This window comes from Heterodontus francisci, chromosome 11 (genome assembly GCF_036365525.1).
Source record: "Heterodontus francisci isolate sHetFra1 chromosome 11, sHetFra1.hap1, whole genome shotgun sequence".
NCBI classification, from domain to species: Eukaryota; Metazoa; Chordata; class Chondrichthyes; order Heterodontiformes; family Heterodontidae; genus Heterodontus; species Heterodontus francisci.
The window spans coordinates 17822825-17894913 of NC_090381.1; positions in this window are offsets into that span (position 1 = coordinate 17822825).

Below are 72089 nucleotides of genomic sequence, written 5' to 3' on the forward strand. Positions count from 1 at the left end.
ACATATGGTAGATATGGAAATAGATGTTGATGTTATTGAATAGAAAGATCAAGAGTTGTACTCAATCAGAGAGCAAGAAAAACAGCACATAGATGTTGAGAGAAAAAGGGCTGATGATGTAATTCCAGCACCTACAGTAAAAATTAAATTCGAGTGTCACAACTTATGTTTATCGTCGATACAGCCACAGCAGTGTCTGTTACCTCAGGAGGAGATGACAAGAAGTCCCTAAGTCACATTCCTTTACGAAAAACTCGTGTGAAATTAACTTGTTATTCCAATAACAGTATTCCAGTATTAGGTGAAGTGAGTGTTAAGGTGGAGGACAATGATGCATCCTATTATTTGCCATTGGTTGTTGTAGGGGGGAACAAAGCATCCCTGATGGGAAGAAATTGGCTTAAGAAAATTCATTTAAACTGGGCCGAGTTATTTACAGTTGGGATCAGTAAGACTACATCTGATATTGAGGAAATGTTAAAAAGGCACAACTTTGTCTTTGAGCAAGGAGGACGAAATGATAAAATGATGCATCACGAGGCCGAAGTCAAGATAACGGACAATGTACAGTTGCCATTTTGCAAAGCTAGGCCAGTGCCTTATGCACAGTTAGAAGCAGTAAGTAAAGAGCTGGATAGATTAGAAATATCAGGGCAATTAAAAAGGTGAAGAGCAGTGAATGGGCCGCACCCATTGTGATAGTTCAAAAAGCAGACGGGCCCATTCGAATTTGTTGGGATTATAAATAAATGGTAAATGAGGTGATTGAAAATGATATTTACCCACTGCCTACTAGTGATGATTTGTTTTCTAATTTAGCAATTGGGAATGTCTTCAGTAAAATAAATCTGTCAAATGTATATTTGTAATTAGAATTAACTGACAAGAGCAAGGAATTGCTTATTGTTCATACACACAAATGGTTATACCAGTACGAAAGGTTACCATGTGGGGTGTCTACTGCTCCCACAGTGTTCCAGAGCGTCATGGATCAGGTACAAAGTGAAATGAAAGGAGTATGCTGTTTCTTGGATGACATTTTAATTAGCGCTAAGATAGAGAACGAGCACATTGTAAGGTTGAATGAAGATCAACTTCGACAGTATGGCAAGTGTTGCTTCATGGTGTCAAGTGTAACATAACTAGTTCATCAAATAGATGGTGAAGGTATGCACCCAATGCAGGAGAAGGTTGAGGGGATTTTAAAAACAAAGAGACCAGAGATCAAAGAAGAACTTAGAATATTCATAGGAATTGTTGTATATTATCCCCGACTTAGCTAATACATTCACTCCATTGCACCAACTGCTCAAAGATGGAATAGTTTGGGAGTGGTCTCACATGATGGAAGATGGTGTGGTGAAGTCTGTCGCCTATGTTTCACGTACTTTTAAGTCAGAGCAAAATTCCTCACAAGTTGAGAAAAAGGCATTAGCGATCATATATGGCGTTACAGAGTTCCATCAATACTTATTTACTTTGTTAAATGACCACCAAGCCCTTATGATCATATTTGGTTTGAAGAAGGGAGCACCAGCTCTTGCGGCAGCTCGTATTCAGAGATGGGCATTGATTTTGATGTTCCATCAGTATGATATTAATTATCGTTCAGTCAGCAGAAACCTGCAAATGTGGATGTTCTTTCGAGATTTCCTGTGAAGACTGATTAATTTTTAGCCCACGAGCTACCTATAAATTACTTTACATGCACAAATGACATGCCAGCATCTGCCAGAGAAATTTCTGAAGAAACTTGGAAGGATGAGGTGCTCAGTAAAGTATTCAATATGTCATGAATGGCTGGTCTAAAGAGTGTGATGATGAGAAATTGCAGGAGTATTTAACATGTAAAAATGAACTAAGTGTAGATCAAGGCTATCTCCTATAAGGAATAAGAGTCAATATTCCGTCAAGGTTTAGAGACAGATTGTTAGGGGAACTCAATCCAGAGTACACAAGGATAGTCTGTATGAAAGCAGTTGCAAGGAGCTATTTTTGTATCCAAAGTTCGATAGAGATATTGAAGTGTTGGTGAAAAGTTGTGAAGTGTGTCTCAGAATGAGAAATGATCCAACCAAAGTTCCTTTTATTCCATAGTCAAATACAAAAAATGGTAGGAACAATTACATGTCACTTTCTTTGAAGTGGTTGATCGATATCGCAAGTGGATAATTGTTGAGTTTGTGCCCAATACCACACGTGCCAAAACTATTGAGGTTTTGAGAAGCTGGTTTGCAATTTATGGGTTGCCTGAAGTACTGGTGTCAGATAATGATCACAGTTTGCATCAGAATGAGTATTTCTGAGTAAGAATGGAATCAAACACACTCTAATACCATCATATCACCCAGCATTGAATACGTTTTTTAAATTCTTTCATGGGATGTGGGCATCGCTGGCTAGACCAGCATTTATTGCCCATCCCTAATTGCCCTTGGGAAGGTGGTGGAGAGCCACCTTCTTGAACTGCTGCAGTCCATATGGTGTAGGTATACCCACGGTGCGGTTAGGAAGGGAGTTCCAGGATTTTGACCCAGCGACAGTGAAGGAATGGCGATATAGTTCCAAGTCAGGATGGTGTGTGACTTGGAGGGGAACTTGGAGGTAGTGGTGTTCCCATGCATTTGCTGCCCATATCCTTCTAAGTAGTAGAGATTGTAGGTTTGGAAGGTGCTATCGAAGGAGCCTTGGTGAGTTGCTGCAGTGCATCTTGTCGATGATACACACTGCTGCCACTGTGCGTCAGTGGTGAAGGGAGTGAATGTTTGTCGATGGAGTGCCAATCAAGCGGGCTGCTTTTCCCTGGATGGTGTTGATCCTCTTGAGTGTTGTTGGAGCTGCACCCATCCAGGCAAGTGGATAGTATTCCATCACACTCCTGACTTGTGCCTTGTAGATGGTGGACAGGCTTTGGGAAGGCAGAAGGTGAGTTACTCACTGCAGAATTCCCAGCCTTTGACCTGCTCTTGTAGCCACAGTACTTATGTGGCTGCTCCAGTTCAGTTTCTGGTCAATGGTAACCCCCAGGATGTTGATCGTGAGGGATTCAGCGATGGTAATGCCACTGAATGTCAAGAGGAGGAGATGATTGGAATCTCGCTTGTTAGAGATAGTCATTGCCTGGCTCTTGTGTGACTCAAATGTAACTTGCCACTTATCAACCCAAATCTGAATATTGTCCAAGTCTTGCTGCCTATGGACATGGATTGCTTCAGTATCTGAGGAGTCGCGAATGGTGCTGAACATTATGCAATCAACAGCAACACCCCCCACTTCTGCCCTTATGATGGAGGGAGGGTCATTAATGAAGCAGCTGAAGATGGTTGGGCCTAGGACACTAGGAACTCCTGCACTAATGCCCTGGGTCTGAGATATTGACCTCCAACAACCACAACCATCTTCCTTTGTGCTAAGTATGACTCCAACCAGTGGAGAGTTTTCCTCCTGTTTCCCATTGACTCCAGTTTTGCTAGGCTTTTTGATGCCATACTCAGTCAAATGCTCCATATATGTCAAGGACAGTCACTGTCACCTCACCTCATGAAGTCAGCCTTTTTGTCCGTGTTGAGACCAAGGCTGTAATGAGGTCAGGAGCTGAGTGGCCCTGGCAGAATCCAAACTGAGTGTCAGTGAGCAGATTATTACTGAGTAAGTGCTGCTTGATAGCACTGTTGATGACACCTTCCAACACTTTGCTGATGATTGAGAGTATACTGATAGGGCGGGAATTGGCCAGGTTGGATTTGCCCTTTTCTTGTGTACAGAACATACCTGGGCAATTTTCCACATTGTCAGGTAGATGCCAGTATTGTAGCTATAATGGAACAGCTTGGCTAGGGCCGTGGCCAGTTCTGGGGACAGGTCTTCAGTACTATTGTCGGAATATTGTCAGGGCCCATAGCATTTGCAGTATCCAGTGCCTTCAGTCGTTTCTTGATATCACACGGAGTGAATCGAATTGGCTGAAGTCTGGCATCTGTGATGCTGGGGACTTCAGGAGGAAGCCGAGATGGATCATCAACGCGACACTTCTGGCTGAAGATTATTGCAAATGCTCAGCCTTATCTTTCGCACTGATGTGCTGGGCACCCCCATCATTGAGGATGGGGATGTTTGTGGAGCCACCTCCTCCAGTTAGTTGTTTAATTGTCCTCCACCATTCACAGCTGGATGTGGCAGGACTGCAGAGCTTAGATCTGATCCGTTGGTTATGGGACCGCTTAGCTGTCTATCACATGCTGCTTACGCTGTTTGGCATGCATGTAGTCTTGTGTTGTAGCCTCACCAGGTTGACACCTCATTTTAAGGTATGCCTGGTGCTCCTCCTGACATGCCCTCCTCCACTCTTCATTGAACCAGGGTTGGTCTCCTGGCTTGATGGTAATGGTAGAGTGGGGGATATGCCGGGTCTTGAGGTCACAGATTGTGGTTGAATACAGTTGTGCTGCTGCTGGTGGCCCACAGCACCTCATGGATGCCCAGTTTTGAGTTGCCCAAATCTGTTGGAAATCTATCCCATTTAGCACGGTGGTAGTGCCACACAACACGATGGAGGGTATCCTCAATGTGAAGATGGTACTTCATCTTCACAAGGACTGTCTGGTGGTCACTTATCTGTCATGGACAGATGCATCTGTAGATTGGTGAGGACTACGTCAAGTAGGTTTTTCCCTCTTGTTGGTTCCGTTACCACCTGCCGCAGACCCAGTCTAGCAGTCATGTCCTTTAGGCCTAGGCCAGCTCGGTCAGTAGCGGTGTTACCGAGCCACTCTTGGTGATGGACATTGAAGTCCCCCACCCAGAGTACATTCTGTGCCCTTGCCACAGTGCTTCTTCCAGGTGATGTTCAACATGGAGAAGCACTGATTCATCAGCCGAGAGGGGGGCGATGTTGGGGTGGGGGTGGGCAGGAGGTGGTAATCAGCAGGAGGTTACCTTGCCCATGTTTGATCTGATGCCAGGAGACCTCATGGGGCCCGGAATCAATGTTGAGGACTCCTTGGGCAACTCCCTCCCGACTGTATACCACTGTGCCGCCACCTCTGCTGGATCTGTCCTGCCGGTGGGACAGAACATACCCAGGAATAGTGAGGGCAGTGTCTGGGACATTATCTGTCAGGTATGATTCCGTGAGTATGACAATGTCAGGCTGTTGCTTGACTAGTCTGTAAGACAGCTCTCCCAACTTTGGCACAAGCCCCCAGATGTTATTAAGGAGGACTTTGTAGGGTTGACAGTGTTCGGTTTGCCATTGTTGCTTCCGGTGCCTAAGTTGATGCCAGGTGGTCTGTCTGGTTTAATTCCTTTTTATTGACTTTTAGCAGTTAGATACAACTGAATGGCTTGCTAGGGCATTTCAGAGGGCATGTAAGAGTCAACCCCCACATTGCTGTGGGGCGGCACAGTGGCGCAGTGGTTAGCACCGCAGCCTCACAGCTCCAGCGACCCGGGTTCAATTCTGGGTACTGCCTGTGTGGAGTTTGCAAGTTCTCCCTGTGTCTGCGTGGGTTTCCTCCGGGTGCTCCGGTTTTCTCCCACAGCCAAAAGACTTGCAGGTTGATAGGTAAATTGGCCATTATAAATTGCCCCTAGTATAGGTAGGTGGTAGGGGAATATAGGGACAGGTGAGGATGTGGTAGGAATATGGGATTAGTGTAGGATTAGTATAAATGGGTGGTTATTGGTTGGCACAGACTCGGTGGGCCGAAGGACCTGTTTCAGTGCTGTATCTCTAAATCAATAAATCAAAAATCAAACATGTAGGCCAGACCAGGTAGGCCACCTCCTCCTGTTGTTGTAGTCGGGCCCAGATATTCATATGGATAATCATCCAGGATGTAGAAGCTAGGCACAAGGATCGTGATGCTGTCATCATTGTTAAAAGAAGCAATAACTGATAGACATCATTCTGCTGGTTCAGGCATCTGTAGGTAGAAAATTGTTTGATATTGCACACAATTTCAACACCAGGCTGGAAGCAAATGGAGATCGAACATTTGAGGTAGGAGGTGATCTTGACTAGCACTAACTGTGGTTCTGCTTGTCCGAGGTATTTGTACAACAGATATCTCGGTAAATACCAGCACTGCTTGCCTGGAGCCTATAGGGGCAGTTGGCCTTGGTCATCATAAAGTAGGTGTTCCTGGACCCATTAGACAGAAGGAAGGATTTACATTTATATAGCACCTTTCACAACCTCAGGACATCCCAAAGTGCTTTGCAACAATGAAGTACTTTTTAATATATCATCCCTGTTTTAACATAGGCAATGTGGCAGTCGATTTTACATAGCAAGCTCCCACAAACAGCAATGTGGTAATGATCAAGTAATCTGTGTTTTAGGTGTTGGGATGTGGGATCACTATTGGCCAGGACACAGGAAGGAATTCTCCTGCTCTTCAATGAAATAATGCCTTGGGATCTTGCCAAAGACTTGCAGGTTGATAGGTAAATTGGCCCTTATAAATTGCCCCTAGTATAGGTAGGTGGTAGGGGAATATAGGGACAGGTGGGGATGTGGTAGGAATATGGGATTAGGGTAGGATTAGTATAAATAGGTGGTTGATGGTTGGCACAGACTCGGTGGGCCGAAGGGCCTGTTTCAGTGCTGTATCTCTAAAAAAAAATCTTCTATATCCACCTGAGAGACCAGATGGGCCTCAGTTTAATGTCTCATCTGAAAGACAGCATCAGTGACAGCGCAGCACTCCCTGGTCCAACTCTAATCCTTGGTTATGACTTCTCCCATATTCCAGCATTTCAAATGTTAGAAGCTAGAGTTGGGATCTTTTAAAAGCAAATCCTGTCAAGAGTGAAAAATTGTCTTGAATACAAATCACTCTGTTCCATTTCAAGAAATCCCTTCCCCATGTACAAGAATTGAACTTGCCTCCAGCACCCACTTTGGACAGGATTAAGCCTGGGCTGATTTCAGCCAAAAGCTTAAAATGTGCAGAGACACATGTGAATGCTTCAAACATGCATAATCAATCTTGCACATTCTGTGAAAGAGTATCATATATCAGTGAGAAAGAACAGCTGGAAAATTGCATGGTGCTTTGAGTGCAGATGTCAGAAACATGATCCTTTGGTCCCTGGTTGTGGTGTTGCTTACAGGAACATTTCCTACATAGCCAAATCCAGCTCATATCACTCACTATTAAACAGTGTTTGCTATCTTTAGTGCTGGTGTGCATCACCTTACATATAATGTGTAGCATGGATCCAGGGATTGACATCTGGGGAACTCCACAATGCCAAATTTGAACTGCTGCCTTATTTTCTAGATTTTAACAAGCTCATTATGTAATTTGCAATTCCTCTATGGTTCTCACAAGCTTTCACATAGCTGCTGATCGCTTGTGAGAGACCTTATCAAATGTTTTCTGAAAGTCATGATATTCCAAATAGTATTGGCCAGCAAAGTTTTCTGCCATAACTGTGTACTCAGAGGATGGGCTCTGTCATACCTACTACATGGCCATCATTCATGGGATTGTTCACTTTAGAGCAGAGAGGATTCAAGGGAGATTTAATAGAGCTGTTCAAGATTATGAAGAGCTTTGATAGAGTAGATAGTGAAAAATTATTGCCACTGGAAGATTGTCAGTAGCTAGAGAACACAGTCTTCCAAAAATTGGCAAAATAACCAAATAGGAGATGAGAAGAATTATTTTTCTGCAGTGAGTTGCTGTGATCTGGAATATGCTACCTGAAAGGGCGGTGGAAGCAGATTCAGTAGTAACTTTCAGAAGAGAATTGGATACATACTTAAAAAGGAACAATATTCAGGGCTATTGGGGAAGAGCAGGCAAGTGGGACCAGTTGGATTGTTATTTCAAAGAACTGGCAAAGACACGATGGACTGAATGGTCTCCTTTTGTACAGTATGATGGACGGCACAGTGGTGCGATGGTTAGCACCGCAGCCTCACAGCTCCAGTGACCCGGGCTCAATTCTGGGTACTGCCTGTGCAGAGTTTGCAAGTTCTCCCTGTGACCGTGTGGGTTTCCGTCGGGTGCTCCGGTTTCCTCCCACCGCCAAAGACTTGCAGGTTGATAGGTAAATTGGCCATTGTAAATTGCCCCTAGTGTAGGTAGGTGGTAGGGAATATGGGATTACTGTAGGGTTAGTATAAATGGGTGGCTGTTGGTCGGCACAGACTCGGTGGGCCGAAGGGCCTGTTTCAGTGCTGTATCTCTAAATAAAATAAATAAAAAATATGATTCTATAACTATGTTATCATTTTAACACCTGTATAATTGCATTGGACCTCATCTGACTTTTATACACCCAAATTGACTTGAACTATTTTAGTTAACTCTTGCTACATAATTGCAAAGGAAGCGTTTAAAATATATAATTACTTAATGTTAGCAATAAAAACAATTGCATATAAATTAACGATTAGCTTAGTGGAGGTGTTAAACATATTATCCTGTTTTTCACAAACTGGTGGTTTTGGTGTACACCATATGAAATGGTTTGAATGATTATACATCCTCTCTCTTCTTCAGAAAACAAAACCTGAGCTTTGACTGCACACTCAATTTTAATTGCGATTCGTTAAAGCTGTAAATAATCAGTATTGAAAGCAGCCTCGAATCCCCCTGGAATGGAATTGTTCAATGAATATTACCAGGCATTGAGACATGAATGAGTGCACAAGGCTAATCACAGCACTGGTAGGAAGATTTATAACGATTGCTCTTGCGGATTTATTCACTACATTGAAAACTGCTTGGTATTTTGTTCATGTCTTTACTGATGGGTTTGGTGTTAAATTAACTACATACAGAGAGAATGTATGTAACTGAGCTGAAATAGACAACTCATTTATTAAGAAGGTGATGGTTTGGAGTTTAAAGCAGGGGTGCACCTTAATTTGCATGGTTGGCATTAGAACTGCTAATATTATTCTAATTTGGATAATTCAAAAATAAAAAATGTGACATTTTAAAACAGATATAACTTCAAACAGATGACACCCAGTCAGGAAGTGTCACTCTATCTCAGACTGGGGCAGCTGAGATTAGACATATGAGCCTTTAAAGAATGCAAGTACAGGCCTATTAAAAAATAAAATACGTACATATATTTTTCTTCAAAATCTCCAACAAAAAACGCTCAGTAAAGAAATTTTAAAAACATTTGTAAAACTAATATTAAAGCTGATTTTTTTATGCTGTTTACTGATCAAAGAAAGTCTAGAATCATGGGGTTAGATTTTCCCTCAGGCTTTGGGACCCCGATGTTGGGACCAAATGGGTGTCCTGAGCCCGGAATTGCCAGGAGTGAGAGCAGTGGACCAATCTTCCCTGAGGGAGCATTCTAATTGGCCGCCTCCACTCTTGCTGTCCTATTAAGGACAGCAGGCGGACTCCCGATGGGCCTGCAGCAGTAGCACCTCAGGCTGTCCCATTGGGAGAGGTGGGCGCTACTGAGGCAGGCCGGTGACAGTGAGGGAGCCTCAACATGGATGTGCCCTCGGAGGTGTAAATTTAAATGAGAAATTTCAGAGCCCTTGGTTCAGAAGGGAAACCCCTCAGTGGAAGCGTTTAGGCTGCTAGTGTGGCATTCCCTGTTGGTGGTTCTCTCTTTGGGGCATGAAGCCTCTGGTTCCAATAGCTCCTCAGCCTACTGCAGGGAGGCCACTTTGAAGGAGCTTCCCCTGCAATGTGAGGACACTTGCCACGAAATTGCCTCTAATTGGGGCCATCAGGATGTAATTGCCTGCCCACCTCCATAGAGTTTTTCTCAGGCCGCCCCGGGAAAGTTCCACAGTGGCGGGAATAGATCAGGGACCTTTTCTGACATAGCTCCCCCACTATTTTCCTGGTCCTAACCGCCCCCCTCCTCCAACACCCGCCTCCAAGCCACCACCATGGGACTGGGAAAAGTCAGTGCATGCAGTCTTTCAGTTGTGGGGTTCGGTGGTAGTGGTTAATCGCACAAGGGTAAAGAAATACAACTCAGTCCCCCATTTTAAATTCCTGAATTCTGTTCTCATTTTTATATCCTACTATGGTTTTATATCATTAATTACAGTGAAACAGCTCAATCTACGGCAATTTGGGAAGAGAAGAAGTGGAGTTGGTTGCAGTTTCAGAGTTTCTCTGTAGAACAGGCTAAGGACCAGTCTGAAACATTCACATCGGCAGTTTCAACGATAACTTCAATAGAATTTCTATCAATGTTCTCTCCAACTCCCGGTGTAACTTTGGCAGAATGATTGGCAGAAACTCCCAGGAAACTGGCTGAAATTATGGCAAAAGATAAGGAGGAAACCCATGGAAATCCTACCCACTAACATTTCCGTCTTTTAAGACAGGAAAACGTCCCAAGGGATTGCACTCAGGCATAATCAACAGAACTGGATCAACCAAAGAAGAAGACATTAGGAGGAGAGACCAAAAGCTTAGTTAAGATGTTGGGTTGTAAGGAAGAGAAAGGTAGAAAGACAGAAGCATTTAGGGAGGGGGTTTCCACAACATGGAACCCAGACATGGACACCAATGATGGGGCAAAGGGTAGGAGGGATGCACAAGAGACCAGAGTCAGAGGAATGAAAAGTTCAGGGGGGTGGGGGAGGGGGAAGAAGTCGGGTTGGAGGAGGTCTCAGAGATGAGAAAGGGCAAAGCCATTAAAGGATTTAAACAGAAAGATGAGAATTTTAAATTTGGGTGGTGATGAATGAGCAGGACTTGATGCAGGATAAGAAATTACCCGCAGATTGTGGAAATGCTGAAGTTTATAGAAAATTGCAGATGAGAGATCATTCGGATAGCCCAGTTTAGAGGTAACAAAATCAAGGATGAAGGTTTCAGCAGCAGATGAGCTGAGGCAGGGTTGGAGACAGGAGAAATTAAGAAGGTAGAAGTAGTCAGTCTTCTGTCAGGCTGGAGAGGATGTGGGGTTGGAAGCTCATTTCAGGGCCAAATAGGATGGTGAAGTTGTGAACTGTCTGGTTCAACTCGAAACAAGAACAAGGGATAGAATTGATGACAATAATAGAGTTTGTGACGGGGACCAGAAATGGTTGCTTCACTCTCCCCAATGTCTAACTGGAGGAAATTCGGGTTCATGCGATAATGGATGTCGCACAAACAGAGGCAGTGCGGGGGTGGGGGTGGTGATTAGGGGGGGTTGCGGTTGAGAGAGGTGGTAGCAAGGTAGAGCTGGATGTCTCTAGAGTATGCGTGGAAGCTGACCCCATGTTTGCGGATGATTTCGTCGAACGACACTGTGTGGTTGTGGACAAGCAAGAGGCCAATTGTCTTTGGTAAACTCTGGAGGTAACCGTGTGGGGGTGGGAAGAGAAGCCATTATTAAAGTTTTATTATAAATGTTGAGATCAGAATTCATTACTGGAAACCCTGACACAAATGCGTGACAAAAAATATCAACAGAAAATGAGGTTTTGTATACAGAAGGTGTGTGAATGCATGCATACATAAGATTTTTAGTGCATTGTACATTTTCAATACCTCTATTAATACATTTATAACGAAAACACCAAACACATCAAGAAACAAACTTACTAGAAATGTATTTTCTTGTTTGACTGTAATTCATATACATTTTTTTTCACTGGGTTGCCATGCAGTTTTAGAGTCTCCCTCTGGCTTCAGCTATCTACTTGAATGGTGAAACGTTATTCCCAGTAGGTATCTTGACCGCAATAGCCCAGCTGAGATAAGGAAATGGCTCATGTCGAGCATGCGGATTACTGATCTGTTAAGCACACCTGAAATTTAACCCTTCAACTGCTGGTAGAAAAAAGTAAAGTTTCTTTCAGCTGTTAGTTTTTTTGGCATGATTTCAGCTCCTGCATGGCCGAGTCAATAGGCTGAATTTTAACCCATCTTGATCATTGGGAAGTTGCAGGGGAACAGTTAAATTGGAAAAGTTCTGTTTCGCTCTCCGTTCCAGACAATTCTATATTCACCATCAGCGCTTCTGATTGACTCTGGTGGGTGCCTCATTGATAAATGCAAATTGGGGTCTGATGCCATACATGGGACCTAAATAGTTTTTTACCCACTCATGAGCAGGTCTCTACCTGAGGCTGGCTGCCAGGTAAAGAGGTTGAGAAGCCAACAAGGCCACTGATAGTAATTGAAATAAAAGCACCTCTGGGCCTTAGAAGGAAATTCAGATCCTCTGCTACACTCCAGCCCGCTCTCCCTCCCCAGCTGCGAGACCCAGGAAACAACCCCTCCCCCGATTCATATTGCTGCCAGAGCCTACTCTTGGTGTCAGTGGGCCAGCTTCAGCTTGCCCAGTCTTTTGTTATCCATTATCTGGCTGCTACTTTCCACCCAAAATGGGAAAGTATGCTGACCAGCTGCCTTCAAATGGCTCAAACTCCCAGGCAGCATTGCTTTCGGCTTCTATTGTCTTCTGGGCTAGGAGTTAAAATTGGAATTGGCCCCAACATTCCAGGAATAAATTTAAGGCTGTGAACAGAAGCTTTGTAAAGCGATATTCGCCTCTTACAACTTAAAGTACAATTAGTACTTCTACAGTGCAATCACATGGATCAATACTACTTCAGCTACATGACCAGCAACCCATTGTTGACTGTCAGCTCACCTTCCATTGACTGAAACAGCTTTCTCCATGAATGCTGCCAGTATCTAACATGTTAGAAGTCTTGCATATAGCATACATCCCACTCACTGGCCAGAATGTTACGCCACCCCAGCAAGCCGGATGGTGGCGGGAGGGGGTGGCGTAAAATTGAGCGGGAGGCTTTGGGAGTCCTTCCCAACCTGCTCTCGCCTCCGCCCCGGGGGGACGGTGGGGGTGGTGAGAAACGGGCCGCTCGCCCCAGGCCAATCAAAGCCCTTAAGTGGCCACTTAACGGCCACTTAAGGGCCTTCGCCTGCCTCCACCGGGATTTTACCCGTGCCAAGCGGGCATCCGGGAGACATGAAAGACCGCCCAGTGAAAGCTGGCGGCCTCTCAGCGCCCCAGGAGTGGGCCCTGACAAACGGGCACTGGGTGCCCGATTGACGGCCGCCCGCGCTTCCCCAAGCACCCCCAGGACCCGAGTCAACCACCCTTGCCTCACCAGGGCGTGATCGATTTCTCCGGCGAGGCAAACTAAACTTACCTGGGCTCCTGGCTCCATGTCCTTGGCTGGCCTGCAGTCCCAGCAACGGCCACCGCTCCCTATGGCTCTGCTGGGACTAAGAGTTGCCAGCCCGATGATTGGCCGGCAGTTCAATGAGGCGGGTGTTCCTCCCTCAAGCGGGTGGAATTCTCGCCTTGGACCCAGTAAAGCCCGGGGACCGTAAAATGCGGGACAGATCCCCGGGCTGGGCGGAGGCGGGGTCGCCACCGACTTTTATGTCGGTGGCCAGTTCCCGTCCGCCCGGTGTAAAATCCAGCCCAGTGTCTTTCTTACAACCTGTAACATTTTATTGTCACACCTAATTCCTTTGTGCTCGTTCCATCATGTCATGCTTTGCTGGCATGACTGAACTAGCCTATTGATTTTACTTAGCACATATTAGGGCCATAAATCCCTTAGTGCCCCAAACTAGGCAGGATTCTGGCAGTGTGCTGGAATGGAGAGGCTCATGGACCAAACTAAATTCATCTACAGGTCTCATCGGTCAGCTGCGGATACCAATTGCTGATTCTGACCCATGCCAAGTACAGTTGCCAACACTCCTGGATTACCCAGGAGATTCTTGAGTTGGGGCATGAATCTTCCAGGCAATGATGTAAGCAGCCCAGGAGAAATTTGCACTTTGACTTTCCTGCTGCAGTAGCACCGCCCACCCCATTCCACGGTCCATGGTGAAGCCTTTGGCTTGATGACATCATCCTCCACTTACATCACTCTGACAAGTGCCCCATCCCTTCCCACATAAAAGAAAAGATTTGCCAAACATTTTTTTGGGAAGTCGGAGCTTAAACACTCTGTTGCGCCTTGTACTTTGTAATAGCTTCCATCCTCCGTAAGATATTAAACCGTCTGCCCTCTCAGGTAAGCATAAGAAAGTCTTACAACACTATTTCAAAGAAAATGTGTTCTCCCCTGTGGCCTGGACAATATTTATCCCTCAAACAACATCACTAAAACAGATTATCTGGTCATTATCACATTGCTGTTTGTGGGATCTTGCTGCCTGCAAAGTGGCTGCTGCTTTTCCTACATTGCAATAGTGGCCATGCTTCAGAAGTACCTCAATGACTATAAAATGCTTTGTGATTGTGAGGTTGTGAAAGGGGCTATATAAATGCAAGCATTTATTGAAGCCTGAAACTCTCTGGGATATTTACTGCAGCAAATCAGCCCTTGCTTACATGCTGGAAAATTCAAGTAAAATAATTCTCTGCCAAAAGGTTAATTCATATTTACGTGATAATTACAACTGTTTGTGGGCTCCAGGAAATGAGGCAAACAGCGGAGAATAAAAATGAGGAAATTTATAACAAGTATTGTTGCAGATCAATTATCTCCCTGAAATAGCTGAATACCTAAATAATTGCCTTGGCCTGTCATCAGCATTTATGCAAACTGATGCCAGATTCCAGAAACTGTAGTAACAAAACTCTGTTGGCTGAACAGAGAGCTTTCCACATCTATCTCAATTACTGCACTAAATTCCAGAATTACCATCTAATTGATCAATTTCGAGTAAATGAATGCAGTAACGTCACCATCACAGAATTGCAGCAAACATCTCAATTCTTCTTAGCATCTCATTAGTTTTATTCACCGTGGAGATACGCTTGCTTCCTGTGTAGGCCGCAGCGCACTCTACTCCTTGACATTAGCAAGCTGCACTGTGTTGATTGATAAGAGAAAGGAAAACACTGGGGACAGTTCCTTCAGTCAGAGATGATATCATATTTCCCTCAACATTGCCTGGTTTCTGATGTTAAATGCAGGACCAATTTTGCACCGTTTCCACAAACAACATCCAATATCAAATAGGGCGCAGTTAAACATAGCGACATAGGAAAATTTATGGCAGAGAAGGAGACCATTTGACCCATCATGGACAGTCATCTGTTCTAATCCTCTATTTAACTCCTGGTAATTCAAGAAATCATACCTTCCAGTTGGTATCAATCCAGCTTGTGAGTCAGAAATTTCTGGGTTCTGGATTTGAACACCAGATTTTCTTTGATTCTTGCATGGGATGTGGGCATAATTGGCAAAGCCAGCATTTGTTGCCCATCCTACTTGCCCTTGACAACTGAATGGCTTTTTAGACCATTTCAGAGGGCAGTTAAGAGTCAACCACATTGCTGTGGGTCTGGAGTCACATGTAGGCCAGATCAGGTAAGGACGGAAGATTTCCTTCCCTAAAAGACATTGGTGAACCAGATGGGTTTTTAATGACAATCAATGATAATTTCATGGTATCATTGCTGAGACTAGCTTTCAATTCCAGATTTGTATTAATTAGTTTAGTTTAGTTTAGAGATACAGCACTGAAACAGGCCCTTCGGCCCACCGAGTCTGTGCCGACCAACAACCACCCATTTATACGATTCCTACACTAATTCCATATTCCTACCACATCCCCACCTGTCCCTATATTTCCCTACCACCTACCTATACTAGGGGCGATTTATAATGGCCAATTTACCTATCAACCTGCAAGTCTTTTGGCATGTGGGAGGAAACCGGAGCACCTGGAGAAAACCCACGCAGACACAGGGAGAAGTTGCAAATTCCACACAGGCAGTACCCAGAATTGAACCCGGGTCGCTGGAGCTGTGAGGCTGCGGTGCTAACCACTGTGCCACTGTGCCTGCAATTCAATTTAAATTCCACCAGCTCTCATGGAGGGATTTGAACTTGTGCCCGGGCCTCTGGATTACTAATTCAGTGACATTACCACTATGCCACCGTCTCTCCATACATCCCAAGCAGGATTGTTGCCAACCCTGGTTGGGTGAATTCCTGGTGATTTCATCACATAACCACCCACCCAGCCTAGTATAGATAAATCAGGCTGAATTGCCTGTTTCAATGCTGTAAATTCTATGTAACATCAGGAAATTTCACACTCCCAGTTCAAAATGTTGCAACCAAACAAATGCCAAAGTGCACAATTTCTCTATGTGCATCGTCAGGCTGACAAGTTGAAGATGGCAGGGTAGTTTGAGACATTGGTTAAAAAGGGATCCTGGGCTTTATAGATACAAGCATAAAGTACAAAAGTAAGGAAGGTGAGGTGAACCTTTATAAAACTGGTTTGGCCTCAACTGGACTATTGTGTCCAATTCTGGGCACTACATTTTAGGAAGGAAATGAAAGCCTTAGAGAGGGTGTAGAAAAGACTTACAAGCTACGTGGATAGATTAGAGAAGCTGGCATTGTTCTCCTTTGAGAAGAGAAGGTTAAAAAGATATTTGATAGAGTTTTTTCAAAATCATCAGGGGTCTGGCCTGAGTTGATAGAGAGAAACTGTTCCCTTTGGTAGAAGGGTAGACAACCAGAGGACACCAATATAAGGTGAATGGTAAAAGAACCAATGGCGACATGAGGAAAAACTTTTTTATGCAGCTGGTGGTTAGGATCTGGAATGTACTGCCTGAGGGTGTGATGGATGCAAATTCAATTGTCGCTTTCACAAGGGAATTGGTTAATTATCTGGAGAGAAACAATTTGCAGGGATTCGGGGAAACGGCAGGAGAGTGGGAATAGCTGAGCTGCTCCTGCAGAGAGCCAGCATAGACATGACAGGCTGAATGGCTTCCTTCTGTGCTGTAACCATTCTATGATTCTAACCCTTGCAGACAAATAACAAGAGGTTAAACTATTTTTTGTTTACGATGTTTTTCTGGGGCACCTGAGATGCGATGTGTGACAGCCCTTTCTCATTACAGCATTCCTTTGATGAACAAACAGGCTGGGAGTACGGCAGCTCTGACACATTGAAGGGAGAACTGTTACTGTCTTGTTCAACATTTCTCTTGATGGTTCAGCAATCAGAGAAATTAAATTTGTCTGTTTCACAGTCAAATCAATATACTTAGCTTAACATTTCAGATAGCAGATAGTAATTGAAACTGTAATCCTGTCTTGAGTGGTTGAAATGCAATTTAATTTTCAATTGAAATTTTCAAGACAGATCGATAGATTTTTGTTGGGTAAGGGTATCAAGGGATATAAAGCACAAGCGAGTAAATAGAGTTGAGGTACAGATCAGCCGTGATCTAATTTATGGACAGAAGGTTGAGTGGCCTCCTCCTGTTCCTATGTACCTATTCCCAGCCTTTCAAAGAACAGACAATTTGATACATTAGGTTATTAAAAACCTTGCGTAGCATGTATACTTCCTGTCCACAAATCTTACCTCCTGTTGAATTGATTTTTAATCACCATTTCCATATGTAAGTGCCTATGTCAACATTGCCCATTCAATTTTGCCATGTCAACTGTCACAATGTTGTTGCAGGCTGTGACCACTGAGTGGTGGAGTGGAGCAAGTTTCTAAAGTCTCTCTGGAACCACCAGAGTTAACGGGCTGGATTTTGTTCCCCCTCAGGCGTCAGGGTCCGTGGCAATGGGGGCCTGAAGATGTCTCTGGGAGAAAGCTGCCACGCACCCCGACACCGGGAGAGCCCAGCCCGATATTTCCGGTGGCGGCTAGGCCTTGTGGTGACCCGCCCCCGCTGCTCGGCGACAGGACCCCCCCATTTCAACATGTAAATACATTTAAATGTGAATTAATGATACTCACGTCGCCGCCTGATGTCCTGCTGCGATCTCCAGCCCGGTGGCCCGCACTCCCGCACCTTCGGATCCTCGTCCAGGGAAACGAGGCACCACACTGGTGGGGAGGGGGGAGGTGGTAAGTTTATCAATGCAGTGGGCGGGGGAGGGGGGGTGCGAGTGAGGTCAAAGTAATGGCATGGGTGTAGGGGATGGTGGGAAGGGATGGAGGTTAAAGTTTGTGCAATTTGGGGGCAGGGGGATGGTCAGATGGAAAGGGTGAGTGTTTTGGGAGGAGGAAAGGGAAAATAATTAATTTTATTGCTATTGGGGGCGTTGGAGTGGGGCAGAAAAAAAATCTTCATTTTAAAAAATTTGCTGTACCGATAAATATTTAAACTTCCCGGTAGGACTGACTGCCCTTTAAAAATGCCGTCAGTGCCTGGACACAGGCAGCTGACGCCATTGCCGGGGTCGGAAAACCAGCCTTCTCCATGTGATCGGGGGCGGCCCGCCCCGGCTATTTAAATGAGCTGCCGCACGGAAGATTGTGCTGGCTGCGCGACATCTGGCTCACATGGGAGGGCCACCATTTTTTTGCCCGGCGCCGATGATTCAGACCAACATTCCAGGTCTGTGACCTTTCATCATAATGTTCTGATGAAACATTAAGTCTGTTCCTCTCTCCACAGATGCCGCCAGACCTGCTGAATATTTCCAGCGTTTTCTGTTGTTATTTCAGATTTCCAGTATCTGCAGTATTTTGCTTTTATCGAAAGTCCCTCTCCCAACTCCGTCATTGTCTTATCAATAAAATAAAACTGAGATTTAACGGAGTTGTTACCATGCCATTTAAAAATGTGGCCTTTGCTGGTAAGGTTGCCTTTTATTGCAGGCGCCGTGAGAAGATGTTGGTGGGCCTGCCCAAACGCTACAGTCCATGTGTAGTAACTGAGTAGCTTGCTAGACCACTTCAGGGGGATGATCAGAGTTAGTGTGAGGCTGGAGTCACACGTAGACCAGGCCAATGTTAGGACAACAGGTTTCCTTCCCTAGTATGACATTCGTGAAACTGATGGGTTTATCCAACAATCTAAAAGGTTCTTGGTCACTTTTACTGATACCAGCTATTCTTTTCCCGTGAACCTATTTAAAAGGCAATAATACTAATGGACCACTGTTGCATACTGAAGTGTAATTTACAGGAGAGCTGACAGCGTGTTTGCTCAGGTATGGATACTTTGCAAATTGTATTTGCAGTTGACTGAAACTGTGCCCACTCAAAGTAAGACTGTGGAATGTCCTTGGAGCTACTCTTGCTCCATTGACGCAACCTTCCCAGAAACTGAAAGCTTGGGCAAGAAAAGCTAGCGGGCAGGGTTTTTCTGGCCCCAGGGTGTCGGGCTGGGGGCGAGAGAGGGCAGGAAAATAAAGGGGAGCCGCGTCAGACAGAGAACAGAAGCGGGCAGCCAATTTAAATAATTAAAGGCCCTATTCAGGGTGATTTTCCTGGCTTGCTGGAATTTTGCAGGCAGCAGAGTGGGCCCCCATCATGTGGGGAGGCTGCCAGCTTCATGGAGGTGGCCTCCCTGCAGCCATCCGGGGGCCATCAGTGCTGGTGGCTCTGAGCCCCAAAGGGGAGGCCGCAGGCTGGGAAAGCTGCCCCCATGACCAATCGGACAGGTCTATCTCCTGGGTCCTTCTGATTTTTAATTTCATACTAACCTGTCAGAGGTCGCCTTCGTGTTGAGGCACCCTCTCGATCCTAGAGCTGCCTCAGCAGTCCCCAACTCTCCAAGTGGGGCTGCCGAGGCTCTAGAACTGCTGGCCTTCTTATTTAGCTGGCAGCATCGGGAGCCCATCCCCTGACCTTAATTGAACAACGAACCCAGAGGCGGCCAATTAGGAGGCTGCCTCTGGTAAAATTGCTGTGCAAGTCACGTTGCTGGCAAGCGTGGGCTCGGGTACCCCATTATGCTCCGATATCGGGGTCCCAAGCTTGCGGTAAAATCCCGCCGTCTCTTTTTTACTGGAATTTCCAGGAACTAAATGTACTTTTATCTGTATCATAGGAGCATTCAGGCTAACCAAGGCTAAGATGCCTGCCCACAAGGTCAGACATACTGTCGTTCACTGAGAAGCAATGACGGATGCCGTTTGGACTGGTCAAAGACGTAGTCACCAAATCATGCTCCTTCATGCAGGAAGACCTGCAGTGATAGTCAACAAGAGCAGCAGCGGGTTCCTATTACTAAGATTATTCTGCAGTCTCCAGGTATTAAAGATTAATCTTCAGGGCCCTGCTAGGGGCAACCCAGGAGAAAAATCATTGGTGCTGTCGCGCACATTGAAAGTGCAATGAAACAACATTTACAGACTAACTCTGAAGAGTAATGATGAAACAAATTGTGTCTTGAACAAATATGAACCTTTATTTTTTTTTAAGTGAATAATGGTCCAAAATCGGCATGAAGCAAAAAGTTGATTAGCCTTTTGTGTATTCAAATAGTCTGACAAAGAAAAAGGACAAATCTTCAAAGTCAAAAGGCATTAATGAAACCCATCTCACACCTAAAAACATTCCAGAATTGAATGTCTTCTTCTAAAACAAAGGAGGTGTGAAGTAGCCATGTCCTGGATCATTGTGCGATCACCATGGGCAAGAAAGCAGAGTGTCTCCTAACAGAAGGTGAGAGATGACAGTGTTACCTTAAAACAAAGACAGAGAGCGAGAAAGAGAGAGAGTAAGATTGACCCAGAAGGTGAAGCTATTTGTAACAGCTGGTATTCCAGAAAGCATTTGCCCTGCTGAAAAATCCGACATCTACATAGTACAGCAGAGACAGAGCTGGAAATGACCCACCATCTTCAACAGAACCTTCAATCAAGGGAGAAATCTACAATATCTCAGACCTGCAACTATCTGGAACTTGAGTCTCAAGAGGATTCAACAGGTTTATCGTAACCTTTCTTTGTCTCAAAAACCCTCCTACCTCTTTCCCTTCTCTATCTGCTTCTTCGTCTATGCGTGTGCACGTGCGCATGTGGGTGTGTGTGTGTGTGTGCGTGAGTGAATGAGGTTGCAACAATTTTGAGATATAGCGTATTGATCAAAAATCAATTGACTTTCTGTTTTTTAAAATCTACAAGAAAACCAGCTGTTCTCTGTTTATTTGAAAAATAAAACAACGAGGGACTAAACTCTTAACACAAATGCACTTGCTGCAGTCAGATGGAGAGTTGAACAGTGACAACCACCAATGTTAAACCACGTGGCCATAACAGATCATTAAAAACATTTTCTTTGAGCACTTTTGTTTCTTAGTTGTAAAAATGTTGGAGTTGGAGAAGAAAAAAAAACTTTTTGACTGACGGTCAAGAATCGTCCAATTAGGTCTTCAGGCTTCTTTCTCTTTTCTTCTTGTCTCTTGTCTTCTGGTCTCTGCCGCTTCTCTGCCGCATTGGTTCAATCGAAAGGGTCTCTTTTATCCTGGCTGTTATCAAACACTGTTCACTTTCCAAATTGGCTGGGAAGGGAGAGTGCCATGAGAGTGGATATGTTGGGTGAGCAGGGAGGGGGGAATTTGGAGGGAGAATTGGAGGGTGGACGTTGTATGATGATACTGCCAGGAATACATCCAACCACAGTTGGAAACTACCTGCTACATTTCCTTTTGATACTTTGCTTAGCAAGGCTGTATGCACTTCACCGTTCCCCACCTACCCCTGTTCCAATGCCTATATCTGGTTCACACACCATTTCCTTTAGTGTGAATAGGTACTTTCTTGTTTTGAGAACAGTTCTCAAGTTCCACAACTGTTTATAAGATTATTAACACTGAGCTTTATTAAAACTCCTTTTATAGTATAGTGAGGTAGGAAAATATAGAAATAAAGCATGATAGAAATAGATGCCAAGGTATAAGGATCATGGGAAATGTTGTCAGGCTTGCAGCAACTTAAAAACCTAAGTCCTTGTAGAAACTTCAAATTGTGTAAGCTAAAAGAGCAGATGTGCTGGAGATTCTCTGTGATAAGAGACCATGGTGATATAGCAGCTCAAGATAAAAGGACGTAGAACAATGGTAAATATGGAGAACCTTACGTGATCATGGTCAGGCTAACATGGAATATACACGATTGGTCGAGAGAAACATACATAGGACATGACCACCACTGGGATGAGCATGATTGGGCACTGGAAGGGGTTAATTGGATAACAGCCAGGATAAAAGAGACCCTCCCGATTGAACCATTGCGGCAGAGAAGAACCAGACACCAGAAGACAAGAGACAAGAAGAAAAGAGAAAGAAACCTGAAGACCAAAGGCCAAAGCGGCCAAAGGAGACGTGCTGGAAATACTCAGCAGGTCTGGCAGCAACTGTGGAGAGAGAAGCAGAGTTAACGTTTCAGGTCTGTGTCACAGGCCTGATGGATCAAATGGCCTCTTTCTGTGCCATAAACTTTTTATGATTCTATGAAGAGCAGCAACTTGCAAGGGAACCGTGGGCAGGATTGATCATCACAGAGATGGGAACGTTCTCTCTAAGTGATAGACAAGGTGTGTGCAGTTCAGAAATAAAGGGACAGCGTTTGTGAATATTGATTTAACCTGAAGAGAGCAGGGTACTAATGTTGATGAGTTATTGGTGGTACAATAAACTGTTAAAAGAATAATGAGCCTTAACCGTTTTCCCCACCTGGACAGGTTCAGCTTGGACTTTAGAGTTAAGAGTATATATAAGAGGGGAGGTGTGGATTCACCTACCTTCAGGGTCCAATTCTAAAGCGGGTGCAGGAGCAGGAGCAGAGGGGCCTGGGGATATATATGCACAGCCAGTTAAGAAAGCAGTTAATAAGGCATAGGGGATCCTGGGTTTTATAAATAGGGGCAGAGAGTACAAAAGCAAGGAAGGTATGGTGCACCTTTATAAAACACTGGTTCGGCTTTGACGGAATTATTGGACTGAATTGTGCAACACAAAAAACAAAATCTTGGCTGGCACAGCAATGAATACACAGCTACAACCCATAATGAACTGGGAAGCTGTCACAAAGGCATTTGAGAATTTTAAACAAAAGTGCAGATTGATATTCAGTAAGTCCCTAAGAGGCACTAATGAAGAGGAGAGGGTCAGCTCTCTCCTTCTGTGGGCAGGAGATAAAGGATTACATTTATTTAACAGCTGGGAGCTGAGTGAAGGGGACAGCAGAAACCCAGACAACATTTTTGAAAGATTCTGCATCCATTTCCAGCCAAAGTCAAATCATCGGATATACTGAAATGAATTTCAAGGCCACAGACAGATACCTGGTGAGTCTATTGGACACAGATAAAAGACTGATAGATCAGTACAACCTGATGTACAGACAGCTCTAATTGAAAAGGACAATCTCACAATATCGCAGGCTATAGGCACTGCAAGAGCACATGAAGCCACGAGCAGACAGATGACCCAAGCAGCTAAACTTCAGTTAAGCCAAGAGAAAGGCAGCAGTGTTGATGCAGTGAAACAAAAACAAAATAAAGTACACCAGACAGAGAGAAAGACGTGCAAGAGTTGTGGATGACCACATAAATTCACAGACAGAAGGAAATGTCCCGCGTGTGAATCAATCTGCAGAGCTTGCGGAAAGGGCAATCACTGGGAAAAGATGTGCAGAACAAGGGGAAGAAGGTGGTAAATGAGACACCAAAGCCAGAGTAACAGGGCGAATGAGTAGGGAAAGAAAGCAAAATATCCATAACCTGGAAGATGATAATGGGTTTGAGAACATGATAGACATAGGAGCAATAAAATTGCACAAAATGTCTGGATGTGGCAATTCCCAAAGAAAAGAAATTCACACAACCAAAGAGATCAGGAAGAAGGTGAGAAACAAGCCCACAACGATAAAACTGAAGGTGAAGATTGATACTGGCATGCAGAGTAACATTATCCCGCTCAGACTGTACCAGATGTTTCCTGAAAATTTGGAAGAAAATGGTGATCCAAGGAAAGGTGCTCTGAAACCGAACAACGTCATGGTAAATGGCATGCAGGGGAATTGAGATTCGACAGCTAGAAACAACTGAAATCAGAGGGACACACAAAGGAAAAGATGTCAACTGTATGTTCTACGTCACAGAAATAGATGGTCCAGCTATCCTGGGGTTCAGCAGTTGTGAAGAGCTGCAGGTTATCTCAGTAAACCATGAGGTGAAGGAGGCAACACTGAGGGTTGAAGACAGTACACCCACTGAAAAGCACCCTCTGCTCAGAAGCAAAGAACATCTGGTAAAATGTACCCAGAGCATTTAGATGAGACAGTCGGATGCTTTGAAGATTTTGAGTAACACATCACTATTGACCCAGCGATGAAACCAGTGATTCATCCCTGGCGTTAAAGTACCAATAGAACTAAAAGCAAAGTTTGAAAGAGAGCTCCAAGAGACGGAAAAAAAAGAAGGTGATCGCCAGAGGCACAGAGCCTACAGACTGGGTAAATTCCATTGTGGTGAGAGAGAAGCCAATGGACGGCTAAGAATTTGTCTAGATCCCAAAGATCTTAACCAAGCAACAAAGAGGTGTCACGACCCTATTCTAACATTGGAAGAAATCACACCGGCACTGGCAGGGGCCAAAGTTTTCAGCAAGCTTGATGCCAGAAATGGCTACAGGAATGTAAAGCTAGACAACATTCAACACACCCATTGGATCGAACAAATTCCTGCATCATCCTTTTGGCATTAAGTGCGCCAGGATGTATTCCAGCAGAAAGTAGACGAGACTGAATGAGGATGTAAAGGAGCAGACGACATAGTTCATGATATCCAGATCTATAGTGTAGGTGGAAAAGATCATGACAACCATCTACATGAAGCCATGGAGAGAACCAGGAAATCTGGGATTAAGCTAAACACAGACTTGCATATTGTGAAAGTGACAGAATGTCAGTTCTTCGGAATGGTGTACACACCTGATGGAATCAAGCTGAGTCCTGAAAGAATTACAGATATCTCTGGAACAGAACAAAGAACAAAGAACAGTACAGCACAGGAACAGGCCATTCGGCCCTCCAAGCCTGCGCTGATCTTGATGCCTGCCTAAACTAAAACCTTCTGCACTTCCGGGGACCGTATCCCTCTATTCCCATCCTATTCATGTATTTGTCAAGATGCCTCTTAAACATCGCTATCGTACCTGCTTCCACCACCTCCCCCAGCAGCAAGTTCCAGGCACTCACCACCCACTGTGTAAAGAACTTGCCTCACACATCCCCTCTAAACTTTGCCCCTCTCACTTTAAACCTCTGTCCCCTAGTAACTGACTCTTCCACCCTAGGAAAAAGCTTCTGACTATCCACTCTGTCCATGCCGCTCATAACTTTGTAAACCTCTATCATGTCGCCCCTCCACCTCCGTCGTTCCAGTGAAAACAATCTGAGTTTTTCCAACCTCTCCTCATAGCTAATGCCCTCCAGACCAGGCAACATCCTGGTAAACCTCTTCTGTACCCTCTCCAAAGCCTCCACTTCCTTCTGGGAGTGTGGCGACCAGAATTGCACGCAATATTCTAAGTGTGGCCTAACTAAAGTTCTGTACAGCTGCAGCATGACTTGCCAATTTTTATACTCTATGCTCCGACTGATGAAGGCAAGCATGCCGTATGCTTTCTTGACTACCTTATCCACCTGCATTGCCACTTTCAGTGACCTGTGGACCTGTACGCCCAGATCTCTCTGCTTGTCAATACTCCTAAGGGTTCTGCCATTTACTGTATACTTCCCACCTGCATTAGATCTTCCAAAATGCATTACCTCACATTTGTCCGGATTAAACTCCATCTGCCATTTCTCCGCCCAAGTCTCCAACCGATCTATATCCTGCTGTATCCTCTGACAATCCTCATCACTATCCGCACCTCCACCAACCTTTGTGTCGTCCGCCAACTTACTAATCAGACCAGCTACATTTTCCTCCAAATCATTTATATATACTACAAACAGCAAAGGTCCCAGCACTGATCCCTGCGGAACACCACTAGTCACATCCCTCCATTCAGAAAAGCACCTTTCCACTGCTACCCTCTGTCTTTTATGACTGAGCCAGTTCTGTATCCATCTTGCCAGCTCACCTCTGATCCTGTGTGACTTCACCTTTTGTACCAGTCTGCCATGAGGGACCTTGTCAAAGGCTTTACTGAAGTCCATATAGATAACATCCACTGCCCTTCCTTCATCAATCATCTTCGTCACTTCCTCAAGAAACTCAATCAAATTAGTGAGACATGACCTCCCCTTCACAAAACCATGCTGCCTCTCACTAATAAGTCCATTTGTTTCCAAATGGGAGTAAATCCTGTCCCGAAGAATCCTCTCTAATAATTTCCCTACCACTGATGTAAGGCTCACCGGCCTATAATTTCCTGGATTATCCTTGCTACCATTCTTAAACAAAGGAACAACATTGGCTATTCTCCAGTCCTCAGGGACCTCACCAGTAGCCAATGAGGATGCAAAGATTTCTGTCAAGGCCTCAGCAATTTCTTCCCTTGCCTCCCTCAGTATTCTGGGGTAGATCCCATCAGGCCCTGGGGACTTATCTACCTTAATGCTTTGCAAGACACCCAACACCTTCTCCTTTTTGATAATGAGATGACTGAGACTATCTACACTCCCTTCCCTTGGCTCATCATCCACCAAATCCTTCTTTTTGGTGAATACTGATGCAAAGTACTAATTTAGTACGTCGCCCATTTCCTCTGGCTCCACACATAGATTCCCTTCTCTGTCCTTGAGTGGGTCAACCCCTTCCCTAGTTACCCTCTTTTTCTTTCTATACATATCGAAAGCCTTGGGATTTTCCTTAATCCTGTTTGCTAATGATTTTTCATGACCCCTTTTAGCCCTCCTGACTCCTTGCTTAAGTTCCTTCCTACTGTCTTTATAGTCCTCAAGGGATTTGTCCAAGAGATTAGAGAGAGTTGTGACGTTTCCTTGGTTTGATCCAATAAATGAGCCCCTTTATACCGGACATGTCGGAACACACAGCGAACCTGTGGGAGCTGATAAACAAAGATGTAGAGTACTAGTGGTTAGAGTCACATGACAGGAGTTCCAAAAAACTCAAAAAGGTGGCATGCAAGGAGACAAGTCTGTTGTACTGCAACCGAAAGAAACCTGTCACTCTGCAAATAGATGCTTCCAGAAAAGGACTGGGAGCAGCCCTGGTACAAGAGGGAAAGCCAAAAGCATTTGCATCCAAAGCTCTGACATCTGCTGAGACAAGATATGCCAACATAGAAAGAGAACATTTGGCAGTCATGTATGGATGTGAGAAGTTCCACACATATCTCTATGGGAGGAAGTTCACAGTGGAGAGTGATCATCGTCCACTGGAGCAAATCTACAAGAAAAATCAATGTAAAGCACCAGCAAGACTGCAGAGGTTACTCTTTAGGCTTCAGAGTTACAATTTCCCTTTGAAATTCAAGCCAGGAAGGAAAATGGTGCTGGCAGACACCCTATCTCTGTTGTTACCTCAGGAGAAACATGAGATAGAAGATCTAGGTATAAAGATTCATCACCTAGTGAATGTAACACCACTGAATCTTAGTTAAATTAGAGATGAGACCAGCAAAAATGAAGAGTTACAGATACACTCTCAGCAAGTGATCCAGGGATGGCCTGATAAGATACAGCACACACAGCCAGCAATACGGCAGTACTGGTCTATCAGAGATGACATCTCACTAGAAGATGGTGTTCTGCTGGCTGGATCCAGAATAATCATACCCAAAACAATGCAGGAAGAACTTCTCCAAAAGATAAATGAAGGCCATATGGGAATGGAGAAGTGTAAGCTAAGAACCAGATCAGCTGTGTACTGGATAGGCATATACAAAGATATTGAAAATATGGTGTCTACATTCAATGTATGCCAGAAATACAGAAACACACAAGAGAAAGAGGAGATGATTGCTACTGAAGTACCAGCCAGACCATGACATACTGTAGGAGTCGATTTATTCACATATAATCAAGAATGGTATTGCATAGTCACAGACTACTACTCAAAGTTCCCTTTTATCCAGAAGGTGAAATACTTGAGAGCCTCAACAATAATCTCAGCAGTATGAGTTCTGTTCACTGAGCAACGGATTCCTGAAAGGTTAATATGTGACAATGGCACCCAATTCACATTCAGAGAATTTAAGAAATTCACTGACCAGTATGGGTTCAACAGCATCATCTCATCACCACACTACCCACAGGGACACGGATTTATAGAAAGACACATCCAGATGGTCAAAACAACCCTTGCAAAATGCCAAGAGACAAAGGAAGACCCAAACCTGGTCTTATTGTCACTCCGATCCACACCTCTGATGGCTGACATGAAGTCACCTGCAGAATTGTTGTTTGGAAGAAAATGTCTAAGACTACCTTGCTATGCAAAATACATCCTTCAAGTGACCAGGAGGAAGTGAGATAACTCATTGAAGCACAGGTAAGAGGAGCTTTTATGTTCTGCAATAACCTTTGATGTGACACCTTATCAAATGCCTTCTGGAAATCTAAGTACAATACATCCACTGGTTCCCCTTTATCCACAGCTCATGTAACTCCCTCAAAGAACTCCAATAAATTGGTTAAACATAATTTCCCTCTAACAAAACCATGTTGACTCTGCCTGATTACCTTGAATTTTTGTAAATGCCCTACTATAATGTCTTTAATAATAGCATCAAGCATTTTCCCTCAGACAGATGTTAAGCTAACTGGCCTGTAGTTTCCTGCTTTCTGTTTCCCTCCCTTTTTGAATAAAGGAATAAATTTGTTATTTTCCAATCTAACGGAACCTTCCCTGAATCTAGGGAATTTTGGAAAATTAAAACAAACGCATCAACTATCTCACTAGCCACTTCTTTTAAGACCCTAGGATGAAGTCTATCAGGACACGGGGACTTGTCAGCCCGCAGCTCCACCAATTTGTTCAGTACCACTTCCCTGGTGATTGTAATTTTCTTGAGTTCCTCCCTCCCTTCCATTTCCTGACATACAGCTAATACTGGGATGTTACTTGTATCCTCAATAGTGAAGACCAATGCAAAATATCTGCTCAATTCATCTGCCATCTCCTTATTATCCATTATTAATTCCCCAGACTCACTTTCAATAGGACCAACCCTCACTTTGTTAACTCTTTCCTATTTTAAATATCGATAGAAACTCTCATTATCTGTCTTTATATTTCGAGCTAGCTTTCTCTCGTACTCTAATTTTACCTTCCTTCTCAATATTTTAGTCATTCTTTGCTGTTTTTTATATTCTGTCCAATCCTCTGACCTGCCTCCCATCTTTAAATTTGATACTATCTTTAACTGTTTTAGTTAACCATGGATGGTGGGTCCCACCTTTGGAATTTGTCTTTCTGGTTGAAATGTATCTATTCTGTGTATTCTGAAATATCCTCTTAAATGTCTGCCACTGCATCTGTATTGACCTATCCCTTAACCTGATTTGCCAATTCTCTTTAGCCAGCTCTGCTTTCATGCCCTTATGATTGCCCTTATTTAAGTTTAAAATACTAGTCTTGGACCCACTCTTCTCTCCCTCAAACTGAATGTAAAATTCAACCATATTATGATCGCTGCTACCTAGGGGCGCCTTAACTATGAGGTCATTAATTAATCCTATCTCGTGGCATAATACCAGGTCTAGTATAGCCTGCTCTCTGGTTGGTTTCAGAACATATTGTTCCAAGAAATTATCCCAAAAACATTCTATGTACTTCTCATCTAGGCTACCTGTGCCCATCTGATTTTTCCAGTCTATATGTAGGTTAAAATCCCCCATAATTATTGCTGTACCTTTCTGATAAGCTGCCATTATTTCTTCCTTTATACCCTGTCCTACAGTGTAGTTAATGTTAGGTGGCCTGTACACCACTCCCACAAGTAATTTCTTGCCTTTATGATTTCTCATCTCTACTGCTTCTACATCCTGGTTTCCTGAACTTAGGTCATCCCTCTCTATTGCGCTAATACCATCATTCATTAACAGAGCTACACCTTCACCTTTTCCTAGCTTCCTGTCCTTTCAATATGCCATGTACCCTTAAATATTCAGGTCCCAATCTATGTCGTCCTGCAGCCATGTCTCTGTAATGGCTATTAGATCGTACTTATTTATTTCTATTTGCACTCTCAGTTCATCTGTTTTGTTTCGAATGCGAAATGCATTCAGATACAAAGCCTTTAGTGTTGTTCTTTTATTATTTGCCTTATCTAGCCTTATCTGTTGATTTACTCTTAGATTTGTACAGTCTGTCCCTTCCTGTCACAACCTGTTTATCATTTCCCATTTTCATACCTTTCTCTCTTGCCTTGTCTCTATTCCTTGATTCACCATATCTTTCCAAATTACATCCCTTGCCCCCACTATTCAGTTTAAAGCCTTCTCTACTTCCCTAGTTATTTGGCTCGCTAGAACACCGGCCCCAGCATGGTTCAGGTGTAGACCGACCCACCACTTTCCCCAGTACTGGTGCCAGTGCCCCATGAACTGAAACCCACTTCCACCACATCAGACTTTGAGCCACGCATTAATTTCTCTAATCTTATTTGCCCTATGCCAATTTGCATGTGGCTCAGATAATAATCCAGAGATTATAAGTCTGCTTTCCCTCTCTCACCTTTCTTCAATAGCAGAGTGACATGCACAATTTTTCAATCTAAAAGGTTCCTGAATTGAGACAACTTTGGAAGATCATAGTTAGGACATCTACAATGTTCTTACATACTTACTTTAAAACCCTGGGATGGAAACATCTGGTCCTGGGGATCAATCACTCTTTAGTGCCATTATTTTTTCATTTGTTTCATACAGGTCCCTATGTCTGATTCAATCTCAGTTTCCTTAGGATGCCTGGTATGCTATCCCCTTCCTCTATTGAAAATACTGAGCAAAGTAATTATTCAGCATATCTGCCATTTCCTTATTTTCTTTGACAATATCACCACTGTCAGCTTTCAAGAGGCCCACATTGCTCCTGATGTTACTATCCCTTGAAAATTTCCACTCATACTCCCTTTTTGTAGCCCTCACTTTGTTCTTTGTACTTGTCCTAATCACCAGCATCTGTACTATTTTTTACATTTTTGTTTGCTTTTTCTGATTTTTTAATGATGTCTCTCATCTCTTCAGTTGCCATGGCTGTCTGTTATGGCAAGTAGAGCTCTGTCCCTGAGGGGTATGATCTGATTCTCTATCATATTAAATTCTTTTTTGAACACCTCCCATAAAATTTATGTCATTTTACCCATTAACAGATTTGCCCAGTCAACTGTTTCTCCCTTTCAAACACTACATTGAACACAACCATATTATGATCAATATTAGATAAATTCATGCACCATTAGGCTGTTAGCTAAATCCTGTTCATCACTCATGACTAAATTTAATATGAGATGGAATTTAATAAGGCCAGCAGAAGCGGGAATGGAGGCGTGAGGGGCCGGAGAACAGTGACGGACGCACTCGCCCAGAAATCCAAGTCGTGATGTCAGTTCTGAATATTGTCAGCGTATGGAAAGCTCCAAGGTTACATCGCCACTCCGACGCGACAGGATTGCAATTTAAATTGATGAACAGCTCATTGTAATACACTTGCAAGGAACTGATCACAATTCAATGAGGAGTTTGGAATTAAAATGACGGCAGGCGGAGATCGCATGCCTTCAGATTGCCGGTCGTTGAAAGGTGGAGGCACTGAGGCCAGGCCTCAGGGCAGCTGCAGGAAGGCAGCCATGGGGAGCATTGGATAAGGGAAGAGGGGGGAATCGATGGCCATTGTTGGTCTGTAGTGCTGGGCATTCTGCACGGGTGGGCTTGGACTCGGATGACAGGGCTGGGTGGGCTTGGTCTCAAGTGACAGGGTCTGGTCGCCAAAGTATCTGGTGACATGGCGTCTCTGGAGGCTATAGTATTGGATAACAGGGTCTGGTGGCCATTGCATTGGGTGACAGGGTCCAGCAGCCATAGTATCGGGTGATGGGCTCTCTGCAAAGGTGGGCAATGAGAGCCATTAGTCTTATTCTGAGGGGAGTAGCAAAGGGAAAGGCGCCAAGGCAAGTCTATCTCGACAAGGACAGTGCTCTGGAGGCCTACTGATCAGTTAGTATGGATCTCATACACCCTGCCATTGTGCCCCCCCTACCCCGTGGCGCAATGCAGCAGCTCAGATGGAGGGAGGGCCAGGAGGTAGCTGCGTCTGCCTGTGAAGCTCCACGATGAGAGCAACAGGAGCCGGTCTTGCTAAGAAGGGCACACCTGCACTAGGGACTGTACCAGACTCTTCTCAGCTACCTCCAATTGTCTAAGCGGCAGTGTCAGCAAAGACTTCGGCTCTCCAGGGAGGCCGTCATTGACTTATCCACTACGTGCAGGATGATTTACAACCTATGGGCTTTGGTGGTCACCCTATGCCAGTGGCCCTGATGATCACCATGGCACTAAACATCTACACATTTGAATCTTTCCAGGGATCCCCAGGGACAAGTATGGGATGTTCCAGGCAGCAGCCCACTGCTGCAGCAAGGAGGTAACCAATACCTGTTGCGTTATTGCTTTTAAGGCACCAAACAATCTTGAGTGGTTATAAAGCTGTGGGTTCTTTATTGTTGACAAACACATTTACAAGCCAGCTGTATCACACAAGTGTGACTAGGTGTCTTGCATAACTCCAACTGACTGATCACATGCTGAATGATAGCACTTCCTGTGACGCTGTGCAGAGTACTTACATTGCTAAAGTGATATCACAACATTCCACTTTCCTACAATGGAAATACACAAAAGATAAACCATGTACATCATGGAATGAAACAACTTTGAAAAATATTGTCATACAGACCCCCACCTGCCAAGAATGAGGCATATTAATTTTGTCATATGAACATTGATTTTAAACTGTTGCTGGAGCGCGGAAATGACTTGTTAAACAGATCACCTGTGGCGTGAAAAAACTTTTACATACTAACAGACAGTGCTTGTGGAGACAAAGGACCATTCCCTGACACATTCAACCCACAATGGACTTTGATCACCAGACATTGAAGGTGAGGAAGCTCAAGTTCCAGGATGACTGCTAAGATAGCCGAATCCACAAACAGATGTGGTCAAACCAGCTAGTCACATGACTAACCTGGTGAGCAACCTGAGTTTTTTTTTAATTGGACAGACAGTTTGAGAGAAAGAGACTATTTGCTCCTGGACTGAAAAGACCTCTCCTGGCTGGCTCACCACAGCCTCTCCTGTCTGCTCCATCTCTTTCCCACAGAACTCCAAATCCACTAAAGAAGTGAACAACAAGTGAGAAAAGGAGACATGGACGGCCGGTGGGTCGGATACCAGTGGCGAGCTCGCTGTACAATGTGTCTTTGGGGATCCTGCCATCTTCCATGCGGCTCACATGGCCAAGCCATCTCAAGCGCCACTGACTCAGTAGTGTGTATAAGCTGGGGATGTTGGCCGCCTCGAGGACTTCTGTGTTGGAGATACGGTCCTGCCACCTGATGCCAAGTATTCTCCGGAGGCAGCGAAGATGGAATGAATTGAGACGTCGCTCTTGGCTGACATACGTTGTCCAGGCCTCGCTGCCATAGAGCAAGGCATTGAGGACACAGGCTTGATACACTCGGACTTTTGTGTTCCGTGTCAGTGCGCCATTTTCCCACACTCTCTTGGCCAGTCTGGACATAGCAGTGGAAGCCTTTCCCATGCGCTTGTTGATTTCTGCATCTAGAGACAGGTTACTGGTGATAGTTGAGCCGAGGTAGGTGAACTCTTGAACCACTTCCAGAGCGTGGTTGCCAATATTGATGGATGGAGCATTTCTGACGTCCTGCCCCATGATGTTCGTTTTCTTGAGGCTGATGGTTAGGCCAAATTCATTGCAGGCAGCCACAAACCTGTCGATGAGACTCTGCAGGCACTCTTCAGTGTGAGATGTTAGAGCAGCATCGTCAGCAAAGAGGAGTTCCCTGATGAGGACTTTCCGTACTTTGGACTTCGCTCTTAGACGGGCAAGGTTGAACAACCTGCCCCCTGATCTTGTGTGGAGGAAAATTCCTTCTTCAGAGGACTTGAACGCATGTGAAAGCAGCAGAGAGAAGAAAATCCCAAAAAGTGTGGGTGCAAGAACACAGCCCTGTTTCATGCCACTCAGGATAGGAAAGGGGTCTGATGAGGAGCCACCATGTTGAATTGTGCCTTTCATATTGTCATGGAATGAGGTGATGATACTTAGTAGCTTTGGTGGACATCCAATCTTTTCTAGTAGTCTGAAGAGACCACGTCTGCTGACGGGTCAAAGGCTTTGGTGAGATCAATGAAAGCAATGTAGAGGGGCATCTGTTGTTCACGGCATTTCTCCTGTATCTGACGAAGGTAGAATAGCATGTCAACAGTCGATCTCTCTGCACGAAAGCCACACTGTGCCTCAGGGTAGATGCGCTCGGCCAGCTTCTGGAGCCTGTTTAGAGTAACTCGAGCAAAGACTTTCCCCACTATGCTGAGCAGGGAGATTCCACGGTAGTTGTTGCAGTCATTGCGGTCACCTTTGTTTTTATAGAGGGTGATGATATTGGCATCGTGCATGTCCTGTGGTACTGCTCCCTCGTCCCAGCACAGGCATAGCAGTTCATGTAGTGCTGAGAGTATAGCAGGCTTGGCACTTTTGATTATTTCAGGGGTAATGCTGTCCTTCCCAGGGGCTTTTCTGCTGGCTAGAGAATCAATGGCATCACTGAGTTCCGATTCTGTTGGCTGTATGTCCAGCTCATCCATGACTGGTAGAGGCTGGGCTGCATTGAGGGCAGTCTCAGTGACAACATTCTCCCTGGAGTACAGTTCCAGGTAGTGTTCAGCCCAGCGGTCCATTTGTTTGCATTGGTCAGTGATTATGTCCCCTGATTTAGATTTGAGGGGGGCGATCTTCTTGATGGTTGGCCCAAGAGCTCTCTTAATGCCATCATACATTCCTCTGATGTTTCCGGTGTCTGAGGCCAGCTGAATATGACTGCATAGGTGTTGCCAGTAGTCGTTTGCGCAGCGCCTGGCTGTTCTTTGTGAAGTGCTTCTGGCTGCTTTAAGTGCTGCCGATGTTAACTCGCTGGGGGCTTTCTTGTAGTTCAACAGTGCAATGCGCTTAGCAGCTCTGACAGGTTCCAGCTCTTCATTATGAGATTGAAATCAGTCTGCATTTCTCTTTGCACTTTTGCCATAGGTGGTCAAAGCTGACTCATAGATGGCATCTCTGATGTGGGCCCACTTGGTCTCAGCATCCCCTGTGGGAGTGTTCTGAAGGGCTGTTACAAGTGAATTTAGAAATTTTTGTAACAGCTGTGGGTGAGAAATTGATGCGCGGGTGGCCCTTCTGCTTGGAATGATGCAACTTCTTTGGTCTGAGTCTAACCTTGCTGCACACCAGGGAGTGGTCGGTGTCGCAGTCCACACTGTGGAAGCTGCGTGTGATTTGAACACTGTTTAAGGCGGCTTGCCTTGTGACAATGAGGTCTAGCTGGTACCAACGACGCGATCTTGGGTGCCTCCATGAAACCTGGTGACAGGGTTTAGTGTGAAAGAACGAGTTGGTGATGCAGAGGTTATGATAGGTACACAACTCAAAAAAAAACCGACAAAGGCTTATTAAACAATATAAATGGCAAATGGAAAACAACTGTGAATCCCTAACTGTGTCTACGGTGCTTTTCCTAATAAGTTTACCAGTGCTTCAATGAGGTGAGAATCCTGCGCCAGCCACTTGGCTGGTGGCAGGTTGCTGATCAGGCTGCCTCTTAGCCTGGAATGACTTCGGCAGCCATCCTCTGACTGCCTGAGGCCTAGAGTGCTCCGGCTGGCTGAGGGTTTCCTCCACCAGTGCAGGACTCTCCTAAGGCATTGTGGCTACTGGATCTGGGCTCACTGGCAGAGAGGCTGAGGAGCCACTGCCCACATTCAGAGTGCCCTGAGGGGAGCCCTCAGATGTGGCGATCAGCCTCTCCTCCTCCCTTTCAAGGTTCACTTGAACCTCCCTGCTCACCAGAGAAGGACGAGGAGTTGGAGAAGACTCCACATGTCTCATCCTTCTCTCATCTTGCCACTGCTGCATTGAGCTCATGGTCAAGGCGATGGTGTCCAGGTCTGTGCACATCTGTGGAATCTGACTCTCCATGCGGGTCACCGACATCTTGATGGAAGAAACTATGCGCTCACATGCCTGAGACATGGCAGCACTCATGGCATGGATGGACTCCTCCATCATCTGCGCATGGCCATGCATGGCCTCTGGCAGCTCTGCCAGATGTTGCCTTACCTCTCTGTAACTCCACCATGCCCTGTGCTGTTGACACCAGATGCTTGTCATCAGCCTGGGGCTCAGCAATCCTCTGACTGTCAGTGGCCTCAGCTGCCAAGACCTCCACCAGCTGCTCGGATGCGTGTGCGGTGATCTCACCAGCTTGTGACCCTGAATCTAAGGCCGAATGCAAAGCCACCAACGTGAACATCTTTGCGCTGGTGGAAGATGCAGGAGAATCATGTGACAGTGCATCCTCTGACTGCTCCTCCTCCTCAGAGGTTGACCCTGGCCCCCTTCAGCTCAAGCTTCCTGCGGATGACGGCCTCCATGAGAGAACACAAACATCTGTGCATTAGGTTGTGGAGTTATCATCATGCCAACCATGCATGATGTGGATCTCCAGAAGTGTGGTGGAGGTCAAATGTACACAATCCTCACTCTCTTGTGCAGAGACTCCTGTCTAACCATCTGCTATTGAGCAGCTGCCCTGCGCCCCCGTTAGATCCAGTGCCTCCTCCTCAGCCGACGACTGTGGCCGGCGATCTGGGATGCCCCCACCAGTTCTCGAGGTTGCCCTCATGTTATGGTCCCATTTGTCCTGCGAGTGGAAATAGAGACAGAGTAAGACTTTGCAGGAACAGCAACAGAGCAGTTACGCAAGTGCCAGCCCCTCATCCATGATGGGGTTGCCTACTTGGCTTCTCCCCACGTCTGCTCTCAGGGGTTGTTACGGGGATGAGCTGTGAAAGGAGGCAGACTGTTGCCAAAAAGCAGCCAAGCACCTGCCAGGATGTGATGATGTCTAACCCCTTTTCCAGTACCTTTATGGTCACTCCCTCCCCACGTTGTGTTCCTTCCCACGTTGACACATGCAAACCCCAAAGAGCAGAGAGGTATGGAGGATTTACCTTGGCAGAATGAAGGAGGTCATTGACACTCTTCTGACACTTGACTCATTTGCGTGAGTGACCCCATGGTTGCTGACCTCCTTCGCGATCTGCATCCAGGCCTGCTTGGTCAGCCGGGAGAACCTCTCCTTACCATCCTTTGGAAAGAGGACCTCCCACCTTTCCCTTACAGCCTAAAGGAGACTCTCCAGGGAGGCATCACTAAACCATGGGCCACTTGGTATCTTGCTTCAGCCATGGTGCCATGTTGCTCCCGCTCTGTTTCAACGGTGATACGTCCTTTCCAGGAGGGGTTCGGGGTGGGGTGGGGGCCCATCCAGGAGTTCCAACAGCTGTTCACTGGGTGCAGCTGCAATATGAAATCAGTAATTCCGTGAAACACAGCAATACAAGCAGGGCTCGCAGTGCTTTAAATATGGTGCCAGCACCTGCGCTGGAGTCATTTAGTGTTGCAATCACTGCCTCAGAGCCCACCCCATCATATGATAGGGTGGGCCCCCTGCCTCCAATATGTTAAGTGGCTGCCTGCCATATGATCGCAGTCAGCTGGCCACATGCGTCACAAGTGGAGACGGCAACCATTGGTGTGCGCTGCTGGAGCCTGCAAAGGAGGTCACTAAATTCAGCCCATGGTCTGCCCCCTTGTTGGCAGAAAACTAATCTTAACACCCTCATGAAATTCATGACCTTTCTGACATGTGCAGTCTGTTTAACCCAATCTATATGAAAATTAAAATCCCCCATTAAAACCACTCTGCCTTTGCTACATACTTGTATAATCTCTGTATTTATGCAATCAATCATTTCACAGCTGTTACCAGAGGGCCGAAACACAACTCCCATTACAGTCGAAAATCCTTTTCTATTTCTTAATTCTACCCATAAAGTTTCCACTGCCTGCTTAACTTCATTATAACCTCTATTATTGAAGTGATTTCATCTTGAATCACTAAACTACTCCTCCCCCTCTAACTGTTTTCCCTATTTCCTGTAGACCTTCTCAGCTGGTGTGTTTAGTTCCCAGTCTGACTGTCTTGCAGATATGTCTCAGTAATGGATATCATCCCGTAACCTCCAAGATGAATTTGCCCTGCAATTCATTCAATTTGTTCTATTTATGAGTTTGTCTAACGAAACTTATTTTGGTCACATGCCGTAACCTGTCCCTCTGCTCTAATGTTTTATTTACATATTTCTGATTTCTCTCTCCTGGTTTAATTACTTTACATCTTTTAGTTTTCCCTTTACATCTGGTGCCTAATATACAATTTCTTACTGTTACTCCACACTCTTCATTTTCATTTGTTCTTAAAGAATTATCCAAACTACCTTTCTACCTGAGCCCTCTCCCACATTTACTACTTTAAAGTCTTGTGACGGTCCTAACGTTCCTTTCTCTAGGACCCTGGTCCCAGCCCAATTCAGATAGAGAGTATCCCAATGCTACAGTTCCTTCCTGTCCCAATACTGGTGCCAGTGTCCCATGAAATGGAATCCCTCTTTCAAATGGAATTCCATCCGGAGAAGTGTGAGGTAATGCATTTGGGGAGGGCAAACAAAGCAAGGGACCACACAGTAAACAGGAGGATGATGAGAGGGGTAGAGGAAGTGAGAGACCTTGGAGTGTATGTCCACAAAGTCCCTGAAGGTGGCAGGACAGGTAGATAGAGTGGTGAAGAAGGCATATGGAATGCTTTCCTTCATTGACCAAGGTATAGAATTCAAAAGCAGGATGTAATGCTGGAACTGTATAAAATGCTGGTTAGGCCACAGCTGGAGTATTGCATACAGTTCTGGTCACCACATTTCAGGAAGGACATAATTGCACTGGAGAGAGTACAGTGAACATTACAACCTATGGTTCTCCGGCAATGGTGCCAGAGCCAATGGCCCTCTGGGCCTGGCTGTGAGAGTCCATCCTGACGCAGACATCCTCACTGGCCCTCTGGTTCAGGGCATAGGTGACCCTCCTGATGCAGCGGTGCACTGCTGACTGTGTGACCCCACAAAGGTCTCTGGTGGGCCCCTGAAAAGCTGCATAGGTGTCAAGCTTGAGAACTGCTGCCACAATGAGGAACAAAGGCATGGGATGTCCACTGGAGCCCATGGGCTGCAGGTCATCTCTACATGCGCAATCTCCTCTGATACTGGTGCTGACATCCGATGGCATGTCATGTGGGGCCTGTAGATGCCTAGCAATTGTAATGTCAAACTCCCCTTGGGGGCTGCTGCTCACGATTGGGGGCCTCTACATGGATCGCACCTGCCTGTTGATTTTTCCTCTGGCACATACCGATCCTCAGGAGCAGTGGATCACACAATGTAGAATGAGCCGTACCTATTTCCATGTGATAAATAAAGTTGAAACCTTCATTTATTCGAAGGTTCCTAACAGGGCAGGAATTGGTGTTAACGGGTATACCAGCTGCTTCATGGATCAACTATGTGGCGTGCCATGGCTTTGCCCATCTTGGCCAACACTCAGAGTGGCACAGTATGACCACATCAAGATCCTACCAGCTGAATCGATTGCCCCCACCATCCATATAACCTTCATGCTCCTACCTTTTCTGGTACCCTCCCCACACAGGGTGACTAGAGTGCCATTGCCCCCTCACAAACACAAACAGAGCATACACAGTTTATGGAGGGAGGGTACACAGTACTATCTACCCTATCTATGCCCCTCATAATTTTGTATACCTCAGTCAGGTCCCCCCTCAGCCCTCTCTGCGCTAAGGAAAACAACCCTAGCCTATCCAGTTTCTCTTCATAGTTGAATTGCTCCAGCCCAGGCAACATAAAGTCATAGAGTTATACAGCACAGAAATAGGCCCTTCGGCCCATCGTGTCTGTGCCGGCCATCAAGCACCTAACTATTCTAATCCCATTTTCCAGCACTTGGCCCGTATACTTGTTTGCTATGGTGTTTCAAGTACTCATCTAAATACTTCTTAAATGTTATGAGGGTTCCTGCCTCTACCATCCCTTCAGGCAGTGCATTCCAGATTCCAACCACCCTTTGGGTGAAATTTTTTTTCCTAGAATCCCCTCTAAACCTCCTGCCCTTTACTTTAAATCAATCCCCCCTGGTTATTAACACCTCCGCTAAGGGAAAAAGTATCTTCCAATCGAACTAATCAAAGACCCTCATAATTTTGTATACTTCAATCAGGTCCCCCCTCAGCCTTCTCCGCGCTAAGGAAAACAACCCTAACCTTTCCAGTCTCTCTTCATAGCTGAATTGCTCCAGCCCAGGCAACATCCTGGTGAATCTCCTCTGCACCCTCTCCAGTGCAATCACATCCTTCCTATAGTGCGGTGCCCAGAACTGTACACAGTACTCCAGCTGTGGCCTAACTAGCATTTTATACAGCTCCATCATAACCTCCCTGCTCTTATATTCTATGCCTCAGCTAATATAGGCAAGTATCCCATATGCCTTCCTAACCACCTTATCTACCTTTGCTGCTACCTTCAGTGATCTATGGACAAGTACACTAAGGTCCCTCAGACCCTCTTTACTTCCTCGGGTCCTACCATCCATTGTACCTTCCCTTGCCTTGTTAGTCCTCCCAAAATGCATCACTTCACACTCCTCAGGATTAAATTCCATTTGTCACAGCTCCACCCATCTTACCAGCCCATCTATATCGTCCTGTAATCTATGGCTTTCCTCCTCACTATTTACGACACCACCAATTTTCGTGTCATCTGCGAACTTACTGATCATGCCTCCTATATTCACGTCTAAATCATTAATGTACACTGCAAACAGTAAGGGTCCCAGCACCGATCCTTGCGGTACACCACTGGTCACAGGCTTCCACTCGCAAAAACAACCCTCGACCATCACCCTCTGCCTCCTGCCACTAAGCCAATTTTGGATCCAATTTGCCAAATTGCCCTGGATCCCATGTGCTCTTACCTTCTTAACCAATCTTCCATGCGGGACCTTATCAAAAGCCTTACTGAAGTCCATGGTAGACTGCATCAACTGCTTTACCCTCATCTACACATCTAGTCACCTCCTCGAAAAATTCAATCAAGTTTGTTAGACACGATCTGCTCCTTTCAAAGCCATGCTGACTATCACTGATTAATTCCTGCCTCTCCAAGTGGAGATTAATGCTGTCCCTCAGAATTTTTTCCAATAGTTTCCCTACCACTGATGCTAGACTCACTGGCCTGTAATTACCTGGTTTATCCCTGCTACTCTTCTTGAATTCGCTGTCCTCCTGTCCTCAGGTACCTCTCCTGCGGCCAGAGAGGATTTGAAAATTTGTGTCAGAGCCCCTGCTATCTCCTCCCTTGCCTCACATAACAGCCTGGGATACATCTCATCTGGGCCTGGAGATTTATCCACTTTTAAGCCCACTAAAACAGCTAATATTCCTCCCTTTCAATGCTAATATGTTCAAGTATATCACAATCCCTCTCCCTGATCTCTACACCTGCTTCGTCCTTCTCCATAGTGAACACAGATGAAAAGTAATCATTTAAAACCTCATCTATGTCCTCCGGTTCCACACACAGATTGACACTTTGGGCCCTAATGGGCCGTACTCCTTCCCTGGTTATCCTCTTGCCCTTGATATACTTATAGAACACCTTGAGATTTTCCGTTATCTTGCCCACCGGTGTTTTTTCATGTCCCCTCTTCGCTCTCCTAATTACTTTTTTAAGTACCCTCCTGCACTTTCTGTACTCCTCTAGGGCATCTACTGTTTTAAGCCACCTGAATCTGCCATAAGCTTCCTTTTCTTTCCTTATCCAATCCTCTATATCCCTTGACATCTTGGGTTCCCTGTACTTGTTGGTCCTACCCTTCACCTTAATGGGTATATGTTGGCTCTGAACTCTCACTATTTCCTTTTTGAATGACTCCCGCTGGTCTGATGTAGACTTTCCTACAAGTAGCTGCTCCCAGTCCACATTGGCCAGATCCTGTTTTATCATATTGAAATTGGCCTTCCCCCAATTCAGTACCTTTATTTCGGGCCCATCTTTTTCCTTTTCCATGACTACCTTAAATCTTACAGAGTTATGGTCACTATCCCCGAAATGCTCCCCCACTAACACTTCTACCACTTGTCCGGCTTCATTCCCTAATTTTAAGAATTTTAAGAATTCTGCCCCCTTTAAACCTTTTGCACCAAGACCATCTCAGTTGATATTGGGCTAAGTAATGGCTGGGCAGCTCATCCAAGTGGAATGTTTCTCCTGTGGTATGTGGAAAGTCATGGATGCACCATGTGTTCTTGACAAACACAGCTGCAGGAAGTGTCACCAGTTGTAGAAGCTTGAGCTCGGAGTTTTGGAGCTTGAACGGTGGCTGGAGTCACTGTGGTGCATCCACGAGGCAGAGAACTACGTGGATAGCACGTTTCAGGAGGTAGTCACCCCAGAGCTTAAGAGAGAACAGGCGGAGAGGGACTGGGTGGCTGCTAGACAGACAAGTAGGTCAAGGCAGGTAGTGCAGGAGTCCCTGGAGAACATCCCACTTTCTAACCAGTATTCAGTTCTGAGTACCGATGGGAGAGAGGGTTCCTCTGGAGAGAGCAGTGAGAGTCATGACCAGAGCACCATGGGTGGCTCAGCTGTGCAGGGAGGGAGGAGAAAAGTCAACAGAGCAATAGTGGTAGGGGTTCTATAGTTAGGGGAACAGATAGGCGTTTCTGTGCTCACAGACATGATTCCAGGATGGTATGTTGCCTCCCTGGTGCAAGGGTCATGGATATCACAGTGCATTCTGGAGGGTGAGGGTGCATAGCCAGAGGTCATGGTCCACATTGGTACCGATATAGGAAGAAAGAGGGATGAGGTCCTGCAGGCTGAGTTTAGGGAGTTAGGAATGAGATTAGCAAGCAGGACCTCAAATGTAGTAATCTCTGGATTGCTCCCAGGGCCACGTGCTAGTGAGTACAGAAATAGGAAAATACACCAGATGAATGCCTGGCTGTAGAGATGGTGCAAGAGGGAGGGCTCCAGATTTCTGGGGCATTGGGACCGGTTCTGGGGAAGGTGGGACCAGTACAAGCCGGACGGTCTGCACCTGAACAGGACTGGGATGAATATCCTTGCAGGCAGGTTTGCTAGTGCTATTGGGGATGGTTTAAATTAGTTTGGCAGGGGGATGGGAACCTGAGCGTTGTCTTAGATGGGACAGTTTCAGGGCAAGGAACGGAAGGCAGAAAATTAACATGTGACTCAAAAAGACAGAAGAAGCAAAGGTTAAACGTGTGCAGCACAGGAATTTGGCAGTGTTAAAGGGTATTTATTGAAATGCAAGGAGTATAGTAAATAAAGCCGATGAGCTGAGGGCACAGATAGACACATGGCAACATAATATCATTGCTATAATGGAAACTTGGCTTAAAGAAGGGGCAAAATGGCAGCCCTAGATATAGAGTTTTCAGGGGGCATAGAGAGGGGGATAAAAAAGGAGGGAAGGTGGCATTATTAGTTAAGGAATCAATAACAGCTTTGAGTAGGGATGATATGCTAAATGAATTATCAAACGAGGCCATATGGGTGGAGGTCAGAAATAAAAAAGGGGCAGCTACATTACTAGGGGTGTACTATAGACCTCCAAATAATAAGAGGGAGATAGAAGAACAAGTATGTAGACAAATTTCTGAGTGCAAAAACTATAGGCCAATAATAGTTGGGGATTTCAACTACCCTAATGTCAACTGCAATACAAACAGTGTGAAGGGCACAGAGGGGACAAAATTCTTGAACTGCGTTCAAGAGAACATTTTTAGCCAGCACGTAACAAGCCCAACGAGAGGGGGGCACAATTCGAGAATTAGTCTTCGGTAATGAAGCTGGGTAAGTGGATGAAGTAACAGTGGGTGATCATTTTGGAGATAGTGACCATAATACAGTTAGTATTAGCATAATCATGGAAAAGGACAAAGATAAAACAGGAGTAAAAGTTCTAAATTGGCGGAAGGCACATTTTAAGAAACTGAGAGGTGACCTTTCGAAAGTGGACTGGATACAGCCACTTGAAGGAAAATCAGTGGCAAACCAGTGGGAGGCATTTAAAAGTGAGATTCTACAGGCACAAGGTAAGCATGTCCCCACAAAGATAAAGGGTGGTACTGCCAAATCTAAAGGCCTCTCATTATCTAGAAGCTTAAAGGGTAAGTTAAAGCAGAAAAAGAAAGCTTCTGACGGTCACAAAAAAATTAATACTTTAGAAAGCATAGAGGAGTATAAAAAATGCAGGGGTGAAGTAAAAAAGGAAATTAGAAAAGCCAAGAGAGGACATGAAAAATTATTAGCAGGGAAAATCAAGGAAAGCGCAAAGATATTTGATCAGTACATTAAGAGCAAGAGAATAACTAAGGAAAGGGTAGGGCCTATTAGAGAGGTACAAGGGAACTTATGTGTGGTGCAGAAGATGTGGGCAGGGTTCTTACTGAGTTTTTTGTCTCTGTCTTCACAAAGGAGAGGGCTGATGTCGACATTGTAGTTCAAAAGGAGGAGTGTGAAATATTAGATACGATAAGCATAATGAGAGAGGAGGTACTAGAGGGTCTGACATCCTTGAAAGTGGATAAATCGCCAGGGCTGGATAGTTTGCAGCCCAAGTTGTTAAAGGAAGCCAGGGAGGAAATAGCAGATGCGCTGATCCTCACTGGATACAGGCGAGGTACCAGACGATTGGAGGTCTGTGAACGTTGTACCGTTGTTTAAAAAGGGTGCAAAGGATAGGTCAAATAATTATAGGCCGGTCAGTCTGACCTCGGTGGTGGGTCTATTGTCAGAATCTATCCTGAGGGACAGAATAAACTGCCACTTAGAATGGCACAGATTAATCAGGGATAGCATGGATTTGTTAAGGGAAGGTCATGTCTTCCTAAATTAATTAAGGAAGTAACAAGGAGGATTGATGAGGGTAGTGCAGTGGCTGTGGTCTACATGAATTTTAGTAAGGAATTTGACAGGGTCCCACATGGCAGACTGGTCAGTAAAATGAAAGCCCATGGGATACAGGGGAATGTGGCAGGTTGGATCCAAAATTGAGAAATGCTGGATTCACTCAGCAGGTCTGGCAGCATCTGTGGAAAGAGAAGCAGAGTTAACGTTTCGGATCAGTGACCCTTCTTCGGGTCACTGACCCGAAACGTTAACTCTGCTTCTCTTTCCACAGATGCTGCCAGACCTGCTGAGTGAATCCAGCATTTCTTGTTTTTGTTTCAGATTTCCAGCATCCGCAGTATTTTGCTTTTATTATGGATCCAAAATTGGCTCAGGGACAGGAAACAAAGGGCAGTAGCTGACAGATGCTTTTGAGAATGGAAAGCAGTTTCCAGTGGCGTTCCAAATGCTCAGTGTTGGGACCCTTTCTGTTTGTGGTATATATTAATGATTTGGACTTAAATGTGGGAGGCATGATTGGGAAATTTGCTGATGACACAAAAATTGGCCGTGCAGTTGATAATGAAGAGGACAGCTGAAGACTCCAGAATGATATGAATGGTTTGGTTCAGTGGGCGGAAAAGTGGTAAATGGAATTCAATCCAGAGAAGTGTGAGGTAATGCATTTGGGGAGGGCAAATAAAGCGAGGGAATACACAATAAATGGGAGGATATTGAGAGGAGTAGAAGAAGTGAGAGACCTTGGATTGCATGTCCACGGATCCCTGAAGGTGGCAGGACAGGTGGATAGATTGATGAAGAAGGCATATGGAATGCTTTCCTTTATTGACTGAGGTATAGAATACAAAAGCAGGGATGTAATGCTGGAACTGTATAAAACGCTGGTCAGGCCACAGCCTGGGTATTGTATACTGTTCTGGTCATCACATTACAGGAAGGATACAATTGTCCTGGAGAAAATACAGAGGAGATTTACAAGAATGTTGCCAGGGCTTGAAAGTTGCAGTGATGAGGAAAGATTGGATAGGCTAGGGTTGTTTTCCTTAGAACAGAGGAGGCTGAGGGGTAACTTAATTGAGGTGTACAAAATTATGAGGGGCCTAGATACAGTAGACAGGAAGGACCAGTTTCCCCTAGCGGAGAGGTCAATTGCCAGGGGGTACAGATTTAAGGTGATTGGTAGAAGGATTAGAGGGGACATGAGGAAAAATTTTTTCAGGGGCGGCACAGTGGCGCAGTGGTTAGCACCGCAGCCTCACAGCTCCAGTGACCCGGGTTCAATTCTGGGTACTGCCTGTGTGGAGTTTGCAAGTTCTCCCTGTGTCTGCGTGGGTTTCCTCCCACATGCCAAAGACTTGCAGGTTGATAGGTAAATCGGCCATTATAAATTGCCCCTAGTATAGGTAGGTGGTAGGGAAATATAGGGACAGGTGGGGATGTGGTAGGAATATGGAATTAGTGTAGGATTAGTATAAATGGGTGGTTGATGGTCGGCACAGACTCAGTGGGCTGAAGGGCCTGTTTCAGTGCTGTATCTCTAAACTAAACTTTTTCACCCAGAGGGTGGTGGGTGTCTGGAATTTACTGCCAGGAATGATGGTGGAGGCAGAGACCCACAATTCTTTTAAAAGGTACCTGGACATGCACCTAAAGTGCCGTAACCGGCAAGTCTATGGACCAGGTGCTGAAAGGTGGAATTAGATTGGGTGGCTAGTTTTTCAGCCTGCACGGACACGATGGGCTGAATGGCCTCCTTCTGTGCCGTAATTTTTCTATGGTTTATCAGCAGATGAAATGAGTCAGGGTGGACACGGGCAATTAAGGAGAAGGAAATAGGTGGCCTTATTAAGGGAGCAGATATGTGTCAGAAGCATATCTTGGGGTCAAATATAACATCAAGGTTGAGAATGGTCGGCTTCAACCTCAGACAGTTGTCAAGGAATGGGATGGAGTCAGTTTCTAGGGAACAGAGTTTGTGGCAAGGACAAAACCATCCATCTTCCATCTTCCCAGTATTTAGTTGCAGGAAATTTCCACTCATCCAGTACTGGATGTCAGTAATGTAGTGTAACAAATCAGAGGCAGTGGAGGGGTTGAGACAGGTAGTGGTGAGGTACAGCTGAGTGTCATCAATGTTTATGTGGAACTGATATTGCAGTTTCAGTGGATGCAACCAAAAGACAGCATGCAGATGAGAAATAGGAGGGGTCCAAGGATAGATCCTTGGGGCACATGCATCTCCCCATCTCTGATGGCCACGGATACTGAAACTCCACTGATCTCCAGCACTTCCTACTCTGTCGTTGTTAGCTGGCAAATCTATGGAGGATCACCGCCGCATCTCTCCCTTTTCCTGGTGTTCTGTGCTCTCTTTTCCTAAAAGAGGAAATAATAGGCTTATGAGTGAGTGTAATGGTATGAGTTCATCCCATGGTTGCAGTGCATTTGCTGAGGATATGAGGGACCACCATCAAATTGCAAATGGATCAGGGCGAAAGACTGTGGTGGATGAATATATTGGGTGTGAGGAAGTGCATAGAAAGTTAAGGAAATAATTGGAGATTTGGGCTGGAATTTTACGTCAGGTTGGAGTCCCAGCCCAGTGGCAAAAAAAGTCGATGGCAAGCTGACCTCCACCGGGCTTGGGCCATGCTGTGATTTTACGTGGCTCGGGCCCTTAATTGGCCTCGGGCAGGATGTCAGTCCTTCTGAGGCAGGAAGTGCTGCCTACAAAAGCTGCAGGCAAATCAATGGGCCGACAGCTCTTCAGCCCCAGCAGCACCACTGGAAATGGTGGCCACTGCTGGGACTGCACCCAGCCAGGACCGGCAACATGGACGAGGTCCTGTAATACAGGTATATGTATGGGGCCTCACTGGGGACAATCGGCTGGGCCCCGGTGAGGTGGGAAAGGGGGGGTTGCTTGGTGGTGGGAGGGAGTGATGGTTGAGGTGCTCCAGTGAGGCGGCTTATGCCAAGGTGGGGGCCCTCCCGATCGGGCACCCTGCATGAAGACCACCAGGTTTTACTGGGCAGCCTTCTGAGCTACTGAACTGCCCGCCCACCGCTGGTAATATACCAGTGGGGCAGGAGAGGGCCCTTAAGCGGCAATTAATTGGATACTGAAGAGTTTTAATTGGCCTGCAGCTGGCGGGCCATTTGCCACCTCCCCCGCCACTGGTAAAATTGCAGCGGGGGCGGGAAGGCAGCGGGAATGTCTCCCCGCACCTCCCACTCAATTTTACGCACCACACCCACCCTGCCTCCAGCCTGCTCCTCTGGGAGGTGTAAAATTCTGGCCTTGGAGCCCCTGACCATTGGCCATTGGGAGACAGGGAACTCCCAGCTGCCTGGTGACAAAATTAAATAAAAGCCATCCACATGCTATACAGTACTTGGTCATGTTGATTTACTTTCAACAACGAGTGAAATATGGTCATGTTCATCATGATAACATGCAACATATTCTTATCTTGCCAGGATTGACTCATCTCTTTCATCTCCCACAGGACCTTCACACATGCAGCAGGAGTTGGTGAAGGATTCTGATGACACGTCCTCAGAGGAACTGTGTCCTTCTCAGGGTGCATGGCCACAGGACAAATGTTTACCATGCACCAATTCAGAAACTCACACTTCAATGGGATCAGTAAGGTAGATAGTTGGGTTTTCACCTGAAAACTCACACTTCACAAGTGAGCAAGAGTTGATGGTGGTGACAGGGACAGCAGGGAAGAATCCACATCAGAGGCACGGTCCTCTCCAAGCTCTGTTCAGCTGGACATAACTGGTGTACCCCGGGTTATCAATGAGGAGGATAATCATTGACCAGCAGCAGAGAATGTGCAATACAGTGACAGGCCTTCAAAGTAATCTCACCAAGACTGCAGAGAGAATGGAGGAGCCTGCCTCAAGTATCTGCATGTCAATGTCACAGGCCATTGAGATGATGTCTTTTTCAAACGATCGAACAACCAACTCTGTGGTATATCAAATGCTCCTGTGAGGCCATGGACAATTTGACCACTGTCATGCACACTCTGGATGCCAACATGTCTGCCAACCTGGGGAATTTAAATTCAGTTCATTCGTTAAATCTAGAATTAGAAAGCTAACGTCAGTAATGGTGACCATAAAACTACCAGATTGTCGTAAAAACCCATTTGATTCACTAATGGTCTTTAGGGATGGAAATTTTCCATATGGCCGTTGTACATCTTTATAACATGGGTCCATTGGTGCAACTAGGTGAACAAGGCATTAGTAAGGGCATCCCTGTCAGCAATGCGAGCAGCTGGGGGTGTACTGCCCTCATCTCACTCTCACCGCCACCACCCCCACTTTCTCCTCTTCTTTATCTTCTCTGTCCAAAGAGGATTTGAGCTGTCTGCCTTGTTCCTGAAAGTCCAAACCTCGCGGCTGTGCAATGTTGTGCACAGTGCAGCATATCATGACCAATCTGGAGCCACTGGCTAGTGTGTACTGAAGGCATCTCCAGACCAGTGGCGCAGTGGTTAGCACCGCAGCCTCACAGCTCCAGGGACCTGGGTTCGATTCTGGGTACTGCCTGTGTGGAGTTTGCAAGTTCTCCCTGTGTCTGCGTGGGTTTCCTCCAGGTGCTCCGGTTTCCTCCCACATGCCAAAGACTTGCAGGTTGATAGGTTAATTGGCCATTATAAATTGCCCCTAGTATAGGTAGGTGGTAGGGAAATATATAGGGACAGGTGGGGATGTGGTAGGAATATGGGATTAGTGTAGGATTGGTATAAATGGGTGGTTGATGGTCGGCATAGACTCGGTGGGCCGAAGGGCCTGTTTCAGTGCTGTATCTCTAAACCTGTTTAGGTACCTGAATACATTTTCAGCATGCTGATGGCCTGTTCAATCACACGTCTGGGGGGTGACATGACATTCATTGTAGTACTGTTATGCTTCAGTGGTCAGGTTTCTGAGGGGTGTCATGAGCCAAATTTGCAGTGGGTATTCCTTGTTACTGAGCAGCCATCCCGTAAGTCTGCTTCCATGTGAGGAGAGATCAAAGAGCTTGGACTGTCATAGGACAAAAGCACCCTGGCAACTGCCCGGGAATCTTGCACGCACCTGCATATACATCTTTTTATGATTGCGTACCAGCCACACATCAGTGCAGTGGAAGCCTTTGTGGTTGATGAACATTCCTGGGTGTTCTGGAGCAGCCTTAATTGCCACATGTGTGTAGCCGATGAGGCTCTGAACCTATGGGAAGGCAGTCAGAGTGTAGTACAGTGCATGAATAATGATGCACGTTCTCACTATAAACATGAGGGAGGATTTAGCTTGCCAGTGATACTGCCATTGGTAAATAGCCTGCTAACATTCACTCACTTCTTCATTTACATACAAAGAATAGCCATTTTGGTAAGGTGTTGGGGGATACAGAACAATGATTCAGCACTGTCAGGTGAGTCAGCAGACATGGTTAGAGAGAGTTTACATAGAAAAGCTCACAATAATATCAAACCTGAGGTACATGAAGCCATAATCTAAATGAAATGTGCAACAAACTCGAGGGCCTGAATAGCCTTTACCTGTTATCATGTACTGAGATTAAACATTTTATCCAAACAAACAGAATAACAATCATGGGAGATTTTAAAGGCCCCCAAATAAACTGGCATGAAGAGGTAGCAAAAGGGATGCAGGAATAGAGTTTTTACAATATATTCAGGACTCTTACCCAGTATGTAAATAGGCCCAACAAGAGAGGGAGCACTGCTGGATCTAGTATTGGGAAATGAACCAGAACAGGTAAGAGAAGTCAGGGTAGGGGATCATCTGGGCAATATTGATCATAACATAATAAAGTTTAAGTTAAAGACTAAGAAGGACAAAAGTAAGCCGAAGGGGAAAGCAATAAATGGGAAAAAACTAATTTTTAAGGGGATGAAAATGGAATTGGGGAATATCAAATGGAAAAATACATTGACAAACATAGAACAATGGGAAACATTTAAAACGGTGATCAATGGAGTCCAGGAGAAAAAGATCCCACTAAAGAGGCAAAAAGAAACTAGCCAGTGAAGACACACCATGCATGAGTAAAGAGATAAGAGCAAAACTTCAACTAAAGAAAAAGCTATACATTAAGTACATTAACAATAAAGGAGAGGATGACAAAGCGGAATGTGAAAAAATAAGGAAAAAAGTAAAAAAAAAAGGATAGCAAAGACGAACTGCAAAATTTAATTATCAAGGAATATGAAAAGAATAGCAAGGTGTCCTACAGACACATCAATAACAAACAAAAAATATAGAAAGGGATAGGGTCTCTCAGGGATCAACACAATAAATGCATAGGTATTGATAAAGAAATGGCAGAATTATTAAATAATTTCTTTGCCTCAGTATTTACCAAGGAGACTAATGTGGTGGACATGACATTAGAAAAAGAGATTAAAAAATGATATAAAGATATATAAGTTAGAAAAGGGGAAGAAAATTGATAAACTAATCAAACCTAAAGAGGATAAAACCCCTGGTCCAGATGGATTGTATCCCAAATGTTAAGAGAGTTTTGGAAGAGAAAGAGGAGGTACTATACACTGATATAAAAATTCATTAGAAAAGGGAATAGTCCTACAGGTCTGGTGCAACCATGGGATGAACTTGTACCGTTACATTGACTCATCCAAAGTCTAGAACAAACCCTAGGAGCTATAGACTAATTAGCTTAATGTCAGTGGTAAGAAAGATGTTGGAATCCTTATCCAAAGATGTAATGGAAAAACATCCAGAAACTGAAAATATAACAGAGTGGTCACCATGGATTCCAAAAGGAAAGGTTGTGCTTTACAACAAATATACATTCATTTGAGGCACAAAAACACAACAGGAAAAGTTATCCAACCGTGGCTAACTAGAGAAGATTGTATTAGATCAAAGGCAGAAACTTATAAAGTTGCCAAACAAAGTAGTAAGCCTGAGGATTGGGAGCATTTTGGAATTCAACAAAGGAGGACCAAGAAACTGATAAAGAAAAAATAAAATATGAAAGTAAACTAGCAAGAAACATAAAAATGGAGTGTAAAAGATTCGATGGGTATGTAAAAAGGAAAAGCTAAACAAAGACACTTGTGGGCCCATTATAGGCAGAGTAAGGGGAATTTATCATGGGGAATAAGGAAATGGCAGAGAAACTAAACAAACATTTTGAGTCTGTCTGCATGGAGGAAGATACAAAAACTGCCCAGAAATATGAGAGAACCATGGGACTGGCAAGAATTTGGAACTGAAAGAGATTAGTATTCATAAAAAAGTAGTACCGGAGAAATTAATGGGGCTGAAAGTTGGTAAATCACCTGGACGTGAAGATTTACATCCCAGAGCGGTGAAAGAGGTGGCTGTAGAGATAATGGCTGGAAATTTATGCCCACCCCCCACCCCACCCCATATGAGCGGGCTGGTGGTCGGGGGAGGAGGGGGGTAGCATAAAATTGAGTGGGAGGCAGGGGTACCATTCCTGATCCCCTCCCATTGCCAATTTATGTGGGGGTGGTGGCGAGAAATGACCTGCCCTCCCCAGGCCAATCAAGGCCCTCAAGTGATCAATTAGTGGGCACTTAAGGGCTTCCACCTGCCACCACGGATATTTTACCCTTGGCTGGCAGGGGGTTGAGGCCTCAAAAGCCTTGCCTGATGAAACCAGGTGGCCTTCTTGCAGGCTGGGGGGGTGGGGGGATCCCTCCTGATCAGGCACCCTGTGCCCCACAGAGGGCCACCCCCGAAGCACCAACCACCCCCAATGCACAACAGTCTCCCCCTCCCCTCGCCCCCCTAACTGACCGCCGCTTGCCTTGCCGGGGCCTGACCCATTGTCCCCTGTTAGGCCCTAAAACTTACCTTTTTTCTAGGGCCATCCTTCATCTTTGTTCCGTTAGCTGGATGTAGTGCCATCAGTGGCCAGCGCTTCCGATGGCGCTGCTGGGACTAAGAGCTGCCATCCCGCTGATTGACCCGCAGCTCCGGTAGGTGGGACTTCCTGCCACAAGGAGATGGAAGAGGCCCAAAACTAATTAAGGGCCTGGGGAACAAAAAGTCCTGGGTTGGCTCCCCAGGCTCAGCGGAGGCGGGCTTGCCACCGACTATTTGGCTGATGGACAGAGCCTCCTGCCCAACAAAAACTTGCAGCCCATGGATGCGATATTGGTCATCTTCCAAAATTCTACAGATTCTGGAATGGTTACTGCAGATTGGAAGGTAGCAAATGTAACCCCACTATTTAAGAGAAGAGAGAGAAAATGGAATTTCAGACCTGTTAGCAGTAGGGAAAATGCTGGAATCTATTATTAAAGATGTCTTAAATGGACACTTAGAAAATAATGGTAGGATTTGGCAGAGTCAACATGGATTTATGAAAGGGAAGTCATGTTTGACAAACCTGTTAGACTTTTTTGAAGATGTAACTCGCAGAATAGATAAAGGCGCAGTGGCGCAGTGGCTAGCACCGCAGCCTCACAGCTCCAGCGACCCAAGTTCAATTCTGGGTACTGCCTGTGTGGAGTTTGCAAGTTCTCCCTGTGTCTGCGTGGGTTTCCTCCGGGCGCTCCGGTTTCCTCCCACATGCCAAAGACTTGCAGGTTGATAGGTAAATTGGCCATTATAAATTGCCCCTAGTATAGGTAGGTGGTAGGGAAATATAGGGACAGGTGGGGATGTTTGGTAGGAATATAGGATTAGTATAAATGGGTGGTTGATGGTCGGCACAGACTCGGTGGGCCGAAGGGCCTGTTTCAGTGCTGTATCTCTAAATAAAAAAATAAAAAAAGGAAGGCTTTCGATAAGGTCCCACACAAGAGGTTAGTAAATAAAATTAGAGCACATGGGATTGGGGGGTAATATACTGGCATGGATAAAAGCAGGACAAATCCAACCCAGCCAAATACTGCCCTATCTACTCTCGATCATCAGCAAAGTGATGGAAGGGGTCGACGACAGTGCTATCAAGCAGCACTTGCTCAGCAATAACCTGCTCACTGATGCTCAGTTTGGGTTCTGCCAGGGCCACTTGGCTCCAGACCTCATTACTGCCTTGATTCAAACATGGACAAAAGAGCTGAACTCCAGAGGTGAGGTGAGAGTAACTGCCCTTGACATCAAGGCAGCATTTGACCAAGTGTGGCATCAAGGAACCCTAGCAAAACTGAAATCAATGGGAACCGGGGAAAATTCCCTGCTGGTTGGAGTCATACCTGGCACAAAGAAAGATGGCTGTGATTGTTGGAGGTCAATCATCTCAGTTGCAGGAGTTCCTCAGGTTAGTGTCCTGTGTCCTAGGCCCAAACATCTTCAGCTGCTTCATCAATGATCTTCACTCTATCCTAAAGTCAGAAGTGGGGATGTTCACTGATGATTGCACAATGTTCAGCACCATTCATGACTCCTCAGATACTGAAACAGCCCATGTCCAAATGCAGCAAGACCTGGACAATATCCAGGCTTGGACTGATAAGTAGTAAGTAACATTGACACCATATTAGTGCCAGGCAATGACCATCTCAAACAAGAGAGAGTTTAATCATCTCCCCATGATGTTCAACGGCATTACGATCACTGAATCCTCCGCTATCAACATCCTGGGGGTTACCATTGACCAGAAACTGAACTGGACCAACCACATAAATGCTGTGGCTACAAGAACAGGCCAGAGGCTAGGAATCCTGTGGCGAGTAATTCACTTCCTGACTCTGCAATGCCTGTCCACCATCTACAAGGCACAAGTCAGGAGCGTGATGGAATACTCTCCACTTGTCTGGATGGGTACAGCTCCAACAACACTCAAGAAGTTCAATACCAACCAGGATAAATCAGCCCACTTGATTGGCACCCCATCTACTACCTTCAACATTCACTCCCTTCACCACCAACGAGGCACAGCGGCAGCAGAGTGTATCATCTACAAGATGCACTGCAGCAACGCACCAAGGCTCCTTTGACAGCATCTTCCAAACCTGCGACCTCTGCCACTTAGAAGGACAAGGGCAGCAGTTGCATGGGAACACCACCACCTGCAAGTTCCCCTCCAAGCTACACACCATCCTGACTTGGAACTATATCGCTGTTCCTTCACTTTCACTGGGTCAAAATCCTGGAACTCCCTTCCTAACAGCACTGTGGGTGTACCAAGACCCCAAGGACTGAAGCGGTTCAAGAAGGCGGCTCACCACCACCTTCTCAAGGGCAATTAGGAAGCAGCGATAAAAGCTGGCCAAGTCAGTAATGCCCACATCCCACGAACGAATCAAAAAAATTGATTCAGAATTGGTTAATGGAAAGAAAACAGACAGTAGGAATAAACGGGTCATTCTCAGGTTTGCAGGCAGTGACTAGTGGGGTACCTCAAAGATCCATGCTTGGGCACTGGCTTTTCACATCTATATCAATGATTTGGATATATTGCCCAAATGTAATATTTCCAAGTTTGCTGATGACACAAAACTCGGTGGAAATGTGAGTTGTGAGGAGGATGTAAAGTGGGTTCAAGGGGATTTAGACTGGCTACGTGAGTGGGCAATAACATGGCAGATAGAATATAATGTGGAAAATTGTGAATTTTTCCATTTTGGTAGGAAAGACAGAAAAGCAGAGTATTTCTTAAATGGTGAAAGACTGGGAAGTGTTGATGTCCAAAGGGACCTGGGTGTCCTTGTTCATAAGTCACTGAAAGCTAACATGCAGGTACAGCAAACAATTAGGAAGGCAAATGGTATGTTGGCCTTTATTGCGAGAGGATTTGAGTACAGGAATAAAGATATCGTGCTGCAGAGCCTTAGTGAGACTGCACCTGGAGTATTGTGTACAGTTTTGGTCTCCTCACCTAAGGTAGGATAGACTTGCCATAGAGGGAGTGCAACACAGGTTCACCAGACTGATTCCTAGGATGGTAGGTATGTCCTATGAGGAGAGACTGAGGAGGCTGGGCCTGACCAATGAGAAGTGCTCTCATTGAAGCATACAAAATTCTTACAAGGCTCGACAGGGTAGATACAGAAAGGATGTTTCCCCTGACTGGGGCTCTAGAACCAGGGGAAACAGTCTCAAAACAAGGGATAGGCCATTTTGGACTGAGATGAGGAGGAATTTCTTCCCTCAGAGGGTGGTGAATCTTTGGAGGGCAGTGAAGGCTCAGTCATTGAGTATGTTCAAGACAGAGATTGATATAGTTCTAGATATTGAAGGCATCAAGGGATGTGGGGATAGTGCGGGAAAATGGCATTGAGGTAGAAGATCAGCCATGATCTAGTTGAATGGCAGAGCAGGCTCAAGGGGCCAAATGCCCTACTCCTATTTCATATGTTCCTATCTTGACCAACCTCATTGAATTCTTTGAAGAACAGAAAGTGTAGCTGGGGTAATATAGTAGACATAGTATATTAGGGTTTCCCAAAAACTTTCAATAAGATACTGAATAGTAGATTCATGACTAAGGTCAGAACATAGAGAGTCAGGGGATAAGAAGCAGAATGAATAGCAACTGGCCATAAAACACAAAACAGAGAGTAGGGCTTAAAGGTAGTTAGTCATATTGGCAAATGGTGGCAAGTGGTGTTCCACAAGGATTAGTGCTGGGACCAATGTTATTCACTATTTACATAAACAATTTGGATTCAGGAATTGGAAGTACAATTTCATAGTTTGTGATTGTTGCTGAATTGGGTAGTGTAGTTTATACAGAGAAGGACTCTGACAAAATACTGGAAGACATTAGTAAACTTGCAGAATGTGTGTGTAATTGGCAAATGAACTGTACAGTACAGATACTTTTGAGGGGGCACATTTTGATAGGAAGAATAAGGAGGCCACATACTCCTTGGAAAATAAGTGTCTAAATGGGGTAGAGAAACAGAGAGATCTGGGGATACAGATAGACAGGTTAATAAAGCCATAAAATGTAAATAAAGTGCAGGGGTTAACTTCTAGAGGGATAGAATCAAAAAGCAGAGAAGAGATGTTCAACTTGTACAGAACCTCGGTTGGCCCACACTTGGAGTACTGTGAACAATTCTGGTCTCCATGTTATAAAAAAAACATAGAAACACTGGAGAAAGTGCAAAAAAGATTTACTAGAATGACACCAAAACTGAGAGGTCATACCTATCAGGAAAGATTGAGCAGGCAGGGATCTTTCTGTAGAAAAGGGAAGACTGAGGGGTGACCTGATCGACACCTTTAAAATTATGAAAGTGGAAGTAGATATGTTTCCACTTGAGGGGGAAACCAGAACTAAGGGAAATAAATATAAGATGATTACTAACAAATCCAATAAGGAATTCAGGAAAAGCTTCTTTCCACAGAGAGTAGTTAGAATGTGAAACTCACTAGCACAAAAAGTAGTACAGGCGATTAGCACAGATGCATTTAAGGGTAAGCTAACTCAACATATGAGGGAGAAAGGAGTAGAAGGATACATTCATAGGGATTGAAGAAGGATGGGAGGAGGCTTATATGGAGCATAAATTCCTGAATGAGCCTGTTGAACTAAATGACCTGTTTCTGTACTGCACTTACTTTGTAATACCTGGTAACTGGATGGACCTTGGAAGGTATCCATTTTAGTGACCAAGTGCATGCACAAATATTTTGATAGATACACATCATACATATGTGTGCACATTGGCACTTGCAATTGTGCACACACACCCTCACACACACACCCTCACACATGATGTGATTAATGACTTTAACCCCTTATTGTGACTAAACCAAATCAGGAGCACGTCACTATGAATCTCCTTTAATCAAGTTCAAACCAGACAAATTCTCAGACACTTATTTGGGTCCAAAGAATTGTACTAGCTTTCCCTTAAAGAAAGAAAACCAACAGAGAATATGACTATCTTTCGGAAAGCCTGTTTTTAATATTTATGGCTAAGTCATAAATATCCCAGATATTATAAGGGTCTCTTCAATACGTATCTCTCCACTTAAAGAGACACAGAGAGGGGGTTCTTGTAGTTGTCTACAGAGTACTACATGAGATGATTTATTAACTTTTATAGATTTATAAAATAATTTATCATGTAATAAACTTCTTAAGTGGATAAGTACATCACAATATTACTGAGATGTAACACACATTCTTATTTCTAACATAGAATCCAAAAGTTTAACCTTGCTAACGTTACACAAAATTATCTTAGAATATCCATGAAAATTTAAAGTAAACTTTTACCTCAAATCCCTCGAGTAAGGCATGGGATGAGAAGTGTTGTTTGAGGATACAACTCCCCTAAACTTTGCTTTCAAAACTTCCCATTTTTATCCTATTTCTAAGGTGTCATATGACTTCTAGCATTTATGTGACCTTCATGTGTTCCTTTTAAAATCCATATTGAAAGTATCATGAACTAACTCTCCACTTAATGTTTTATTGGAAACACCCTGTTTTCTGAAGTTGTGAGCCTTTATCTGGTCAAAATGTTTATAGTTGTGTTTACTTGATCTCTTGTTCCCGTGAGTCCATTTTCTATAATTGCTTTTTTTAATGATACCTTAAAGCAACCTCCGGATATGATTTGTCTACATCAACAACCTCATAAAATAATTAAGTTTTATTGCTACCTCTTACTGAGGTCACACAGGATATTTCAATGTGTGTGTTTATCTTCCAATTCCCTGGCAACAGAAACTCTATTCTAACAGGGACCTTGAAATATTCAACCCCACCTTCTTAAAGGGGAATTTCAGTGAGGTCTGAAAACTTCTAAAAGGCATAATACACTAACTATTTCCAAATTCTACTTAATTAAGCCTATTATACCTAGATTCCATCACACACATACCCTCACGCACACTCTCACAAACACCCTCACACACACACTCACACGTAAACACACTCTCACAAACACCCTCACACACACACACTCACACGTAAACACACTCTCACACACAATCTCACACACACACTCTCACACACACACTGTCAAACACACAGACGCACTCAAACACACACACATGCACCCTCTCACACACATCCTCTTAAATACACACAAACCCTCACACACTCTCACACATATACACTCTTCACACGTACACACACACTCACACACACATGTACGCCCTCTCACACACATACACCCTCTCTTTCAAATCCACACACACAATCTCGCATACATACACATGCATCCTATCTCACACATCCTCTCAAACCCAAACACACAACCTCTCATGCACACACAGGCTCTCTCACACATACACTGTCAAACATACATACGTACTCAAACACACCCTCTCAAACATACATACATGCACCCTCTCACACACATCCTCTTAAATACACACATGCCCTCACATACACACAGACTCTCACACACACACTGTCTCAAACACACACATACACACTCACACAGCCTCTCACGCACACACAGGCCCTCTCTCTCTCACACACACATACACACACTCAAAGACACACACACTCACCCTCTGACAAACATCCTCTCAAACACACACAAATCTCAAAGACACACACATACCCTCTCTCACACACATCCACCCTCTCAGCCACACAGACAAACACACCTTCTCTCAGGTACTAAAAGAAGAAATAGAGAAATCTTATTCCTTTACATCAAAGATGTCAATCAGTCATACGTTTGGACGAATCAGATGTTGAACCTGAAATTGAGAAAGCACCGGATACTACAAACCTCGATGAAGGCCGTCCAAGCCAAGAAATAAGAGTTCAGAGAAAGACGACTGATCTTCTACATCTGACAGCAACACAATCAGGGAGAGTTGTGAAACCTCCTGAGAGATTGAATCTGTGATGTCAGAGACTTGGGGGAGATGGGGTGGTATGTAAATAAAACGTGAATGTATGTAAATATATTTGGATAAAGACTTGGGGGGAGATGTAGTATAAGGGTCTCAAAGGTTTAATCTTGAGTGAGTGTAAAGGATCCCCCCTACCATGATGATGTAAGAGATCATGGGCTGGATTTTACTAGAGTTTCGAAGATGGTGGCCTGCATGCGCAGCTTTTACTTTGCAGAGCTGCTGCGATATTACACACGGTGGCTCATTTACATGGACAAGGCGCACCGCACCCCTCCCCCGACACCCCCCACCGACTGCCCCCCCCCAAATGCCGCCCCCCCCCCGACCCTGATGATGTGGATGGGACGGACGGTCCATCCCCGGCAATGGCATCTGGTGCCACTGCACAGGCAGGATGGCCATTTTTAAAGGACTTTGAGCCCTTACTGACAGTTTCAATTTTTAAAGATACAGTGCATTTTAAAACATGAAGAATAATTGGAGAAATCTTTCTAGCCCCTCTTCCACTGCCCCTCCCCCCAATACCCTTATGTACCATTCCTGTCCTCCCTTGCGCAATCTGACCTTTCCCCTCCCCCCAACCCCGCCACACCCACAGAATTGTTACAGTGCAGAAGAAGGTCATTTGGCCCATCATGTCTGCACTGGCTCTCTGAAAGAGCAATTCCCTCCGTTCCATTCCCCTGCCTTCCCATAATACTGCACATTCTTCCTTTTCAGATAACTGTCTAATTCCCTTTTGAATGCTTCAATTAAACCAGCCTCCACCACATTCTCAGGCAGCGCAGTCCAGACCTTAACCACTCGCTGCGTGAAAAAGTTTTCCTCATGTCACTTTTGCTTCTCTTGCCAAATGCTTTAAATCTGTGCCCTCTCATTCTCAATCCTTTCACGAGTGGGAACAGTTTCTCTCTATCTACTCTGTCCAGAACCCGCATGATTTTGAATACCTCTATCAAATCACTTCTCAGCCTTCTCTTCTCGAAGGAAAACAGTCCTAACTTCTCCAATCTATCTTCATAACTGAAATTCCTCATCCCTGTGAACCATTCTCATGAATCTTTTCTGCGCTCTCTCTAATGCCCTCACATCTTTCCTCAAGTGTGGCGCCCTGAATTGGATGCAATACTCCAGCTGAGGCCAAACAAGTGTCTTATACCCTGCCCAAAGTTCAGATACTTTTACCTTTACCCCTTCCCATCACCCCCTCGATCGATCAGATAAGTTTTGTCCCTCTCCACCCTCTCAGACTGAAATACTTCCTCCCCCCTCCTCACCAGTGTGCCGCATCGGATCTCCGGTTAGAGATTGGACGGCACGGGAGTGCCAGCCACTGACTGTAATATGGGAGCAGGACAGCCGGCGTGATGAGATAATTAATTATTCCTTAATTTTAATACATTAACATATTGAAATGGTGGTTCTGTTGCCGAGCGACAGGGGTGGGGTGCTGCCACGAGGCCTTGCCGCCGCTGGTAATATGGGGTGGGGCCTTCCCGGTGTGGAGGCCCATGGCAGGCCTCTCCCAGAGGCATTTTCCAGGACACCCTGCCACGATCCCTGACGTTGGGGGGCTGGTAAAATTCAGCCCCAAATGTGAGAGAGACTCGAAGCTAGATGTAGCGTGGCTTTGGAGGAGTCACACCGACTGGTGTGAAGATGTACATAGTTATAAAATCATATCAATGTTCTAACTACTCCATCCTGAAATATCTCTATCAGCTAGACGTATGTTAGTTTGGTACACTGCCACCTTAATTAGTCTTAACACCTTACAGCATTGCCAATGTGACTACTGACATCATTAGCATGCCAATATGCATGATGTTTAATTGCACGAATGATGACACATGGGCAATGGCTCAGTTTGTTGTTGCCATTCATGCTGCGGGACAGATGTTATGGAGGCAGAGGACTTGAGACTACATGCATGATGGTAAATTTGTTTGCAAACACATTTATTGAAATTTATGGATTGTGGAAACACGCAATAATCAGTCTCTACCTTACCTCCCTTGCCCGCTGTTCACCATGTCAGGCCTCCATCAATGCTCTCTGATTTTCCACGCGTTCTTGGCCTTGTGTGCCGTCTGTGTCCTCATCGTTAGAGGATGTCTCATTCTCCCGTACTTCTTCATCTTGCAAGGCCTCCCCCCTCACACAGACACACAAACACACACACACATACACACCTTCTTAATCACACACATGCCCTCTCACATACACACCCTCTTTCACACACAACCTCTCAAACGCAAACTCAGACATGCACACATACCTTCTCAAACACACACATCCCCTCTCTCACACACACCATCTCACCCTCTCACACACACACCCTCTCACACGTACACAGACAGCCGCTCACACACACACTCATACGCTCTCTCACTCACACACACACAACTCACACACACTCACACACTCTCTCTCACTCACAGACACACAACTCACACACCCTCTCACACACACACACACACGCACACATATCCCCTCTCTCACAAGCACACACACCTCCTCTCACACACACCCTCTCAAACAGACACATATCCCTTCTCACATACTCTCACACAGCCCCCACACACACACTCTCTCACACACAAACCCTCTCTCACACACACATATCCTTTCTATCACACACACCCTCTCACACGTACACAGACAGCCCCTCACACACACACTCACACACTCTCTCGCACTCACACATACACAACTCACACACACTCACTCACACTCACACACAGACACAAACACAGGCACACACCCTCTCACATACACACATATACACACCGGCACTCTCAATATGCACCTTCTATAAATAAATGCAGCGTGGATTTGGAAACTAGTTATTCCATGGTTACAGTCAAAGCTGTGCATTTACCTCACATGTGAATCTAAATGCATCCAGGATAAATGAATGCCTCTCGCTCACTGCCTACCTCCCTGTCTTTTTAAAATTTGTATTTAAAATTAGCTTGGGGCATTCTTTAATCCAGTTCCTTGTGGACACTTGTCCACAGCACTAAGCTTCCCATAATTCAGCACTAATTGGCTTTCTCACTCAGAGAAGACATAACGATGGTTTGTGGGAGATGGTAATGTTGCACTGATACAGTCAGGAAGATTATTCTCAACAGAAGTACAGATGCATTGTTGGGAGCTTGCTCCTGCATTAAAAAGAGCAAACAAAGCCCTCTCCTCGAGGAATACAATTTAAAAGTAGCTATGTTAAACGCATATAGAACCTTGGTTAGACGACACTACTGTTCACATTTCTGATCTCTATATTATAAAAAGGATATTGAGGCACTGGAGAAATTGTAAAAAAAAAAGAGGATAATACCACACCTGAGAGATTGCAATTATCAAGAAAGACTAAACAGGCTTTTTCTCTGGAGTACAGGATATTAGAGTACAGAAGGAGGCTATTTGGCACATATTTCCTGTGTTACAGAGACAAAACTGAGAGATGACCAGATAGAAATCTTGAAAGTTACGAAGGGGTTCAAAAGGGTAAATGTAGAGAAGATCTTTTCACTTGGCGGGGTGGGGTGGGGGGGGGGGGGGGCGGTGGTGCAGCAGACCAGAATTAGGGGCCATCACTTTTTTGCCCTTTGTTCAGTCTCTTCCCATTAGCATCCGTATCTTTACCGATGTCCTTCATAACTTTAACAGTTTCCAGTTTCCTGGCCCTAACTGTCTCCTCTTCAGCATGGATATCTAATCTCTCTACACCTCAAACCCCCACCAGAATGCTCCCCACTTCTTCCTTGAATGGAGGCCCAACTAGTCTCCAACCACGACAACCCTCCTCCGCCTGGCTAAACTTGATTTTACATTGAACAAGCTCTCCTATGACTCCACTCTCTTCCTCCAGATAAAAGGCAGAAATCCATATGGGTCCTGTTGTGCCTGCCTTTTCGAGGAATATGTGGAACATTCTTTGTTCCAGTCCTGCTCAGGTCCCCTCCCTCACCTCTTTTTCTGGTACATTGATATCAATGCCATTTCTGCTCTCTTCTCAAACTCAAATATTTTGTCAATTTTGCTTCCAATTTCCACCCATCCCTCACCTTCACATGGTCTATCTCCAACTCTTCCCTATCTCCATTTCTGGCTTTCGGCTGTTGACCAAAATCAACAATAAACACACTGTCTCTCACAGCTACCTTGATTACACTTTCTCCCAGTTCACTTCCTGCAAGGACTCTATTTTATTCTCCCAGTGTCTTCATCTCTGTCATGAGTGTTCTGATGATGTAACCTTCTATACCTCTGCTTCCAATATGTCTTTCTTTTTCCTCAACCGAGGATTCACCACCACTGTGATTGGCAGAGCCCTTGAATCTGTCCATTCCATTTCCCGGATTTCTGCTCTCACTCCATCCCCTCGCTCCAGAATCAGGAGAGGGCTTCCCTTGTCCTCACTTTCCACCCGCCAGCCTTTATATTCAACAGATCATTCTCTGCCATTTCCGCCAGCTCCCATGTGATACTGCCACAAAACACATCTAATCTTCCCCTTTCAGCATTCCAAAGCAATAGTTCCTCCAAGGCACCGTTTGCCACTCCTCAGTCACTTCCAACACCCCCTCCCCTTCTCATGGCACCTTTCCATGCAAGCTCAGGAGATGCAACAACTGCTCTTTTAGCTCCTTCTTCTTCAACATTCAAGGATGCAGACACTCCTTCCAGGTGAACACCGAACTGGATTTTGTCGGGGCAGTGGTGGCCCTGACAACGGGCAGGAAAGCCAGGGAAAAGCCCGCCTTGGTTATTTGGGCAAAACCTGGCTGGATTTGTGATGGAATACTCTCCACTTGTCTGTCTGGATGCAGCTCCAACAACACTCAAGAAGCTCAACATCATCCAAGACAAAGCAGCCCGCTTGATTGGCACCCCATCCACAAGCATTCACTCCCTCTATCACAAATGCGCAGTGGCGTCAGTATGTACCATCTACAAGATGCACTGCAGCAATGCACCAAGGCTCATTAGACAGCACCTTCCAAACCCACGACCTCTACCAACTAGAAGGACAAGGGCAGCAAATGCATGGGAACAACCACACCTGAAAGTTACCCTCCAAGCCATACACCATCCTGACTTGGAACTATATCGCCATTCCTTCACTGTCACTGGGTCAAAATTCTGGAACTCCCTTCCTAGCAGCACTGTGGGTGTACCTACCTCACATGGACTGCAGCGGTTCAAGAAGGCAGCTCACCACCACCTTCTCAAAGGCAATTAGGAATGGGCAATAAATGCTGGCAGAGCCAGCAATGTCCACATCTCATGAATGAATAAAAAAAAAATTCTGCCAACCTAGCTGTGAATGAGCTGCTGTCGGGGCTCCTGCCTCTTTAAGGACAGTGATCCCGCCAATCGGAGGGCCAGCAGCTCTACAGTCTCAGCAGCGCCACTAAGACTGGAGGCCACTGTTGGGACTGCACCCAGCAATGAGACTCATCAATGGATGCCAGCTTCTCAGAGAGGTAAGTGGTGTTCGGGGGTTAGTTGATGAAGGTGGGGGTGTTTCCGCTGAAGTGGCCATTGCCGCCAGGTGGACCTACGCGGGCCACAGAATGCCCGCTTAGGAGGGCCACCCATGTGAGCTCACAGGGAGGCCGTCAGGGTTCACCAGGAGGTCCCACCCGCCACTGGTAAAGTGCCAGCGGTGGTAGGAAGAGGCCCTTAATTGGCTACGTAATGGCACAATTGTCCTCTGGGCAGGAGGGCTATCTTCCATCTTCCCCACCACTGGTAAAATGCCATGGCAGTGGGAAGGTGATGGGCACTCCATCCCACTCACCCTCCATTGCCATTTTACAGCCACCCATTCCTCCCAGCCCACTCTTGCAGGCCCCATAAAATTCAGCCCAATGATTTACTTGCACTTCATTCAATTTAATATACTGTATTCACTGTACACAATGTGGTCGGCTGTACATTGGGGAGACCAAATTTAGTTTGGGTGATTGCCTTATGAATACCTCTGTTCAGGCCCCAAGATTCCAGTCACCTATTATTTTAATTCTCCATCCCACTCCCACTCTGACCTCTCTATCCTTGGCCTCCTACACTGTTCCAGTGAAGCTGATGTAAACTCGAGTAACAGCACCGCATCTTTTGGTCAGACATGTAACAGCCTTCCAGGCTCAACATTAAGTTCAACAATTTCAGCTCATAACGTCTACCCTCATTTTTTTCAGACAACAGGTAGCAGCATTTGCTGCCCTTGATAACTGCGAAGCATACTACGCTATTTAAGAGGGCAGTTAAGAGTCTGCGGGTCTGGAGTCACATGTCGGCCAGACCAGGTAAGGACAGCAGATTTCCTTCCCTAAAGGGCATTAGTGAACCAGATGGGTTTTTATGACAATCAATGATAGTTTCATGGCACCCTTACTGAGACGAGCTTTCAAATCCAGATTTTTGGTAATTTAATTTAATTCAAATTCCCCCAGCTGCCATGGCGGGATTTGAAGCCGTGTCCCCAGGGCATTAGCCTGGACTTCTAGATTATTAGTTTAGTGACATTACCACTACGCCACCATCTCCTCCAGCGCAAAATTCATCATGGGTACACCAGGTTTGTCAATCAGCAAAAGCTAGCTGCTCATCCCGTTTTTGTTGCCAATCCCTGTTGACCTGCAAACTCCAATCGTAAATTGCATGGCTATCATTTGTGAGTCTTCTTTATTAAATGTTGGTGTCTGCATCATTGAAAAGAAAAATACGTCTCTTAATGAAGATGAGCCCAGAAACAGCTCCAATGCCAGCAAGCTATTTATAAAAGGACCTTGGGAAGTGAATCAGTGTTGGTCTGACAGCCATGGAACAATCAATGTCTCCCACTTGTGCTGTACATGGCTTTCTGCTGAACTATTATTATAATTAAGTTGGATTCAGGGACACTGCACTAAGGCAGTAAATACTGCCTGATTAACACTGCAGTGGCTAGAGTGAGATCTCCAGGGGGGATTTGACATTAAAGTTGCCGTCTTAAGTGTCATAATTTTCTTCAGTGCTCGGCCTGTCCATCAGATGGATTGTTTCATTTTCCTACAGTGTGGAAGTGGGGAAGGAGATATTCGCATTGAAACTGAATGTTTTCAGGATAATTTCTTTAACAGTACATTCTGGAGCCAACCAGAGACCAGGCGATACTAGACCTGGTATTGTGTAATGAGATAGGATTAATTAATGACCTCATAGTTAAGGCGCTCCTAGGTAGCAGCGAGCGTAATATGATTGAATTTTACATTCAGTTTGAGGGAGAGAAAACTGGGTCCAAGACTAGTATTTTAAACTTAAATAAGGGTAGTTATGAGGACTCAAAAGCAGAGTTAGCTAAAGTGAACTGGCAAATTAGTTTAAGGGATAGGTCAATAGAGATGCAGTGGCAGACATTTAAGGGGATATTTCAGAATATACAGAATAGATACATTTCAATGAGGAAGAAAAATTCCAAGGGTGGGACCCACCATCCGTGGTTAACTAAAACAGTTAAAGATAGTATCAAACTTAAAGAAAAAGCCTATAGGGTGGCACAGTGGTTAGCACCGCAGCCTCACAGCTCCAGCGACCCGGGTTCAATTCTGGGTACTGCCTGTGTGGCGTTTGCAAGTTCTCCCTGTGTCTGCGTGGGTTTCCTCCGGGTGCTCCGGTTTCCTCCCACATGCCAAAGACTTGCAGGTTGATAGGTAAATTGGCCATTAGCAATTGCCCCTAGTATAGGTAGGTGGTAGGGAAATATAGGGACAGGTGGGGATGTGGTAGGAATATGGAATTAGTGTAGGATTAGTATAAATGGGTGGTTGATGGTCGGCGCAGACTCAGTGGGCCGAAGGGCCTGTTTCAGTGCTGTATCTCTAAACTAAATTGTGCAAAGATGGGAGGCAGGTCAGAAGATTAGACAGAATATAAAAACAGCAAAGAATGACTAAAAGATTAATAAGGAAGGTAAAATTAGAGTACAAGAGAAAGCTAGCTAGAAATATAAAGACAGATAGTAAGAGTTTCTATAGATATTTTAAAAAGAAAAGAGTTAACAAAGTGAGCATTGGTCCTATAGAAAGTGAGTCTGGGGAATTAATAATGGGGAATAAGAGATGGCAGATGAATTGAGCAAATATTTTGCTTCGGTCTTCACTATAGAGGATACAAGTAACATCCCAGTATTAGCTATAAGTCAAGAAATGGAAGGGAGGAACTTAAGAAAATTGCAATCACCGGGGAAGTGGTACTGAACAAATTATTGGAGCTGCGGGTTGACAAGTCACCGTGTCCTGATGGAATTCATCCTAGGGTGTTAAAAGAAGTGACTAGTGAGATAGCTGATGCATTTGTTTTAGTTTTCCAAAATTCCCTAGATGCAGGGAAGGTTTTGCTAGATTGGAAAACAGCGAATGTAACTCCTTTATTCAAAAAGGGACAGAAAGCAGGAAACTACAGGCCAGTTAGCTTAACATCTGTCTTAGGAAAAATGTTAGAAGCTATTATTAAAGATGTTATAGCAGGGCATTTAGAAAAATCCAAGTTAATCAGGCAGAGTCAACATGGTTTTGTGAAAGAGAAATCATGTTTAACCAATTTATTGGAGTTCTTTGAGGGAGTTACATGTGCTGTGGATAAAGGGGAACCAGTGGATGCATTGTCCTTAGATTTCCAGAAGGCATTTGATAAGGTGTCATATCAATGGTTATTGCAGAAAATAAAAGCTCATGGTGTAGGGGGTAACATATTGGCATGGATAGAAGATTGGCTAACTAACTGGAAACAGAGAGTAGGCATAAATGGGTCATTTTCTGGTTGGCAAGATGTAACGAGTGGTGTGCCACAGGGATCTGTGCTGGGGCTTCAACTTTTTACAACTTATATAAATGACTTAGAATTTGCTGATGACACAGGAAAGTGGCTTGTGAAGAGGACATAAGGAGGCTACAAAGGGATATAGAGGCAGGAAGAATAAAAAAGAAGCATATTATCTGAATGGTGAGAGATTGCAGAGCCCTGAGATGCAGAAGGATCTGGGTCTCCTTGTGCATGAATCGCAAAGGTTATTATGCAGGTGCAGTACGTAATTAGGAAAGCTAATAGAATGTTATCGTTTATCGCGAGGGGAATTGAATACAAAAGTATTCAAGTAGGGAGGTTATGCTTCAGCTATACAGGGTGAGACCACATCAGGAGTACTGTGTACAGTATTGGTCTCCTTATTTAAGGAAGGATGTAAATGCGTTGGAGGCAGTACAGAGAAGGTTTACTAGACTAATACCTGGAATGGGCGGGCTGTCTTATGAAGAAAGATTGGACAAGCTGGGCTTGTATCCATTGGAATTTAGAAGAGTAAGAGGTGACTTCATTGAAACATATAAGATCCTGAGGGGTCTTGACAGGGTGGATGTGGAAAGGATGTTCCCCTTGTGGGGGAATTTAAGACAGAGATGAGGAGAAATTTTTTCTCTTAGAGGGTCGTGAGTCTTTGGAATTCTCTTCCTCAAAAGGCGGTGGAAGCAGAGTCTTTGAATATTTTTAAGGCAGAGGTCGATAGATTCTTGATAAGCAAGGGGGTGAAAGGTTATCAGGGGTAGGTGGAAAAGTGAAGTAATCAGTTCAGCCATGAACTTACTGAATGGTGGAGCAGGCTCGAGGAGCCAAGTGGCATACTCCTGCTCCTAATTGGTATGTTCATATGTTTGTAAACAGGGGTAGTCCATTCAGCCCATTGAGCTTGCTCAGTCATTTTACCCGACGGCAATTCTTTATCCTTTTACTCCCCATTTCCCACCTTTTTTCTATATCCCATAACACCCTTCCTTCCCAAATTATTATCTATCGACGTTTCATATCGGTATGTTGCAAATTCTTATAAGTCCAGTGAAGATTGTCTTTTAACCAACCAAGCTTGATTTAGAAGATTCTATTCACTGTTTTGGATTCCTTTATGACAGGTTGGAGTCATTTTTATCCAGCCTGTCAATGCCTTCTTTATTTTAAACAACTCTGTCCTATCACTCCTTAATTTCCTTGTTTCTAGAAATTATACCCCAAAATTATCCTGTCCGGCATCATAACTCAGTCTCCACATCTGTGTTATCCTGGTGAATCACTGTTGCACTTTCCTTGTGTGAAGACTGTTGGGTTTATAGGATGCTCATTTATCCTTAATATAAGTTTGAGGACTAGAAAATGATTGAGAGCCATACACCCAAGTTTGCAATGACACAAAGATTACTGATGTAAAAAGTAATGTCGGCAGGAACATAATATCACAAAGAAACATTGATAACAAAGTGGCCAGGATTTTATTGAACTCCTGACATCGGGTTCCATTGCGGGGGTGGGGGGGAGGCGGGAGGCTGGAAGATCGTTCCGGCAGTGGCCTGCCATGGAGTCTGCAGCAGCAACGAATCTCCGTGGCAGCCCTACCCCCACCACTGGGTGACAGGACTCAGGTTAGCATATTAAAATTAATAAAATGAATACATTTAAATAAAATCAACAGCGATCTTATGTTAGGGCCGCGATCTTCCGAGCGGCGGCTGGCACTCAGGGAAAGCAGGTGCCACTGTAGTGGGGAAGGGGGCAACTTATAATTTTTAGCGTAGTGGTGGGGGGGGATGGGGGTGAGTATGGGCTCTAATGCAAATTATAGGTGTCGGGGACTTTGATTGCACTTTGATTGATTGCAGGGGGTGGGGCGAGGTTAAGTATTGAAGGTAAGTGTTTTGGTGGGGGGGGTAGGGCAAATGTTGAATTTAATTGTTATTGGGGAGGGAAGGGGCAACAGATTTATCAGCGGTAGATTGGGGGGGGTAGCCCTTTAAAAATTTAAATGACCCTATAGGGCTGGTTGCCCTTTAAAAATGGCGCCAGCATCTGCGCACAAGCAGCTGACGCCATTGCCAGCATCGGAGAGTCCGCCCCCTCACGTGATTGTGGGGGAGGGTTGTGGCTCGACCGGCTCATTATCCTGGGACACCGCGAAGAAGATTGCGGCGGCATGGCCGCCTAGTCAGCTAGCGATTCCTGGCTATCAAACAGTGGAGGGAAGATTACAGTGAACAACTATAACATCTTGTATTTATATAGCACCTTTAATGAAATAAAATGCCCCAAGGCACTTCACAAGACATTCGGACCACCATGTCTGTGCTGTTTGTGCTGTCCAACAACCACCCATTTATACTAATCCTAATTAATCCCACATTCCCTACCACATCCCCACCATTCTCCTACCACCTACCTACACCATCTATCTTCGTTCATTGTTCTCTCTCCATAAGGAGCCACGGCCTTACTTCCTTATCTCCGTTCTGTACACCCTATAGCTAGTTCTAATCAGTCTTGGTGTTCCCGTTCTCTCCAGCCTATCTTGTTGGGCCAGAAGAGAGGGGCTTCCTCTTTCAACTAATCTATCCTCTATGTGAAAGTGCTCAATGCTGGCCCTGGTTATCACCTGTGAAGGCAGATCCATTTCTCAGCACTGATTTACTATAACATTCATCAAAGCCTCTATTGCTGCTGACTAGTTATTTTGTTTAGAGATAAAGCACTGAAACAGGCCCTTCAGCCCATCGTGTCTGTGCTGGCCAACAACCACCCATTTTTTTTTATTCATTCATGGGATGTGGGTGTCACTGGCTATGCCAGCATTTATTGCCCATCCCTAATTGCCCTTGAGAAGGTGGTGGTGAGCTGCCTTCTTAAACCGCTGCAGTCCATTTGGGGTAGGTCGACCCACAGTGCTGTTAGGAAGGGAGTTCCGGCGACAGTGAAGGAACGGCGATTTAGTTCCAATTCAGGATGGTGTGTGACTTGGAGGGGAACTTGCAGGAGGTGGTGTTCCCATGTATTTGCTGCCCTTGTCCTTCTAGTTGGTAGAGGTCGCGGGTTTGGAAGGTGCTGTCTAAGGAGCCTTGGTGCATTACTGCAGTGCATCTTGTAGATGGTACACACTGCTGCTACTGTGCATCGGTGGTGGAGGGAGTGAATGTTTGTAGATGGGATGCCAATCAAGCGGGCTGCTTTGTCCTGGATGGTGTTGAGCTTCTTGAGTGTTGTTGGAGCTGCACCCATTCAGGCAAGTGGAGAGTATTCCATCACACTCCTGACTTGTGCCTTGTAGATGGTGGACAGGCTTTGGGGAGTCAGGAGGTGAGTTACTCGCCGCAGGATTCCTAGCCTCTGACCTGCTCTTGTAGCCACGGTATTTATATGGCTACTCCAGTTCAGTTTCTGGTCAATGGTAGCCCCTAGGATGTTGATAGTGGGGGATTCAACGATGGTAATGCCGTCGAATGTCAAGAGGAGATGGTTAGATTATCTCTTGTTGGAGATGGTCATTGCCTGGCACTTGTGTGGCGCGAATGTATACTAAGCATACATTAATCCCATATTCCCTACCACATCCCCACCATTCACCTACTTACATTGG